The 72,089-nt window shown below is 39.7% G+C and overlaps 1 protein-coding gene across 2 annotated transcripts; it reads left to right on the top strand.

Moving 5' to 3' along the window:
- Positions 1-21,809: 21,809 nt before the first annotated feature.
- Positions 21,810-31,052, top strand: PCDH18 (protocadherin 18). Of its 2 annotated transcripts, none has more exons than XM_067567980.1 (4): positions 21,810-24,421; positions 25,339-25,424; positions 25,532-25,695; positions 29,960-31,052. In XM_067567980.1, exons 1-4 carry the CDS (start codon positions 21,917-21,919, stop codon positions 30,640-30,642), a joined length of 3,438 nt encoding a protein of 1,145 aa, XP_067424081.1. In that variant the 5' UTR covers positions 21,810-21,916; the 3' UTR covers positions 30,643-31,052. The 2 variants fall into 2 exon arrangements, with proteins under 2 accessions (XP_067424081.1, XP_067424080.1); XM_067567979.1 differs by having other exon boundaries at positions 25,336-25,424.
- Positions 31,053-72,089: the final 41,037 nt, after the last annotated feature.

The raw sequence follows: 72,089 nt of genomic DNA, 5'->3' as shown, positions 1-72,089 counted from the left end.
TTCTGGCTTGTGTCCTCCTTGTAATTGTGTTAGTATAAAGTCACAATTAACCTTTTTTTAGTGAAGACTGATGCACAATAGGCATTAAAAGCCTCAGACTTCTTGATGTTATCCATTAACTCTCCTTCCCTGCTAAGAAATGGACTTGTATTTTCCTTCATCTTTCTCTTCCTTCTAATGCATTTATAAAACTTCTTCTTATTGCCTTTTATGTCCCTTGCTAGGTGTAATTAATTTTGTGCCTTAGCCTTTCTGATTTTGTCCTTACATTCTTGTGCTATACGTTTGTACTCATCCTTAGCAATTTGTTCAAGTTTCCACTTTTTGTAGGATTCCTTTTTTTATTTTCTTCAGCCTTCACAAGATTCACAGTCGATTCTTCCATGTTAGTCAGACTCAACTCTAAAATGGCTGTCCTTCTGGTTACTTCCTCCATCTGCCAAAACAACAAGTAGTTCCCATTACATTCCAAGAACATACTGAACATCTTATATTTTGTTGTATGCAGCCTGGGTAGTTAACATCCCCATTACTAACCGGTCTTGTATTTTGGATATTTTTGTTATAGAGTTCTAGAAATGCCTCATCCACATCCTCCTCCTAAGTTGTTGTTCTATAATAGGACATTACCATTACCCTACCATTACCTCACCCCTGTTTTAATAATAATAAACAACAGTAATAATTAAATGTAGTGGTGATGAAACATATGTTTAAAATGAACATATACATTTAAATAAAAATTGTATTACTATATTTATTTTGTGTTATCAAATTTACAAATAGTAAAATTAATGCAATTCAACTAAAAGGAGAAATGCAATTTAATACAGTAGTCAGTCAGGATGTTTAGAAGGCAAGTCCACAGTCCTGTGTGGCACCCAGTATAAAAATGTTTATATAATACTGATTCATTGACCTTTCTTTTCTTGAAAAAAGTTATTATCATTATCTATAGTGTGTTTGCTTTGTAACATAGTAGATACAAACAAAACATTTAATTTAAACTCTGGCATTCCACTTAACAAGGGATCACTGAGATGTTTGAAAATACAACACAACACAAAGAATTAAGATCATATTTACTAGCAGGTTTGTTGGAGAGGATCCAGCCTGAGGCAACAATTTCAAATGTAGTCAATGCTGGCAAATACCTCAAGTCCTGCTTATTACTCATTTGTTATATTCTTTTGATTGTCTCATAAGCTCTTTTTGGATGAGGAAATTAAATAAAGTTTTCCAAATCTGCTAGAAGTTCTCCATTTCACCATATGTTTTTCTCAAAGGAAAGTAATGCTTTTAAATTTGCCATCATCTCATCCACATATGATCAACATGGGTTTTCAGGCCAGATATGTCTTTTAGCAATCAATAAGGTTATGTTGAAAAGTTTAGTTTGAAAAGTGCAGTAATTAAATATATATGCAACTTTCATGTAAATTAGGTAATTGTATTTGCACAATATAAAAATTGTTTGAATCTCTTGCCATCAGAATCCAAGTGATTCTGGGACAAACCATATCAGTAACAGATATGAAATCTGATGGATTTTGCATTTTTGACAAGGAAGAGGATGTAGTGTGCTTCTATGAAATAGAAATAGGGTTTTTGCAAAGATTTAAGTAGCAAAAGACGGAATCTGAAATAATGCTATAAAATTATAACTCTGAGCTAGTTCAATAGTGCCAACACTAGCCAGTTATATCTAGCTTTGAGTCATGATAATGACAATTATTATTATTATTATTTGGTCTCATAGAACCAGATTCTGTGCTCAGTAACAACAGTGTCAATCCAGAATATTTTTTCTGAAGTCCATGATTTATTCTGGAATTAGGCTTCTCTAAGGGAGTGTAGAATCTGACCCACAGTCACTTTCTTGCCTCTAAATGAGTTATTGATTCTAATTAGACTACCAAAACTTATGAGACTTTATGAATTGTTATATAGAGGCTGAGGTTTCCTACAAATTAATTTTTTCTAGCTCTACCTGCATTGCTGGATTAAGATCATTCTGGGCCTAGATCCACCCAGTTTTGGCCTTCTACTCCACATTTTGCCACCTGTCAAGAAGCAACCTAGAAGACATACGGCAGGAGGACATGTGTGTCACTACATTTAAAATGCTGCAGCTGAGCCACTGTAGCACTTCAGTGTAGACACTCTCTACACTGATGGAAGAGATTCTCTTGCTGGTGTAGGTAATCCATCTCTCCAAGAGGCAGTAGCTAGGTTGATGGAAGAATTCTTCCATTGACCTAACGCTGTCTATATGAGGACTTAGGTCAGCTTAACTATGCTGTTCGGGGACTGACTGATGTAGTTAAAATGACCACATTTTCTAGGGTAGACCAGGCCTGAAGAAGATAAACAAGGCAATGCGGGATTTTTAATGGTTTGGTTACGGTTTTGTGTATTCCAAAGGGACATGTAGAGGTGTACATTGGATTCAAGGAAATCTGATCAACTTAGAAAGAAGTGTTCGCTGTCACGGGCTGTTTGGCTAGACCAAACATCACAAAGCAGGAGTATAACGTTAATCAAATTTAATCTATCTTCTTTGTAGATTTGACTGCTCCTATAGTTATGGAGATGGGTACGTTAAGCGAAGGCTGGAGATCTTGTTTGTTCTTTAGTGAATAAGTGGGATGTAACAAACACTATTTCTTTACTTCTCAAACTAGGGAGAGTCAGTGTGGAATAGATGATCAACTCAGCCATACATTCTGGAAGCTATGCCAGAGCAAGAAGTACAGTATGTGCACCATGTTCTTGGTAGAGAAGCATTTTCTTATGTTATAAATCAGAACTTGTGAGAGCAACAGACTTCAGTCTTCAAAAAAAATACACTAATCATTGACTGAGAACTGTTCAAAAGCCTCACCCTGAGTGTTTGACACCTTCTAGTTTAGCTTGTACAGACATCACCCTTTCAACTTCCAGAAGTTGGGACATAACCAGTGTAAAATGGTTAAAACAGAATCATGTAGCAACATCTATGGTGTTCTATTAATTCAATGTCTATTCTAGTTGAATATTTGGTTTTCCTAAGAAGAATGAACTAGTAGGAGGGAGAAGTTGCAGGGAGGGCACCAAAACAAATCCTTTCCTTTATCTTCCTCATTCACTATCTCCACTTTTCTTTGATGTTTCTTTCCTTCTCTTGCCACAATTAGGTCTTTGTTTAGGTCTTTCAACAGCCCATCACTTGTCTGAAAACTATGCTCTCATATCTATTCCTCCCCCTTACTAGATCAGCCTCTTTCTTATCTCAAGATCAGTCCCTTCCTCCTTTGAAAAACCTAAAATACCCTTCTCTAGATCCTTCTTTCTGTTCCAATAGTCCAATTTCTTGTCCTGTTTCCCATTTCCTGTGGCTTTCTAAACTCTTAGAATGGGAGGCTTATTCTCAAATTGTTTCTTACTCCACTCACCATTCTTTTCTTAATCCTCTCCAATCTACTTTTATTCTAGTCATTGTACCAAGGCAACCCTTACTACAATTATCAGTACTTACTTTTGGCTAAATCAAGATGTTTCATTCTGGCTTTTATCCTTCTTGATTTATCAATGGATTTCGACACTTCTTTATTGACAAGGCATGTTTGTTTTTTCTAGTTACACTCCAATACAGTAGTTTTTTTCCACCCTGTGTATCTAATTAGGCTTTCAGGGTATCCTAGGATGATAACCTTTCTTTCACGTCTCATTGATGTCTCTGTAGGTGTCCCAAAAGGCTTCTCAGTTCCTTAAACTTTTCTCTTTCTTTCAAGTGATTGCCCATTTGATGATGTCATTTGTACTCAAAGTACCCATACCATATATAAGTTGATCACACTCAGTTGTATTTCTTCTTTTTTCCTTTCCCCAGAAAGAAATATATCTGTTTCTACCTGTTCTTTCTTGATTGTAAATCTGTTTTCAATTTAAAAGTGACCAAGACACAAATTCTTTTCCCTATCCCAAATCTCTTTCATTTTTTCCACTTGCCAGCTTTTATCATGGTTGATCATACTTCCATCATTCTGGTTGTTGCTTTTAGAAATCTTCAGTGCTATTTTTTATCAGGATCTTTCTCTCACTGCTGTTATGACTCAGACTATTACATCTTGCAGATATCACCTTCTAAACAGCTTATCTTGTTTCCATCTACCCAGGTTTATCTTGGCAGATTTCAGGCTTTTGCTATACCAGAAATCATGATCAATGTGTGTGATCTATAATTTAGATTTCTGCAATGCTATCAATTCTGGTCCTCCAATATCCTCTCTTCAGCCATTTCAAAACTATGCTGCATTTCTAACTTTTTCTTTGCTTTTCTTCCCCCGCACTCCACTGCTCTTCCTCTCTCTTTTTTTTCATTTCACTTCACTAATTTCCTACCCATCTGTTCTTCTGCTTTAAAATTCTCATTATTACATTTAACACTGTCTGCAAACTGGAAATTCCTATATTTTTTCTTTTATAAAGGATCATATATGATGGAGCTATAAGTGCCTTGACTATTCACTTTTCACTTTAAGATAATTTAATATATTGGTTTTCATGTTTTCAAAAACGTGGACAAGCTGGACATGTACCGGCTCATTTGCCTGTTCAGTGACCATGACTGCCTGTGCAAGCTTGGTAATTGTTAGTGAAATGGAAGGCCAGATTGGCAGCTGACAAGCCATGCAGAGATGTACCCTATGCACAGGGCAGAACTGGACTCCAGGCCATCCTATGAAGGGCTAGCAGGAAAGGTCACCTGGGGAAGGAAAGCTGGGGGGTAAGACAGTGGAGAGTTTGGGGATCTTTGTTTATGCCCCAATGCCTCACATAAAGAGAGTGGCTGCAACTGCTAGTCCACCCAGGGAGTAGTGGTCATAGGGGACAATGCTGCATGGCAGATTTGTATGCTGGCTGTATGCTGGGGGGGAGCGATTTCTCCATGGCATACTCCTCCTTTTGTCTCTATCACAGCTCCATGGCATAAAGGTTGCACTGATTGAGAGGGCCATGCAATATATGGAGCAATCTACAACATGATCCCCTCTGGAATCCAGATAACCGCATGGGAGTTAATGCATTTCCATTCAATATTATTCTCTGAAGGGCCCCCACCCCATGGTTTGTACTGAGTAAGTATGGAGTAGGGAATGCGTCCATCCAATGTCAGCATAGCTCCAAGTGGAGCTGTGCTGCAACTGGGAAGAGGTCTACTGAGCAACAAAGAGAGAGGGAAGGCCTTGTTGAGGATACTTCATCATCTCAGGCCTGGGAGCAAAGTTATCCACAGATCCCCAGGGTTCTCAGATTTGGAGACCTAAATAGCCTGCTCCTTTAACTACACCCCAAATCACTTATAAAAATGGACATTCTGTGTAAGACCAATGTTCCATCTATCCAAGCATCCTGTTCTATAGTGGACCATGCCAGATGCTTCAAGGGAATAAACACAACAGGCAAACATCAAATGATCCATCCTCCGTTTTTCCACTCCCACCATCTGGCAGTCAGAAGCTAGGGACGCCCAGGTTTGTATTCCTGATCATCTTGGCTAATAGTTGTTGATATTCTTTTTATTCCTTCACAACATTGCCTGGCAACAAGTTCCACAGGTGCACTGTGTGTGGTGTGAAGAAATACTTCCTTATATTTGTTTTAAACCTGTTGCCTATTAACTTCATCAGGTGACCCCTGGATCTTGAGTTATGTGAAGAAGTAAATAATACTTCCTTATTCACTTTCTCTGTAGTAGTCATGATTTTATTGATCTCTATCATGTCTCCCCTTAGTTGTCTCTTTTCCAAAGATTAAATATCCCACTCCTTTTTATCTCTCCTCCTTATATGGAAGCTGTTCCATACTTCTGATCACAGTGTAGGTGTACCATGGATTTATATACTGGAATTGTTTTCTGTCTTAGAATCTAAGGAACCATTAGCAAAGAGATAGATAATATTGGCTTTTTTGACTGCCGCTGCAATCTGATAGTTTTCAGAGAACTATCCACAATGACTCTGAGACTACGTCTTCACTGATGGCAGCAAATTCGCCATCTTCAGATCGATTTCTCTAGATTGACTGAGCAGTCAGTGAAGACTCACTCAGTCGATCCAGAAATCAATGTGTTAAGACCACCTTCACAAGTGGCGTAGTGCTGCATCAACGGGAACCACGTTCCCATCGGCGCAGTGCAGTGAAGACGGCGCGCAGAAGAGAAGCAGAGAAGTCGATGGGAGTTATGCAAGTTTTTTGCGTAGCTTGCGTAACTCCAGTTGACTGCCACCGAATCTTGGAGGTAAGTGTAGACAAGCCCTAAGATCTTTCTCAAGCAGTAATAGCTAATTTAGATCCTATCATTTTGTATGCATGAGATTATGTTTTCCAATGTGCATTACTTTGTATTTATTGACACTAACATTAGAGAGAGATTCTGGGAGTTGAACCTCTGGGAATTTCCTAGGATGGCTGTCCTTCCATGAGTTTTTTCCATGTATCCCTGATAAATCATTTATGTGATTACTAACATAGGATGGAAATAATTTAGTCGCATTCACATTGGTCCAGTGTAAAAAAATTATGTAACTTATTTATCAAGATAGACACCCCCAGTTGGAGGCCCAGAAATATCAGTTACAATTAGTGAAGATCAATATTCATTTCATGGTGAGAAGTGATTTTACTTTAGGAACTTTTTGACTGGAAGGCTGAGGAAAAGAGGTGTACAATAGTTTTCCTTTAACAAACTCACTTTGGATTTGTCCTTTACCTGCATTTATATAAAACTGCTTTGTGAGCCTTTATCTCATGACTTACTTTCATTTTATTCCTTCTAAGATAGAAGTCAGATTCTTATTTTAAATATGGAGTATATGTATTTGACTTAAAATATGCCAGCCTTTCATGGTTTTACAATTTTAGAGGAAAAGCCTGTATATTATAGTAAGATCCATAAATGATAAAATTATTGAATTTTGCAAATAGGTTTTACAGTAGGTTGATTGCCCTACAAGAAGCATTATATATATAGAGAGAGAGGCAAAACTAATAATCTCCAGAGTGCTCAGCTTCCATGAAACTCATTTCACATCTCATCCATTATGGAGGCTCTTTTGTGATATTGGGGCACCATAGCCCAAACCCAGAAACATGAAAAGTAAAAAAGATCAGCACTAGTCATTTTCAAAGGCAAATGTCTATGAAGTCTCCTTCTCATTTTATGAATATGTGAATAATAAAACCCTTTATGGAAATATCACAGTTGAGAACAAAAGTCAGTCATTTATCTCAGATTTCCATATGGATTAGAAGGTTTTGTTTTTCTTTCTGAAAAACAAAACTTCCTTCAAATGGGCTGTTGCTGCCTATATAGAGCCAAAACCTAATCTATGATACCAGTTAAAGTAGAGCAACTCCATTGCAATAAATTGAGTTGCTCTACATTTACACCAGCTTACAGTAATTCAGATCAGAATGTTGCCCACATTAGGAGTCACAGAGTCCTGCAATGTATGTTTTATTCTTTTAATTTTATTTTACTAGTAGGATTTATATTTCATGTAAACTCATTCATATGAGTGTGGAATTTGGCTCACTGGTTGCTTGTTTCAAAGAAGGCTAGATATGTAAGATAGACATCAAAGTTAATCATGTGCACACTCCAGATGTCCCTTAAAACCAACTACACAACTCACTCTTTCCTCTTTAGTCCTCCAGGTTTCATTTTGCTATAATTAACTGGTATAAAAGAGCCAATACTCATTACCCATCAATGCCAGAGGGAACCCACCAGACTCTCATGTAATATAATCAAACTGCAATTTTGATATATAAGATGCACAAGCACTGAGACCTGAATAGCGTAGTTATGAGAGTGATGTTTTTCTGAAGTCAGTGCTGTAACCATGCTGAATGACTGATTGATCATCAGATTAAAATCTTCTCTTTGTGGTTGAGTGACATTTGACTCAGTGGGTGTTTGGTACTAGTCTCATACAGAGTTAAAGATAAAAAGGGTATGTAATATGGAAGTAAAAGTCTTTCAAACTTTTTCCAAGTAACATAGACTTTGGCTGAGGATAATTCATTAATATGTCTATGCACAACAAAGATATATAACACAAGCTAGATTTCTTCCCTTTTACAATGATCACAGCATGGGAAGTTGAGTTGTATCTTCATCATTTGTAAACAAACAGCTAGTACATGTTACAAGTGTGGCAGCACTTGCCATAGAAAAGTCACCCAGTGAATAATAAATGCTGTTCTGCAAACTCCAAATAAATGGACAATCTCTCATGGAAATAAAATCCTCTTGATAAAAAGAGCTTTTCAATTAAAAATAAAAATAAAAAAGCAAGTCACCCATGCTTCACTCTGGATCAAAATAAACCCAGAGAGATAGGTGCTTTTTTCTCCCATATCTTTTCATTTTAGTATATGAAGGACAAATCATAGGTTAAATATTAACTATAGGCATAAAGACAATGTAGGTTTTTATCTAAAGTGATCTTAAAACAAAGCTAACAATAAGAAAACCCCCAAACCTGCAAGAAGCTGATGTTGATTAGCTCTCTTTTCCTGACACATCCATTGTCCATTTTACCACTTGACTTTATAGCTTTTGCAAAACAAATGAGACCATCAGGAAACTCTCTTGTTAACAGCTGAATCATTTGTTACCATAATATGCAAGCTAAAAGAATGTATTAAAGTATACAATATAACCTGTGTGTGTATTTAATGTGTGTGTAGTATATAATACATACATATATATACACAGAGAGACACACATATATAAATATAAATCTTCTACAACATTAATATTTAAACAATGTGGTAAAGCTAGGAGAACAATCCCTAGCAATGATATTAAGCATTCCTATGGAGCTTAGCTTGTGCGACACTTATTCACAATAGCTATATACCAAATCCATTTAGACTCTGACATTTCTTTTTATCGAGTTTTACTTTTATCCACATATTGAACTTCTTTAATGGAAATTAACCATATGCCATACTGTGCATGCTTGACTTATTCTGCATTTGCTTAATGGCTTCATTTCGTGATTTAAGATGACTTTGTAGGGGCAAAGCATATGAACAATATCTTTATAACAAGGATGGCCTAAGAAAAGGCACACAGCATCAAAAAGTTATAAACATTTTAAAACAGTAAAGTAATATTAAGGAGGCTTATAGAATTTTAGCTTGAAAGCTGTGTCAACCAAACTAATTTTGCGCGTGTCTAAAAAGAAATAATATTTCAAAGTGAAAGGACCATGCATCCATATAGCTCGGTGAATATCTGTCACTTAAGTATGGAAAGTTTGTGTTCTCAGGCTCATGTTTTAAGTACCTGTCACACAAGTTAGTAACATTTTCTGTATTCCTGAATTTATGAGGAGCTGGTTCCAGCTGCCTTATTACATCATACTGAAACTATTCCGGGATTTGAGTTACATGTTTGGAAACAGCATTTTAGAAAACATTAGGGTATTTTCATACTTATGGACCCTGGACAGGAAATACATTCCACTAAGTTAATGATATTTTGGGAAGAGTTTGAAATTAAGACTTAAAAAAAAAACAAAAAAACCCTGAAACTCTGAATTGAGATCTGACTCAAACAAAAATCTGTGGTGGATGAAATTTTCATTTAAATGACAATAGGAAAAAAAACCAGTGGAAATTCTCAATGTCTGCGCACTTTTTATATCTTTCACTTATCATCAAAATGGTAGGCATTCTGGTGGCAAACCAATACAAATCTTTCCATTTGAACTAATAGGGCTCTAATGAACTTAGACCATAAATTAATGATGCATAGGTAACATTTCATAAAGTTAAAACATAATACACTACTTGGGACGGGGGCGGGAGGAAGGGGGCTGTACAAATTAATTTTAATGGCTGCCTGTCTTTTTTTTCCTCTCTAATTATATGACATGAACCATGATGGTGACTAATTTAAGAGTCAGCCCATCTCATTTGGTCTCATTCTGGCTAGTGGAATTTTACCAAGAGAGCTATATCAACTTTGAACAAACCACGTGCACATAAAAATAGTAGACAAAGAATTACTTAAAATCCAATAATACAATTTGTAATTTGACATGATGGTCTACTCTTGAAGGTTCATATTTCCATGACAAACAGCCAGAGCTGGGACAGTTCTACAAACAAAATATTCAATCTTGTATAATAACACGTATCATTCCTCTCTTAATTACTCTAATTTTGCAAAACTTAAATACTGCACCATCCCCATGAGATTCAAATCCTGGCAAGGGCCATTTCTGGAAGCTACCCAACATATCTCCCCCCCCCCCCCCCAACCACCTTTTTTTCTTTAAAGATTTGAACAATGACAAGGAACAAAGATATTCGTCTAACAAGATAGTGGCAGGTTTGTAATAAATCAATAGCAATGGTTTATGGAAAGGATAATATTTTCTTGAGCCTTAAAAACTTTTGAAAATGTTATACATTTGCCTAACTCTGCTCAAATAGAGTATTTCTAATACTAAACCGAAATAAAAACAGTTGCAACCAGTAAAGATACATTGAAGTAAATATACTTTCCCCTACACGTAATATTCTTCAGTAAGGTCCCAAATGATCATCTGCAGAGCATTCAAAATGTGGCAGGATTATCACAACTTCAGGCCTGGCTGCATAATGTTTTCTTTGTTGTGCCAAATACAGCAGCCTTTTCCACACTAGAGACAGATTAGGTTAAATCTACTCTTTTTTATCTGAATGACTCTGTTTTTAAAGAGTGTGGCGTTGCTAAATCTCTGTTTACTGACAGGGAGATGGCTTCCACATCTTAATGGTGCTACATGCTAATAAAAGCATTTTAGACCAGCAAGGAAGAGTCATGCATCACCTCATTGTAATTACATGAAATGATAATTGCAGTTTTCTGAACATTTATTGGGAGTTGCAGTGCTTAAAGGAATGTGCTGAATTTATTTTCAGATGTTTATGTAATTTTGCAAGGACAAATCAAACCTGAATTTCTGAATATGTTGGGACTGCCAGAGGAATAGGTCATTACTACCTCCTTTTAAACCTTATTTTTTTTTAAAAACAAACAAACCCCACCCACTCTGCTTAATGTGTACTCCAAATTACCTCACAATGATTGTGAAAACAGATTTTTACCCTGTACACAAAATAGAGGTGGACATTATGAGGCAACATTGCAGTTGGATGGGAATTGGGATAGGGGCTAAAAACACTATGCTATGCATGCTTACAAGAAAATAAAATTAAAAAAAAATATATATATATATATATAAAAATCACTGGAAAATGTTAAAAATGCTTATGAAAGGCTAACCATAAGATCATAAAATGTAGAAAGCTGTTCTTAAAACATTTATATTGCAGAGTGAAAATCCATTACTATGCAGGTTAAATTTTTATCTATAGCATTGTGTTTAGGGAAGTTGATTTTAAGCTGTTAGTAACTATTATGTCAATCCTATCTTCATTATTGGAACTGTTCTCTGTGTGATCTGTTTTCTCTGAAAACTTTGCTCTGAGTTTAAAGCAGTGGAACTCTAAGTTCAGATGAATGATAATGAGCATTGTCAAAAAGGCAGTAACATTGAGTCTCTGGCCCTGGCTGCTGGGCTGAGAGCTGCAGGAGTTAATTGTGTGAATGGTAATGAGACTGAGCAGGCAGCAGATGCTCGCGTGCCTTTACAATCCAAATCCCACCAACAAATTCCTCCCACAGAAACTTTGAGGGACGTCTTGGCACCCTGGAGATAGTGATAGACCTAGTTTCTGCCACATGCCACCTGCTAGATGCATTGTTTAAAAAAAGAAAAAGAAAAAAGCCTATTATGATAACAAAGTTGTTTGCTGTCTCTTGCAATGACTTTATGGCACCAGTTTTACCATACTGGAGCTATTGAAAAAAAGAAGGAACATCTGATTCTTTAAAGAGAAACATTTGTATCATGCACTCTTAACAACTTACTTGGAAAGCCGGATGTTTAGTATATGTTGCATATTTTGCTGATAAACCATGCCTGAATTTCCCCCCTATAACTCCCACTGAGCCTGCTTCCTACCGCAGGTTTACATTTCCACAAGTTTTCCCATGACATTCAAACAGGGGAACAAATTTCTTTCTCTGGAAAAATTAAAAATAAAAAAATGCTGATGATCTAATTGTGGTGCTGTATAAATATTTATTACTTTAAAAAGAAAACAAAGCCCAACCTTCCACAGATTTGGGCCTTATTCACAAACCAAAGCTCTGATTTGTTTTTTGGGTTTTTTTTGGAGGGAGAAAGGCCTTTAATACAGTGATTCCCTCTATGACAATCCTTTGTAAAATAAGTTTGCTAAAAACCACAATGGTGAGATGTTCAGATTCTGCCAGCTTACCCTTGCCTAGATAATCCATTTGTCTGTCTATGGGAAAGTAGAATCAAGAATTCTTTGTGCCACGAAACTTTGGGCCAGATCTTTGACTCCGGTATTGTTCTTTTGAACTCCTTTGAGGCAGACACAATTGAGCATAATTGTCACCCTGAGGCTGCTCAAAATAAGTCCAGGGACTAGAGTGGCTTCTATCAGCCCCTCATCATCCTCCAGCAGCAGTGAGCAAAGCTCTGAAAGTGCTGAGAATCTGTTCTTTTAATTTTACCTATAATTCTCTGAAGTTTCATGAGAACTTAAACTTTGTCGGATGATGTGAGCTGGAGAAATCCTTGCTGATGATTCATGCAGTAAGAGTGTCTGAGGCCTTCAGAGATATGCTGCATAGATGATCCAATACATATTTTGTCTAATCGGAAGAAACTTGAAGTACTGATTGTGCTCTTCCATGGTAAAACTCTCACAGAAAGATGTTAAATGGGAAGAAAACTGCTAAATTACTCCATCGGGGAAGGAAAACCTTTTTCCCCCAGTCGACCATGCTTTGGATGCACTCCCCATCCCCCAATATGTTTGGGCCTATGGTATGGTAAAAATGGTAAATGTGATTTTGTGGTGTATTAACAGGAGTGTCATATGTAGGACGTAGTTGTAATTGTCCCACTCCGTTCAGCACTGATGAGGCCACAGCTGGAGTACTGTGTCCATTGTGGGCACCATACTTTAGGAAAGATGTGGACAAACTGGAGAGAGTCCAAAGAGCTACAAAAATGATAAAAGGTTTAGAAAACCTGACCTATGAGGAAAGGTTAAAAAAAGTGGACATTTAGTCTTAGTAAACAAGACTGAGAGGGGACCTGATAACAGTTTTCAAATATGTTGAGGGTTGCAATAAAGAAGTTGGGAATCAATTGTTCTCCATGACTACAGAAGGTAGGACCACTAATTGGCTTAATCTGCAGCAAGGGAGATTTAGGTTTGATATTAGGAAAAGCTTTTTAATTATAAGGATAGTTAAACACTGAAATAAGTTCTAAGGGAAGTTGTGGAATCCCTCTCACTGGAGATTTGTAAGAAGAGACAAAACAAACTTTGGACAGAAATGGTCCAGGTAAACTTGGTCCCTAGATATACTTGAAGTCCTTCCAGTTCTACATTACTATGATTTCGATGATATGCAGGAGGCCAAGACCACCCATGTAGAGACACTGTGCTTTATGTTGACTCTGAGCCTCTGGCTTTTCCTTTCTGCTCCCTAACTGTGAGGCTATGGTGGAGCTGTGCTATCAGTGGCTGCCCACTGGATCCCCAGTTCAAAGTGGGAAGCTTTCTTCACTGTGGAAGGGACCTGTGGAAAAAAATAATAGTTCTGGCTGCAATATTTTTCCCTAGAAATCTTTGTGGAGCTGGTGGGTTCATAATATGTGTTTCCCCAGATCCCATTGAATGGGTTCCTGCTCACACCATCATTGGCCTGACAAGTCCTCACCCACTATCTATGCACTGGTCCCAATCCTTGAGGAGAGATTCTTAGGAAGGAGGTACCATAAAAGCAGCTGCAGCCTCTTGTCTGTGTAGAGCAAGAGAAAACTACTTTTGTCTCTTGCTGACACAATTATGAGCCAGTTACCAGGAAGCAGGATGTGAAAGGCCAATATGTTATTGACACGCCAGACGCTTACTCTAGGATACTATTCTAACAGAAATCTTTTGAATTTAGCGTATGTAGCGGTTTGTGCCTGGCCCCCTTGCTGTTCAGACCCTCAGCCCCCACAAACAACATCCAGACAACTACTTCGTGCTCCACCAGTGCACTTTATTTACAATGAGCTTCCCACCATCTTCTATAGACACAGTTCCTACCACTCACAGGGGCCTTACAGACTCAGCCTTTAGTCAGCAGGGTGCTCAGCCTTCCCTTGCTGCAGCTTCTCCTTCTCTGCCTACCTGCCCCTCCCTTCCTCCTAGCAGCCTGTTTCTGGGAGCTTTTATAGGCCTTCCAGGTCCTACAGCTGTTCCTCATTTCTTCCTTCTAGGCCAACTTGCTCAGCTGGCTCCCATCTACCCTTAATTAGGGCTCAGTAGCAGGGGCTAGTCCAGCCTGGCTGGTAGCACCCTGCTACAGGGTAGTAAAGTATTTCAAGGAAACATGAGAAACCAAGTTAATTTCTTAGACGTTGGGAGTTGTATTAATGTGTAGGACACCAGATGTGGGAAACCTGAATGCTGGTATTCTACCACTGTTCAGTCTCACACATGGAGCAGAGATATTATTAGTGCTTCAAATACATTTTTGTATATAGAGCCATGACGACTTCTATGATCTCTGTAGTCACATTTTAGACAGAAACGTTAAGACTCTAGTCACCTTTTCAAATAATAAAAATACTTTTATCTAAATAGCCAGTATGATTGTCAACTGAAAGTACATAATTCCCTATGATTCACAGATTAAAATGGAATTTTAAAATGTGTTCACCATGGGTATTCCATGCAAGCTGTTGGTCCCACAGGTTAATTCAACCACACACTGAAATGGCAGTTCTTCATTCCTGGTGGTTCAGAGAATCAGGGCTGTTTGCTTTTCACCAGCCCAGGTGCTTTAGCAGCGCAAAACAACCACAAAGGTAGATGATCTGTCCCCTTGAAAATTCCATCCACCTAATCCATCAGGTGGCATAGTGGCTCCTGCACTATTCTCCTTTTCATCCCCAGCACAAGGGACAGTCACAGGACTGAGACTGGATGTTCCTGCTCCCCAGTGACCCCCAAGCTACTCTAATAATTCTGAAGGACTACAGATAGATAGATGTACATTAGAACAGCCAGGAAGCTTCCCTACTTTCTGCTGGGAGGACGCCCAACCCTCAGCTGGCACCAGGATTTTTTGAGGTTGATGGGGGAGGAGGAGAACGAAAAGAAAAAAAAAAAAGGGAGGGAGTCGCATGGCTTTCCTAATGCGGTTTTGCTTCTTTAAGCATTGTCGAATAGACATTTTCAACCATTCTTCATATAAATGCCTTTTAAAAATAATCTAAGCATATATTGTTAAAATAATACTTTTTGCTTCTAAACACAGAAACTGATCATGCTAAAAGCATTTCCTGCTCTTAAAAGTAATTGTGGAGAAAAGAAATCAAAGATGATATTTTAAACTGTGCTTTACAAGAAAACAAGCAAATAAAATTACAATTGGTTTTAGAGTGATCAAACACTGCAACTCCCATTACGTTCTGTGCTAGCTGAACTATCCCTGCAGACAATTCAGAGATGTATTATAGACATTTGCTTTTAATAAAGGTTCAGTAAATTATAAATCCTATGTATTTTCCTTTTTTGCAGTTTGCTAAAACTTTGAGAGATATTGCCCAAGAAGGCATTTTATTGCCCAAAATATCTAGGTAAAGTATTTACCACATGTGAAATATATAACAGTTTAACTTGCTCTTGATGTATATAATGCAGCCTTGCAAAATGGCCATGAAAATTTACTCACACAGCAAAAAAATCTGCTTACCCACCCTTTACTTTGATTGATGATAATGAAAAAAACTAATATTTAAGTCACTTGTCAAAAACATTTCTCACTCATAGGCAGGTGGGTAGTAGGATTTTGCAAGTCTGATATAATTTAATAAATAACTAGATCTTTTTTGAAAGTGACGATAGCGGTAGTGAAAGGTGTGGATTGATGGCAGGGGGAATAAGCAGCACAGAAGAGTTACTCAGCCCACTACCCTGTGATGTACCTCAATCCTGAACATGAATTACCATCTTTAGGTATCAGAGACAAATTCAGTCTCATTGTCTGTTAAATCTTTCATCTCTCTGACAAGGTTGAAATAAATCTGCCACTTTCAGTTATTAACTATGATTGTTTTATGTCACCATTTGAACCAGTACTCCGAAAAACTCTTTATTTGCCCTTTGCCAGTCTGAAAAGCAAATATCTGACCAGAGTTGGTCCCCACTAAGATAAAATATTTACTATGGGCCAGTTCATGTCTGTGAGATCTACACATAGCGAGACCCTCCGTGCAGATCAGTTATGGTCTGTATAGCAGGTAGATCCAGTTGGGTCTGCAGCACCTTTTCTCTCTTTTGAGAACCCAATGAAGCACAGTCAAAGTTAAGGGGGAGCAGGGTTTGCCAGTGAGTAGGGCATGGTCAGGTCTGGGTTGGGAGGTGGCAGCTTGGAGAACAGCACATTAATCTCTTACCAGAAATATACTGATTACTTGAACAGTACAGCTCTAAGCAACTTTTCCACAGATCTCTTGTGTGCTAGGAAATTCCCTTGCCAAGAGGTTCTGGGGACAGCTGGGGACAGGAAATGCCCTGGTAGCATAGCTCCATTAGCTATGCTCTCACTGAAGCATGGGTCGAATGCAGCGATCACAGAACCAATGCTGAGGTACAAGATCTCCACACTGATACCTCTTGCCTTCTACCGATCTGCTGCGTTTCAGAAGTGGAACCACAGCTTGTTCCAGGGGTGGCCAACAACCCACCACTTTATATACACTAATTTATTAGAAGATCTGCACTGAAATTTCCTCTTTGCATCAGTTATGGGTGTGTCACATTTTCACTTTTGGTTGCAGACTGGAAATATATTTTTGTTGTTTTCAATGAAAGCATAGATTCTTATGCACTCACATGAATCTAGGCGCTGTGTCTTTTAATGCCTATCCCTCAATCCAGACCTGCTCTCATGGGTGACAGCATGTTGCACTTGCTTCCCACAGGTGTGAATGGCTACACAAGAATCAACCACAACACATCTTTCACATGTTGCTTGTAAAAGAATAGTGTGGAATAAAGTAAATATTGAGGCCCTGATCTTCCTGCCCCATGCTATTTAGCTCCCCAATGGAGAGACAGCCAGCCACTTCAAGCTGTAAGGGCTATGTCAGAAACATGTCCAAAGCACCAGTGCACTCCAGAGACCCCCGGTCTGCCAGATGAAGCTGAGCACAATATAGGCCTGTCCTAAGGCTACTGTACATTGCATTGGGAGTCAAAACAGCCTCTGGCTAGTGCCAGGGTTCATGTGATATCATGCCATCTTCACCTTGCACAGCTGAGGTTCTGCCTTATGTTGTGCTATCATTGTCAAAAAATCACAAGGGGTTGTGAGTGGATATACATATGGTACAAATTCTGCTGTTACTACTCTACTACAACTACTCTAACTCCATTGAAATAATAAGAGTTAGTCTCTGGTGAAACGGAAAAGAAAATTTGACACAATAAAGAGACAGGCTCAGCACATCCTCTTCTATGGAAATAACTGTGGGAGGGGTGTTGAGGCTCTGAACCTTAGTGCTTTTTTGAAATGATGGCGCACCACAAGGCATCCAGTGTCACCTGAGTCTGCAGGCAGCCTGATACAATGGCATTGAGAGGTGTGAGCTGCCCCATGTATCTTTATGGGGTGTTAACTCCAAGAACCACTGCTTTGGGAAGCTCCACCAACACCACTACAGATGAGGCTTGTACATGGCACAGGAGAAGACTACAGTAAGTTCATCCCATGCACCCAACCAGCTTCTGGGATAGGATCTGGGAGTCCTTCTTACTACTATGCTTGCCTTCCTGCAGAGAGGATTGGATTTCTTCTGCTGCCACCAAGGGGAGAAGTGCCCTTGCTCTTAGGTTGCTGCTCTTAGGTTTGTATGGGGACCCATGTCAGTGCCTCTGCTTCTCTGGGTGGGGATGCAGGGGAGGCATGGGGAGGAGGTATATGTGTGTGGGGGTTGGCACCATTGGGAGGCTTCTTGTCATGTGCTAGTGCCCTGGAGCGCCTTCATTCAGCCCCGTGTGCAAGAAGAGAATTCCGATTTGGAAATATTTTACACACACTTTGCTGAGGTGAAAAATGACAACACACAATGCAAGTCCATAGTGAATCACACCATCCTGGCAAGAACTGCTGGTAGCTGAACACAGAACAAATACTGATAGGCCTCTTCTGGATACTAACACTATTCAGTGGGACCCAGATAATTCCAGACTCTTTTTAAACCCATCCCTATGACTCTTCTTTGGCAGTAATCCATACAGGTCACGTTTCCAAAAGTATTTTATGACTAGAAAACCATGGAACCTGCTGCATAACTGCCTTGCACCATGTGTTGTCATGTGCGCCAAAGCAACTTTAAAGTGTATAATCTAGAGAAGTAAATCTATATTTTGCCAAGAACAAAGTTATTTAACTGCTGGATAACTGTGGTGTCTGAAGTAGTGACTAGAAGTTTAGGTGACTGGAAGTACTGTTTGGAACTGTTTGTTTTCTTCCTTCAGGTATGACACTTAAGTATTTAAGATGTAAGTTCTGAGAAGAGCTTTGTGGTGAATCGACATGTATTAGAGTAGAAGTAAGCAAGATTACTCTCCAGGAGGTGAGCAGCACTCCACTCACGTGCCTAACAACATTCATAATACCACACTCCATAAGAAGTGTCTGCTGGCTGCACGTGGAACTCTCTCCTTTCTTTGTAAGCAAAGTCTGCCATGTCAAAGGTGGACTGGATTTTAAGGAACACTCAAACAAAACTCTTTCACTGGATATGTGAGGAATCAGCTTGGAGGAAGCTCTGATTGTTCATCAGCACTTTTCAGTCCAGAGAGCCTAAAAAAAAGTATCAACTTTAGAATGACTAGCAGATTGTTGCATTTAACAAACAAAACAAAACATGTTTCTGTCATCAGTCATAGGTTCCAGCAAGTAACTTTTAAAAAGTAAATTTTGCCAGCTTATTTATCATTTTAGTTCAGAATTCAAGCTGAGGACCAACATGCTACTTCAACGTCTGTCTTTATTATAAGCACATATCATCAGCCACAAGACAATACAGACATACTTGATCATTTTAGTAATAACTTGATTGATGATTCCAACCCTTTTAAAAGAAAGAAGCAGCACTGTAAGATCTATATATAGGTTTGTTGCTATCTAGTAGTACATGGAGTAATATCTTTGAAAGAGATTGATATGGTGACTATAGCATGACTGTATGCAAAGAGATATAGGACAAGTATAACAAATCTTGCAACACAAAACAGCATTTCTAAATTCATTAAACAGATACTCATGTGAACATGTTCCTCGTGGATATATATTAATTTACACTATGTTTTAAATATTTCAGTATGTAGCACTGAAATTATTTTTCATTATGAATTATTCATCACATGCACTCTTCTTTTTTAAAAATGGGCAGTGACTTTTTTTTTTAAAAACAACAAAATACCTTTAATTGACATTAGGAAGAGCATTTAAATGAACCCATTTCTCCAGTTACTGTCAAAAAAGAAATTGCATTTTGAGTTTTGGAAAAATGTTTTAGGATAATTTATTAAGACTCCAAGAAAAGCTGTCCATGAACTAATGGAATTAGATTATCTTTGAATTCCCTCCACCCCAACTTAGAATGGTCACTAATTCCTTTCTTTGCTCTTTTGGTGTTTGCAAAGGGGTTCACTAAAGCCTGAATTGATATAATTATTGGCTTGGATTGTTAGAGATTTAGGCCAGATGGCTATGGGTTTCTAAAGTCCCAGTTGCTTGTGTTAGCTTTTCTAGTTTGCCTATAGGGTTTGGGGATCAGCAATTTGAAAGGCTGCAAACTTGTAAAACAGTATTATTCATGGGGGCAGAATGTTCATCGGCGTGACCCAGTACTAAATACATTCATTATAGGCATTTCTATTCTGCACAATTTGCCACACGGTGCTGGTTTCTGAAAAAAAGAGACAATGGCTTATAAAATGCTTTTGAATGCTTAAAAAGAAGGAGAGTTCACGCTGAGCCTTCTCTGCTTTCTTTTTCAGCAAGAACCTTCTGAGTGACTTTGGCTGAGCTCTGCTGAGAATAAGTAAAGTGGCAAAACAGTGCTTTACTTTTTAAATTTCTGGATCTGAAGGGAGTGAAAAGAGAGGAAACAAATAAATGAAAAAGAAGTGAGGGTAAGATTATGTGAAAGAGCAAATAAACAAGTGGCCAAAATCAACACAGAAATAATGTAAAGAAGAATGAAAAAGCAGCAGGAATGTGGCTACAGTGCTAAACTTAAAAGGAAGTGCAGAAAAGGGGAACAAAAAGCACATCATAAATAATCACATTTGAAATGAGAAGAACATATCAGTTTCTATAACCTGGATACAGCATGAGGCTCACATAATGATCTACAGAATTTCTGATGTACACAAAACATTATCAACTTAGACATTTGACTGTTGTGTGTAAATATGCTTTGTGCATATGTACAGTCCGTGAAAATAGTTCTCACAAGTGAAAAAGATACTATTCAATTGTCTCTTATAGGACAGCTACTCCATCGAGCCTTCAGGTTGTTGAGTTTTTTTTTTAAACAGATGGCATGTAGAAGGTGTGCTTTCGTAGCATTGTCATGCTGAAGCATGAATTGCTTTTGTAACTAAGATGAAAAGGATTTTCTGAAGAACCACAGGAACAACAAAATAATAAAGCACACATAGAAAGAAGCCTGCTCAGGAAAAGACAAGTGCACATAGGACAAAACACTGCATTATCCTTCAATAAGAAGCCAGTTAAAGGGCAAGGTATGGCAAACATTTCCTTTAAGAAGAAAATGAAGAGAACTAAAAGAAAGACATAGAAGCTTATGCTCCGTTTGGCAACACAGACGTTAAAGAAAAGCAGGTTACTCAGAAATAAGCAGAAGTGTCAAAATGTTAATAAAGGAGCAAGAGGAAGATCTTGAGACATAATTAGAAATAGGTACCTGAAAGTCCTTTACTAAGCAAATGCACTCACAAAGATTTTTGGTTTAAAAAAAAAAAGCCTCTAAAGTGTATAACTCAGGAGAGTGGCTGCATGTTTTGTGGAGGCAAGATGACTAATTAAAACAATTTGAAGTGTCATATAAATAAAGTGGGACAAGAAGTTGATTTAAAGTTTTTCTTTAGTAATTTGTCTCCTCTTTGTTGCGGCACACTCACAGAAAGTGAATGCTTGGGGGAGTAGCTGCCCCCACCTTTCTCTAGCTCTTTTTGTGACTTCACTGTCCTTTGATTTGGAAGCAAGCTGATTGGCTGGAAGCAATTCAACACATGCTGGGTGAAAGCTTTGTGTGAGTTGAAGTGAAGTTGCACAGATTTTAGACTGGAGTCAGCAATCAAGGGTGTTTAGTCTGCAGCTGAACAGTGAGAGGGAAAGAGGATCGCTCAGAAAAGATACACTGCAGATTCAGCTAACACCCTGCAATAAATGGATACTAACTGCAGAAGGAGAAACCACTGATGTGACAAATTTCATCGCCCTGGAAGAGAAGCAGGAAAACAAATGAGAGAGATTGGATTGCATACAGATTGTATCTGGAAGTCCTGACACGGTGTGTATACAAAAAAAGTTTTCTGAGATAGTAAGATATTAATACTTTGCTATATTATAAAAGACATTTTCAAGTTTTAGAGGACCAAATGTGTACTGGGTTTAAGGTACCAAAGGAAGCTGAAAGAATTGCTTTTTAACTTGCTTGAAGAAATGAATTGCAAAAACTTACAAATGCACCAAATCAGCAGTAAAATGCACTTTATGTTCCTTTTTGCACTGATGATAATATCTTTCAGTAAAGATGTGCTAGGAAAGAATTTGAAATACAGGATTTATGAGGAGCAGAGAGTTGGATCAGTAATTGCAAGATTATCAGAGGATGTAGCTGATGTTTTATTTAAAATTCCTAATCCTTCTTCAGTTCGTTTTCGAGCCATGCAAAGGGGGAATTCTCCATTACTTGTAGTCCGAGAGGATAATGGAGAAATCAGCATAGGAGCTAAAATTGACCGGGAACAACTGTGCCAGAAAAACTTAAACTGCTCTATAGAGTTTGATGTGATCACTTTGCCAACTGAACATCTGCAGCTTTTCCATGTTGAAGTTGAAGTGCTGGATATTAATGACAACTCTCCCCAGTTTTCCAGAGCTCTCATCCCTATTGAAATATCAGAGAGTGCAGCTGTAGGAACCCGGATCCCTTTGGACAGTGCTTTTGATCCAGATGTTGGGGAAAATTCTCTACACACTTATTCACTGTCTACAAATGATTTTTTTAATATTGAAGTGCGAACAAGGACTGATGGTGCCAAGTATGCAGAACTCATTGTGGTCAGAGAACTGGACAGGGAGTTGAAGTCAAGCTACGAACTCCAACTCACTGCTTCAGATAAAGGGGTACCTCAGCGAACTGGATCATCTATCTTAAAAATAAGTATTTCTGATTCTAATGATAACAGTCCTGTTTTTGAGCAACAGTCATATATAATTCAACTCTTAGAAAATTCACCAGTGGGTACTCTGCTCATAGACCTCAATGCTACTGATCCAGATGAGGGCGCTAATGGTAAAGTCATGTATTCTTTCAGTAGTCATGTGTCTTCCAAAATTATAGAGACTTTTAAAATAGACTCAGAGAAAGGCCATCTGACACTCCTGACACAAGTAGACTATGAAATCACCAAATCCTACGAAATCGATGCTCAGGCTCAAGATTTGGGCCCAAATTCTATCCCAGCTCACTGCAAAATTATCATTAAAATTGTGGATGTCAACGACAACAAACCTGAAATTAATTTAAACCTGATGTCCCCTGGGAATGAGGAAATAGCTCACATTTCTGAAGGGTCACCCATGGACACTTTTGTTGCCATAGTCAGGGTGCAAGACAAGGACTCTGGCGTGAATGGAGAGATAGTTTGCAAGCTTCATGGGCATGGCCACTTTAAACTTCAAAAGACTTATGAAAATAACTATTTAATCTTGACTAATGCTACTCTAGATAGAGAAAAAAGATCTGAATACAGTTTGACTGTAATAGCTGAAGACAAGGGGACACCAAGTCTCTCCACAGTGAAACACTTTACTGTCCAAATCAATGATGAAAATGACAACCCACCCCGCTTCCAGACAAACAGATATGAAGTTGTTATCTTAGAAAATAACTCTCCAGGTGCATACATCACAGCTGTCACAGCCACAGATCCGGATCTAGGGGATAATGGACAGGTGACCTACACTATTTTGGAGAGCTATATTTTGGGAAGTTCCATAACCACCTATGTAACCATTGACCCATCCAATGGTGCAATCTATGCACTCAGAACTTTTGATCATGAAGAAGTAAATCAGATTGCCTTTGTGGTTCAAGCTAGAGATGGAGGGAGTCAGCAACTTGTTAGTAATACCACAGTTGTGCTAACTATTATTGATGAAAATGATAATGCTCCTGTCATTGTGGGACCAGCACTACGCAATAACACTGCAGAAATCTCAATCCCTAAAGAAGCTGAGACTGGCTTCCATGTGACTAGGATAAGGGCCATAGATAGAGACTCTGGTATGAACTCAGAACTAAGCTGTTCCATAATAGCTGACAATGAAGAAAATGTATTTGTAATGGACCCAAGATCATGTGACATCTACATTAATATTAGCATAGAATCTGTTTCATCTAAAGAATGGGAGTTTTTTGTGATCGTTCAGGATAAAGGCAGCCCTCCACTCAGTACCAAAGCACTTCTGAAATGTACTGTTTTTGAATATGTTTATCCAATTCCAAGCACAGAAACTACTTTTATTAGCCAACCCTCCCTGGATGTCTCTATGATAACAATTATATCCCTTGGATCAATATGTGCAGTGTTGTTGGTCATTATGGTTGTCTTTGCTACAAGATGCAATCGAGAGAAAAAGGACACAAGATCCTACAACTGCCGTGTGGCAGAATCAACTTACCAGCACCACCCAAAAAGACCATCAAGACAGATTCACAAAGGTGACATTACACTCGTGCCTACTGTTAATGGCACTTTACCCATCAGATCTCACCACAGAGCTTCTCCTTCATCATCTCCAACATTAGAAAGAGGACAAATGAGCAGTCGACAAAGCCACCATAGTCACCAATCACTTAACAGTCTAGTGACAATCTCATCAAATCACGTGCCAGAGAATTTCTCACTAGAACTCACCCATGCTACTCCTGCTGTTGAGGTAAGGTCATATCTTATTTTGCATGCAGGTTCACTCATTCACTCATCTATGAGTGTGCTAATGTTCTACATGCTGTCTGTGAGACATGTAGAGAATTATTACAGAGAGTAGGAAAATATTATAGATTTCTCTTCAGGGAAGCAGCACTGCAGTTTCACTCTAATGGCAATTGAATCTTAAAACAATCTAGCACATGAGAGACTAGAGTAGACATATTATTATATCTTTATATCCTCCTTTAAACTGAAACTGCTGTGTGTAATATACACACAATATACTCAGTACTTGATTACTGATGTACTATTTTCTCTGTGTGTGTGTGTACAGACACATATAGATAACACACAACGTATTTGTACAAATGACAGAACAAACTCCTTAAAATGAGGGTTTACAGTAGAAACACTGCTACAATTTGAACCGCAGTTGCTAGTCTAGCAGGTGTTGATAGTGTGTGAGTGTCTGCATCCAGTATCTTTAAAATCTTCATAATTTGAAACTGCCTATTTTATTTTTAAAATATACACACTATATGATGTTTTAAATGAGACATGACAGATTTTAAATGGAATTTTCTTTCATTATAAGATCATGTAGTGCCAAGAATCAGTTTTGCTCTCTCCTTTAAAATCCCCCCCTCTTTGCAGTCCTTTGTTTTTAATTATTAATTAATTAATTAGCATGAGTCCTGAGATTAACGAACAACATTGTATTTTCTGTCTGTGAAGTGCCTTCAGATGTTTTCCATGGCAAACGTATACTGTAAATACCCAGTTGTTCTACATTATATATCCACATGAATATGTTCTAATTAAATTTTAAACAGGAAACCAAAAGAAGTAAATAATTAAAGTTTTTCTAAATAGGCATTTGGGTTTTATTTCCAGGAATCAGTGTTTTCATCTTTTCTTTAGCAGGTTTCTCAGCTTCTCTCAATGCTTCATCAGGGCCAATATCAGCCAAGACCAAGTTTTCGAGGAAACAAATATTCCAGAAGCTACAGGTGAGGATTTCAGTTAGATTCTGATCAAAACGTTTTTATCTGAGAAGAACATACTGAACATGAGATAACAAAATATAATTCCATCACCATGTTATTTCTGTTTACAGATATGCCCTACAAGATATGGATAAATTTAGCTTGAAAGACAGTGGCCGTGGTGATAGTGAAGCAGGAGACAGTGATTATGATTTGGGTAGAGATTCTCCAATTGACAGACTTCTTGGGGAAGGATTCAGTGACCTTTTCCTTACAGATGGGAGAATTCCTGCAGGTAAGAACACAATGAAAGTTGAATAGTTTATTTACAGTACTCCCTTACTGTCACTTTGAAGTAGTTAGCATTGTGAAAGAAGAAATTCTTTACCTTTCAAGTTTTATATTTCTTCCTTTCTCTTCTTCCTTCCTCTGCTCTACAATACATATTGCCCTCAAACCAGAACACAGCTGGTACACTCAAGACTGGGACACTATTGAAAATCTGCCCAGAGCAATGCGTAGGCAGTTTCTGCTATTTTTTGCAGCAGCATGAGCTGGCTGTAATCCCCCTCACCCCTCCCTCCCCCCAAAAGCATCAACTGCTCTGTGTCCCTAGATTTTTAATGACTGGGTGGATGTTTGTGTAAAGCCAGGCTGCTGTGGTGTGTTAAAAATACACTGACCTATAATTTGGCAGATGCATTTTTCATAATAGGATCCAGACTTCCGGAGCTTGAAAATGCACTGGTTAGGTAATGGACTGTAGTTTCTAGGTAGGGAAGTGTAGAACTGCACTATGTTTTCCACTGATGAATTAGTATGTATAAATATGACCTACGTGTTAGCGTTTGTGCTGAATGTGAAAGCAGTTCATTGCCAGTCATCCTGATTGCTGGAATAAGTTGTTTGTTCCAACATTAGGAGAGAGGCATACTTGAGGGGATGCAAAAAAAGGAGATAAATCACTTCTGAATTCAGGCTTACTCAGGAGTACAGTAAAAGGGACCAGGAAATCACATTAGGCACAGACGTGAGCTTTGCATTAGAATCCCAACATTTATACAGCTATCTGTATTTTCTACTCCTAAATAAATGTAGGGCATCTACTAAATAGACAGGAAATGTTTTATCCTAGCACATCAAGGCCTCTAAGGGGCCAGATTATGCCCGTGTGGTTTAGGCTTGTACTGGGGTTGGTGGGTAGTTCTAAAATACACTGGACTAGGGCGCATGATAAGAGTGCCCACTGCACTGCTCCTTAGGATGGTGCACTGTATGGTTCCTTCTGTAACCAGCTGGTGTAATTGGCCCCAGCAGGGTAGGGGTACAGCCAAAGGCTTGCCACCTCTTTCCCACCTTTGGTATGGCAAAGGCTCTCAAAAGCAGTGGGAGGGCCTGCAATTTTGCCTGGCCCTTGTGTGGAGAGTTTAAGATAAAAAGGCTCCTGGAGCCCTCCCTTGCCTTGTGTACCTGGCATCTTAGCACCAAATGTGTAGTTTTGTCTTTTCAAACCTTCAACATTTCTCTTGGGGGTTTGCCTCCATTCCAGGAGCTCACACTGCTCCTGCATACAGGAGTCCCACCTTTCCCTTGGTGGCTGGGAATATGTAGGTCCAAGTGCCCCAATATGTAGATATTTTAAGATCTTCCCTTGAGGACCACAGTCCCACTGTTTTTATTTTTTCCTTCTTGCCAACAAGTTGCTAATTAGGGGCCATTTATTCCTGTGCCATCCGACTTTAGACACAAGTCATTCCCTCCTTGGGTGGTAAAGTAGGGAAGAATTTACTGTAATTCTCAGCAGCTGCTAAGGGAGACTTCAGATGCAACTCTCTTTCACTGGAATCCTTCCATAGCGGCTGCTAATAATAATAAAATAATAATAATAATTGTCTATTTCCTGGTTGGATGATTGTGGGTTGCCAGGGAAAAATGGAATGTTTACACCCTTGGCTAGCTGAAATTCCTATTATTCATTGTAAGAACTTCCTATTAGCCCTCCAAATATGAAAGCAATGGGTGGAAAGCAATTTTCAAAAGGCTTTGGCCTAACTGTGATCCCACTGAAGTGAAATATCCCTGTTGATTTACAATGTGAACGGAGTTAGGTTAACATGGAGTGCTTTAGAAAATCCCACTAGATATGTATATTTGTTTATGTATATAGCCCTAGCCATCCCATTAGTTATGCATGAACCAGTTCAGATAAAAGATGAATTAATCTGCATCTTCACACCAAACTCAAAAAACTAGAATGGAAACTTTCTTCAGGTTTCCTAAATCCAGCTTCCGCGCCCCTCTATTTTTAAGTGTCTGTGCATTTTCACCCTGGAACAGAAGTCATGGGGTCAAAATATTGTAAGAAAGACAGTTCTTTCAATATTTCCTGCCTAGATGGACCCAAGAAGGAATGGACCATCTCCCATACACATGAATTTGTGGGAGAACCTCAAAAATTGTAGAATCAGAAGAATATTTTAAATTTCCTTGAAAACATCTATTTTTACTCCTTTAAAAAATTAAAATAATCTCTACCTATATATTTAAGGGTTTGAAAAAACATATATTCAGAGTTACTTCTGATCCTTCAGTCTTAACCCATACTGTTGTACATTTATATCTTTTCTGTTGCTGGCTTATGGAAGGGTGAGACATCATTAACTCTCATTGCCTGCCATCCTGATTGCTGGAATAAATTGATTGTTCCAGCATAAGGAGAGAGGTACACCTGGGATGCAAAAGGGAGATAAACCATTTCTAAAGCCAAGCCCACTCACAAGTACAGTAGGGATTTTGATCATTTTCTCACAATATTGATATCTTTTTATACAGCCAAATCCTGGTCTCACTAATGTCAATGGCAAAACTCCCACTGATTTAAATGAGACAAGCCTCTGGCCTTTAGTGAACTTGGCCAATGAAAGGTGCCGTTGGCCCTTGAGTTCTCTATTAATTCACAGCATTGCACTGGAATTGTACTAGAAGGACCAACTGAACCAAGTCAGCTATAATGCATTTTGTTCCCATTCACACTAGAAATAAAATAGTTTGATATAACCATTGTGGTTGGAGGTATTTTCAAGACTTGCCATGAGTTGGTGCAATCACAATGGTGATTTCACATTGCCTGTGAAACATTATGAGCACATTTAATGTGTGGATACAAAACACTTCATAGGTATTTCAAGCACCTGAACCAACACTTTAAACACCACTTTTTTAATGTAGATGGACATTTCGAGGCTCACCAATCACTAGCTTATTTGCAACACCTAGTGCAAAATCTGGCCTCCAGCCATCTACACTTCTGCTAAATTTCATATTCCCTGCTGTAAGAAAGAAAGTGAGTGTAAACCTAGAGGAATTTAAATGTAATTAAAAAGCAAACAATATATTAGGCTGTATAAAGCATGGTAGGGAAATAATAATGACAATATTAAAGAGCCACTATATCAATCAATGATATAATCTCACCTGGAATATTGTACTCAGCGGTGGTCACTCCATCTAATAAATAGTGTAGCTGAAATTGAGGTGGTCCAGAGACAAGCGAGGAAAATGATTAGCAGCATGAGGAAACGTATGAGGAGACACTGCAAAGTTTACAACTGTTTAATTTAGTTTACAGATAAATAAAAAGAGCTATGATATAAGTATATACAACAAAAAAAGAGAAGGGATATAAATCCTAATTCTTCAAGACACAATCTAACCATTCACTGACAGGAATTAGGAAGCAGCTTCTTCTGTGGGCAAGGTATCCCATAATGAAAAGTTATTCTATAGTTGTTTATAGCTAAGTTTCTTGAACTTTACTGTGAAGTCTCTGACCCCTATCAGAGCCAGGATACTGCGCTAGATGGACCACTATCCTGATGGGGAATGGCAATTCCAGTGTTCTTATTCAGAATTAAATACATGTCCTGAGCCAAACCCTGAGAGGTATTGAGCAGCTGGAACTCCCATTAGTTTCAAAATCTGGAAAGAGAGAGTTTTCTTTTCCAGCATTTGAAAGTGAAAAGTAGGCCTCCCTGCTGGCACCTTCTCTCTACACAGGGCCTCCACTTATGGTTTAGCTGTGACACTCGAAGTACCTTTCTTAGACCTAACAAAGAGCTCTGGGAGACTCGCAAGCTTCTCTCTCACTGAAGTTGGTCTAATAAAAGATATTGCCTCACCCACCTTGTCTCTCAATTAATCACACAGTCTTGTATCAGAGGAAGGTGCTCTAACTTTTTCGTTTTAGTCACTGATGCCACTTATTTTCTTGTGATTCACTGAAGCAATGGTATATTTGTTCATCATCAGCCAAGTTTAAGAAATAATATAGTTATCTTATATTTTATATATTTATCATGCTTCCTTAAGACTAAAAGTAAACCTGAAAAATTCCCTATAATGGGAGAATGACACCACTCTAATCTCTGGAGAAGTTCAGATCCTGATCATAACATTGGATGTCAGGTCCTTTATTATGTACTAGTACCGACCCATGTATATGTGAGTAATCTATATACTTGAATCTGAACATTAATCTCAGATTTTGGTTTTGATTACAGCAATGAGGTTATGCACAGAGGAATGCAGAGTTCTGGGACACTCTGACCAATGCTGGATGCCACCTCTGCCCTCTCCATCTTCTGATTACAGAAGTAACATGTTTATTCCTGGGGAGGAATTTCAGCCGCAGCAGCAGCAGCAGCAGCAGCAACAGCAGCAGCAGCAGACGGCATTTGAAGAAGATTCACACCCTGTTGAGCCCAATGAAAAGAAAAAGAGCTTCTCAACATTTGGTAAAGACTGTCAGAATGAGGAAGAGTCAGAGGACATCTGTACTTCATCTCTCCTCTCTGAAATGAGCAGCGTGTTCCAGCGCCTGTTGCCTCCTTCACTGGACACCTATACAGAATGCAATGAAATGAATCGCTCAAACTCACTGGAGCGGAGGAAGGGACATTTGCCAGCCAAGACTGTAAGCTATCCACAAGGGGTGGCAGCGTGGGCAGCCAGTACACATTTCCAAAACCCTGCAAACAATACTGGGGCCATGCTAGGGACTCACTCGAGTGCACAACCTTCTTCTAAATGGCTGCCAGCCATGGAAGAAATCCCAGAGAACTACGAAGAAGATGATTTTGACAATGTGCTTAACCATCTCAGTGATGGTAAACATGAACTAATGGATGCCAGTGAGCTGGTAGCAGAAATTAACAAGCTGCTGCAAGATGTCCGGCAGAATTAGAGGTTTTTTACAGCATATTTTTCCATATTTATGGAAAACTGGAAAAAAGAACCAGAATGAAAAGAACTGGCATTGCCAATTAGTTGCATTTATCATAAATGTGTCTGTGTATGTTGAATATTAAAATACTGTATTTTCATATGTACACAATGCAAGTGTGATTATCTTTATCTGTATTTTAAAAATACATTTGTACCTTATATTTATGTGTAATTTAACAAATAAATTTTATTTTTGTACTCCCATGGCAAGCATGTTTTCCTAAGTGTATATAATTGGCACCATTCAGTATTCTGGCCACGCAGGTGTGTAAACTAAATAAAAGACGGGGATATTGCTTTTTACAGTTTTTTAAAGCCTTTCAAATGTTACAGCACAGACACAACCCCACTGAAACATTATGCATACGATCCAACACCTTGTTGCAATGTTTCATTTTTACAATAAAGAGTTGTCAACTCCCATGAAGCCTTAAATGTTCTTATTATTTTCATGCCAGTTCAGAGATTCATTCTCTCATTTAATGAATGGCTTATAAGAGGGGTCAGGAGGGATGGTGACATTCTCCAGAAACAAAACAACTCCTAAGAAGGAATGTTGCTCTTGGACAACCTCCTTTGGCCAACTCAACAGTGATACTGAGCAGCTCTGACAATAGTTGCAGCCAACCCTCCCAGATAGGTCAGCCTGATGTAGGACCTCTCTAGTAGTAACAATGAAAGGGTAAATTGGAGGGACACCTCCCCCTCCAAAAACAAAAAATCTTTCCTGCCAGGACCTCCAAGTCACTGCTAGCTTTCTTATTTTCAGCTGCTGAGCAGTCAGTTATTCTGCGTTGAAGCATACAAGGGAATTCTATGGGCTGTCGTGTGTATGCCTTATAATACAGTTTTTAATTCATGAGCACATACTGTTTTTTCCACAGGACACCTGCCTCATTCAGTGCACAGGATGGACGGTGTTTACTTAATAAGCAGCTGTTCAGTATTTTGTTTTCTCCTCATTGTTCAATTGGTGGCCCCATGCCTTATTTACAGCACACTATTCAAACCCTGCTCTGACAAAAGTATTATTAATTTCCTCATTGGCTTCTCTGTAGAGTTCATCAGTATAGTATCTGAGTTCTTCATGAACTTTAATTCATTTTCATAATACCCTGATCAGATGAAGGGATAATATTAACCCCATTTTACAGAGAGGGAGCTGACACAGAGTGATCGAGGTAAAAATATCCACTGATTCTGGTTGGGACTTATGGGACCTGATTTTTTCAGAATACATAGCATTATATAGAACTTTATATGTTCAAAGTACAGCTCCTAATGACTTTAGTTGCAGCTATGAGTTCTCAGCAGTTCTGAAAATCAGACCCCACAGTCTCAAGACAAGCACTCAGAAAATGAGGAAAACATAGTCAGTGACCACCTGTGAAAAGTTTTGTTTAAGTGACTTGCCCAGCATCACACAGGAACTTTTTGGTAGCAGCAGGGACAGGATCCTGTTCTCCACAGCAGCATTCAATTGCCTTAACTATGATACCATCGTTTCTCTTTCTGCAATCCCCCTCAGTCAGTTCACACCATCTGACTTCTGTAACAAATGCAGCAAGGCTCCTACAGACAGCAGCTGGGGTTCCTGTGGGGAAAAAAATGTGATCCTGTAATTAATCATGCAGATGAACAAAGGGGCCAAATTAATTTGGTATTTCCTAACTTTTGAATGCTTGACTTTGCAACCTGAATAAAGTTCTTTTAACATTTTTTTTATATGCAATTTTCCTCATTTTTGAAACAGCAAATTGAAAAATCAGCAATTCCATCATGTGGCACCATATGGACACCCAAATGGGTCAACAGTAGGGTTGGACTCTTTAGGTCCACAGACCTCTGCCATTTGTGCTAATAGAGTAACTTATAGCAGTAGTAGGTTATCATCCTTTATTCGGCCCTGTACTACAGGAGGCTGAGCCATACTGCCAGTCAGTTTTATAGATATTTGCTGACAGATGACGAATGATGAGACTCAGAAATCTTGGGGTCTATTCTAGGCTCTGGAGGGGCGTGGATTCCAGTGGGCACTGATGATTCTGCTCATCCCCTCCCTATCAAGTTTGTCCCCTTTTGCCCTGTCATCTATCCCCGAACTCCCAGTCTTCCTTTCCCAGCTCCCAGTACCAATGTCCATGACTAGCCAGTTCCCCCCACAGCTCCTTGTTTGTCTCCTCCTGCCTCTGCCCACTAGATTTGTCTCTTGTCTCCTATACATTTTAATCAAGAAACTTCCTCCTCCATGCTGCTTTGGTGCCAGCAGCAGGGTCATTGAGAGCACAGACTAGATGGCTTTCTGTTCCAGTTCCTCCCGGATTTCAGTTCCAGTGTTCAGACCTGGCATGGCCATAGCCTACAAGATCTATAATTGAAAGGAAAGACCTATGCAGTCTGGGCTGGAGCACACCCAGTATGGAGGGAATCTTCAGAATTTTTAGCTGCAAAAACTCTAGCAATTCTCTACTGATCACACGCAAACAGATTTTTCAAAGGCTTATAATTTGCACAACTTTTCATAGCGATACCAGAATGCCCAGACATGATACCAAGGCCACCTCCTGCCAAATTTCAAGTCCCTGCTCCAAAAGTGTGGAGATGATAGATTTAAAAGAAAAGGTTGCCAGAATTTTTTAATATGGACAGTAGTTTTCATTAGCCTCGCTTTTAGACTCTGCTGAATATTGAAAAGTTTGGGCGCAACTTTTACAAAATTATATATATAAATATAAATAAAATCTGAGGAAGACACCAGACATGGAAATGTCAGTCCAAACTGCTAAAGTTTGTCAAAGTTATAAGTAACTAAAAACAGGATTTTTAATTGGAAGCATTGGGCAACCTTAATAATAGGTATTTTATGAGGAGATTTTTCAAATGGCACCTACCTCACTTTGAAATTTATTGGAAGCTAGGTGCCTAACTGCCATGTGTGCCTTTGGAAATCTTACATTAAGTGAATTATATTAACAATAACTTGAAATTCATTATCAGGGCTCTGTGTGGAGGCTGGATAGGTTTGGATCTGACTTTGTGAAGGTATCATTGGCTCCTCCTACCTGCAGCCTCTTCTTGTGTGGGGGTAAATCCAGTGGTCTTCTGCTGTCTTCAGGAAAATACATGAGGTTAATTTCTCACTTCTAATGTCTTGAGAGGACATTTCTTCCCCTATCTTCCTGCAGGATGGGTTACCTTGTGACTTCTACCCTGTATCTCTCCCTTCTATTGGGGCTCAGATTTCAGCCCTTTTTGTATTTTCTCTGAAAGGAAGGATATTTCATCAACCTCTCTATATTCCCTTGCCCTTTCTCACTTTCACCTTTGTTCTCCTCTTTCATCTCCTCACAACCCCCTTCTCTATAATTTAGGCATTTATAGAGCACCAATCACCATTGTATAGAAGCGCAATTTCCAATTTCTCCCTTTTCAACTCAGTCCCACTCATCTGAATTCCCCAGGGTCCTAGTTCCATGTGTTCCCTAAGTCCCCAAGCCCATATCTCCCCTTGGTTTTTCATCCATGTCCTCCACTCTGTATTCCCCACTGTGTTCCTGTTCCTTGCTGTATGTCCCCCGGGACTGCCACAAGAGGCAACAATTCTTGCTCCCTGGCACTGAGTTACCAGGGAAAGTGGAATTGAGGAGAAGCTGAGGTAGTCTGATCAGTCACCAGACCAACCTCCTCTTGTCTGTTCAGAAGAGTAGACCCTAGTGACAAGAGGCTGACATTTTGCACCGAATACAATGTCAAGTAACAGCTGGATGCCTGACTCTAGCCTGGATTATTGTAAACACACAAGATGTGTTTGTGAAACATGGAACAAAGGTTTAGAAATATAGAAATGTAGGGCTGGAAGGGACCTCGAGGGATCATCTAGTCAACCCCTTACTCTGAGGCAGGACCAAGTAAACCTTGACCATCCCTGACTGGTGTTTGTCTAACCTGTTCTTAAAAACCTCCAATGATGGGGATGCCACAACCTCCCTTTTAGTGCATTTTTGTCTAGGGCCTGCTCATGTTTATTTAGCCACATCTGGGATGGATGCAAAAAGACCAAATCTGATACCACTGAAGTGATATACAAGGATAGTCGCAGTTCAAGTGGTATCATTTGAGAATGGCATATTAAATTTGTGTTTAAAATCTTTTTGTGTTCAATACATCATGCTTTACCCGTCAGTGAATCCATTAGCATAAACAAATTTGGAGAATGTGACTATGAATAAAGTCCTTGAGCTAACCTACAACCTCACCCTTGACTACATTTACAAAACTGGGCTAAAAAGTAAACCAACCAAACAAAAAAAACCAATCAGAGCAGTGAAGTTCTGGAACAGCATTCCAAGGGAAGCACTGGGGGCAAAAATTTAACTGGCTTCAAGACTGAGCTTGATAAATGTATGAAGGGGCAGTATGATGAGACTGTCTACAATGGCACGTATCCGATCTGTGACTGCTAGCAGCAAATATCTCCAATGGCTGGTGTTGGGACACTAGATAGGGAGGTCTCTGAGTTACTACAGAAAATTCTTTCCCATATGTCTATCTGCTGGATCCTGCCCACATGCTCAGAGTCTAACTGATCACCATATTCGGGGTCAGCAAGGAATTTTTCCCCAGGTCAGGTTGGCAGAGACTATGGGGGGTTTTCACCTTCCTGTGCACCATGAAGCAACGATCACTTGCAGGTTTAAACTAACGTAAATGGTAGATTCTCTGTAATCTGCAGTCTTTAAATCATGATTTGAGGACTTCAGTAATTTAGCCAGAGGTCAGGGGTCTATTACAGGAGTGGGTGGTGAGGTTCTGTGGCCTGCAATGTGCAAGAGGGTAGACTAGATGATCAGGATGGTCCCTTCTGACCTTAAAGTCTATGAGTTTAAAACATAAACAAAAATGAATCCACCAACAAGTAACTAAACTGTGTTGAAAATTTCCCAGCTTTTTATAAAAAGTTTAAAATCTACAGAAAATCTTAGTAAATCCCATTTCCTTCCTAGTTTACAACCCTTAAAGGAACTTAGTTCTTTTCTAATTTAGAACACTTGAAAGCCCCTGATTTTCTCAGCTTTATGAATAAGCTTGCCATACTATGGGACATAGTGGAGGAGAAATTTCTGCACTTTTTCTGTGAGACTGGATTTGTGAAGAAAAAACTTGGACTTAAACTTTCGTAACAATGGCAAAAGCCAAAGATCTCTGACAAACCTATGTAGGTTTCTAAAACCATACAAGGAAAATCCACAACAAGTGCACTTCCCTCGTTTGTTAATTATTTAATGGTTAAAAGGTTAACCTACTGTCTACATTGAGCAGGGGGGTGCTATGGGAGGTCTAGTGTCACCCCTTAGGAGGCTGTAGCATGTGCTCCCTCCCAGCACAGTAAGTCATGCCTCCCATTGTGCCATAATGACAAAATCTACCCACAGTATATTCTGCAATATATTCCATATAAATAAAAGAGGAAGTGACAATTTAGACAATATGTTAACATTTTAACTTCAGTCAATAAGGCATAATAGCAGTTATACAGCGCTTTACATCATCAAAGCAATGTGCAACCATTAAAGAAACCCACACTATTTACTGGGATCAATTAATCCTGCAATGAAGTGCAGATATCTCTGTGGTGATGCATAGCAATAGTTTAAAACAAACTGAAACAGCTGACAACAGTGCAGGAGAGACAGGAAAGAATACCTGTTCTATTTAAAACTCAAAGGAGACTCAGGCAGGCAGAATTGGGAAAATGTCCCAGACTGAAATTTGGCTATTACATACTTTCTCCCATTATTATTTCAGATTGCACCAAGATATTTTTTTTAATGATAAATGGATAGGAGTTCTATTTTACTTCTCATACTGAAGACAGCTCTTCCAGCAGCACCATGTCTCCAACTCCTGGAACTTTGTTTCAGTACTGATTCAGAGGAAAGAGTGCTACAAAATGACTCATCAACATCTCTTCCAAGAGAACCTGGATGTTCCTTGGAGGACACCTACACATGTACTGACGACACACACACACCACATCTATCTAGTGAGTGAACACAATCACAGCACAAAGTGGTAGAGTTGCAGACAGGTTAACCTCTCTACCTCTATGTAAAACAACAAAAGGATTTCCAAAGCCACCAAGGCCATTTAAGGTATGTCTACACTGCAAAAAAATCTCCAACAATCCCCTCACCTCAGCCCCCGCCCACAAACGGCAGAGCGTCTCAGATCCCAGGTCTAGAGTCTCGGGCTCACACAACAGTGCTAAAAATAGGTGTGTCGATGTTCTCACCTCTTCCCCTCCCACCCCTAAATGTCAGAGCCTGAGCTCCAGCCCAAGCAGGAAAGTCACATTGACTGCCATTGAAAGTCAATGTGAGTTGTGGCCTGAGTTTGAAAATCTCACCCACAGTTTCTTCCCTCCCCACATCAAGTAAAGTCTACAGCACACTTCTGCTTCCCTCAGCGTTGTTACCATCATACACCTGTGACCATTTGACAGATATATAATCCAAAACTACGAATTCAAATGGAAAAGGCAATCTGAACAAAATCCTTCATTCCACCAGCATTTACAGGAGATTTGAGCAATTACAATTTTTTAAAAGTGTGCCAATTGGTGCACAGTGCACATGGTACTGTTCAATCATAATATTTATCCATTTCACAGGATTTATTTCCTGCAGGGTTAGGAAGTGTCCTAGGGTCAACATTTTTAACTTTGCATGGTAACCTGAGCCAAGTTACAGACAGATCAGGAATTACTGTTTACCGGAGGAGGTCACTTCATGCCATAAGTGAAACTAGAACACAGCCTCAATTATGAAATCACAGCTGGTGCTTCCCATAATACCTGGACATAATAGATAGGCTTTATGCACTACATGAAATAGGGGGCAGGGATCAGTGTTCACATTGCACTCCCCGTCAGTACCTGGCCCAAGCCAGGGATGGTAATGATCCAAGCAGTGGACCAAATTCGGTGATGAATCTTGGTGCCACTTGAGGCATGTTACATGCTAAGAAGAAGATTCCTACGTGAAGTCAGCAATTACTATAATTACCAAGAATTTGCTTGCAGAGGACGATCTTTTTTTCTATAAATATAAAGAACACATTTGAGTCTGAATGACTTATTTTAGATTAAGGCAAACATACGAAAGCAAAGATTCCCCAACAGAGCAAAAGTGTTTGTATCTCCCCTTTACAGTCTGTAGCGGCTATAGAAACAAAATGGCTGCTACCTCCATACATAAGCAGGACTGTTAGATGTTTAATATACATAAAACAAAGGTGCCACAGACCTTGTTAAGGGAAAAGATTCTAGTTTTTTTGAGCCATTTAATCTAGGTTTTGCTCCAAGACCATATCGCAGAAGGTGGCTGTGGAAATCCCAGATAGGGCACTAAGAGAGGCTGTGTACTGATGCAGTAAAGTGAGCTAGCTGTGAATATTGTTTTCTTATTGGCTGAAGATACTGTCTGCAGGGGGAGGAGGGAACGTTAAACCTCCCATCCCCAAATCAATACAATATAGTGCAAGACAGAAATGAATAGCAAAGAATTTGTATTTTCCTGTTAATCAGGCTCATGCTGGTTTAAGTAATATTATGGTATTTATTATCCAAAATATCTGCAAACTGACAGGTAACCTATGGTTGGTTATATAAACAAGAAACAACCCCAGTATCTCAGCACATCTGTAACAAAGAATGAGGAGCACATTTTACTTGAATAAAACAAAAACTTAAACTTGGTAAATTGGCAGGCTTGGGGCCACCTGGGTTTCACTTAAGTTCCTAGGATAATTAGGTCACAATTTCTCAGAAAGAACTTGCTGATGTATATCTGGATTGGAGGGATACCATTGCCAAAGTGATGCAATTATTATTTTTTTCACTGTATAAATGTTATGATATTATACAGTTTCCTTGGACAAGCCTGAATTCAGCAGCGTACTCCAGACTTTACAGCCTGTAGATGAGCAGAACATGAAGAAGTTGCATATTAGTGTATGTAATCATTTTACCATTATGCTGCAATAAGTGAGGTGTACATTCGCTACCAGAACAACAACAACAATCCTTAAATATTTACATCCCCAGTGTCTGGATGCCTGGTTTTCATCCAGTCAGCCTGTGACTGGTCCCTGATGGGTCAATGCAGCAATTTAATCTTTAAATAATAACTATATATCTTTCTAAAAAATATAGTAGAGGTCATACAAAAGTTATGGGTTTGATGCAGAAATCACTGCATAAGGGCCTTTGCACTTTTTATTCAGAAAGTTGAACTAGATGACCTTGCTGATTTAAAAAAATCTATTTATTTTAATCTATTAGATTAAAAATCTATAGAATAAAAAAATTTGGCTCAGATCATGGCTAACCCTTCATGATAATCAAGAGTGGGATCAAGATACAACGGCTCAGATCCTGAAAGGCATTCAGGCTCCTAACTTCCATTGCCCCATTTCATATGGAAAAAATCTATTAATCAATCCATGTGCCAAGCTCACAGTTTTCCATGTAAAAGAGCCTGGCATTGCTGAATATTGTTTATAAACTATTGAAAATATTATTTTAACCAATGCAGACACACCTGTATAGTATGTTCTAGTTCTGTGTACTATTCTGTGAATGCCAGACAACCCGAGTTCTTGACAGTCATTTGTAAAGTAGTACACAGTAAACTGTTCTTATACAACATGCTAGAGATTAAGTTTAAGAGCACAGAGTAATAGTGAAAATTTGTCAGCATATGTAGGTCACCTACATTTTCAGCTAAATTAGATTCATTGTTAATTCCCTCATTCCCTCAATATCTCAGAAGGAAATTGTGCTGATGGTTGAAAATAATATGTACATTGCTACACTGTACATTGTACAACTAAATTGCTAAAATATATACTATTTAAAGATTGTTGTAAAGGTTGTATACAAAAACTGTACAATATAGTGTATTTTTTTAGAAATAATATATGAATATGTAATTAAAGCCAGAATAATAAAGCATACACAGATGTGGTTAGTGTTTCACAAGCAATCTTAATCTTAGCTAATTTAGCCTTTTTTTAAAATGGACTTAGTACAGAAATAAGTAGATATAAATAGGCAGTGAAAGGGAAAATATATATATATCTTGATGGTACTATGCTTTCTGAGTTCTGGTATGTTTCTTATGAGTCTCTTTAAGTGCTGCTTTAATGAAAGCCTGAAGGTCAGAGTTTATCATCAGCAGTTTGTATAACTTGTTTATTTATATTTTGGTCCATCTAAATACTCCCATGGCCTTGAATATTTCCCCCTGATAAGGAGGCCTCTGCAATGTAGTTTCATATTTCAAAGCTGAATAGCAAGTATGTTCTTCATTATAGCATTTTCTGTGAGGTTTTCATTAGAAATGGAACTATAGGCTGCCAAATCATATACCTCAGTAATGCTAATTTAATTAGCATTAGAAAACTTTGAATGTATATGTTACAGTTCACTGAAATTCAGGGAGGCAAGCTCCACCATACCATTGTTATTTCAGCAACTTATACAAAACAAAATAAATAAAACAGATAACTAGATTAAACCAGACTTTTTATTTGGGGCATGATCCTGTGTTCCTTTCTCACCTCAAACAGTCAGTGCCACCAGTACACAACGGTGTGCTTGTTGGGGGTTGGAGGAAGGAGCAGGATCAAATCTATAATCCATCATGTGGCCCACAGAGCAGCACTAACATTAAACTAGCTCAGAGAAGGGGTGCTCAATTCATAAGGTTGGAGAGCAGCTATAGAGGCCTCCACAGCAAACAGAGGATTAACGGATGCATTCTTTGGGACAGCTAATCAGAGTATTTCGTCATTTGTGATTGGTGAGCCAGCCAGCATTTGTTCCTTTATTGAGTATATTTCCATTCAGGTATGTGGTGCTTGGGATGTGTAGTATGTTTGTGCAGAACCTGATTCATTGAGCCGCCTGGCTCCACCATTGTTTGTTTAAACCTTGGCAAACAATTGAAAATACTTGATGTCTGAAAGCTCTTGAGAGAGAAATCTGTTTGAATTCAGTATATCATTCCTTAGACTGTCTGCTGCAGATTGGGAGCCAAACATATGGTGACCATACTGTGGGTGAGACTCCTCAAGCTAGCTGGAGAAAGCTGCTTGTTCTGCCAGCTCATCTGCCCATTTCTCTGGGTGAGTTCTGAGGCAGAATCATACTCTCTTGCTCTTCTTCTCCCCACTCTTTGGCCTGATTCCTAATAAGATGCAGACTCTTTTCTGCCCCAACACTCACATGGTATGTCTACACTGCAGAAAAGAAAAGAAAATCTTTGCAACAGTGAGTCTCAGGGCCTGGGTCAGCTGACTCGGGCTCACGGGGCCCATTCTGTGGGGCTAAAAGTAGCAGTGTAGATGTTCCCACTCAGGCTTCCCACCCCCCATGCTAGATCTAGCGTAGAGCTGGCCAAATAGCAAACAAAATGTCTCTAGATAGAGATCACCTTGTAACTTATAAAGTAAAGAATGGATTGGGCATGATGAGGTCTGAGGCATTTTAACCGAATGCATTGTCCTTGGTAATGGTCTTTTTTTTATTGAAAGCAGCAATATTGTTATTATTTCTCTGTAGAGTCAATACACAGTAAATGAAAGCCTCCCTGACTTCAGAAATGAAAATAAATTCTGTCAGTCTTGAGTCTGGCGCATTCTTGTGTCACTTGCTCATACACAAGCCCCTGACAACATTCAGACAGTGCTGCAAGATTCTCAGAAGCAGCTTGTACAAATATCAACAGGAGGCAAATGCAAACAAATCTGAGTGCAGACCTAGCATGTCTGCTAGGTCATGCAGGGTGCAAATCTGGAATGGGAGAGGAAAGTCACCCCACTGAACTGCTCATGAAAAAAAACATTCCATCTCTTGAGAATTTGTGTGCAATAGGTTCTCATGGGATTTTTAAAAAGAGCTACTTGCAGTGCATAGATTGGGTTGTGTTAAATAAGAACAGAAGGGTATCCTTGGACAATTTAATTAAATTTGGAACACTGGCCCTTGGGAAAGATAGGTAAGATACAAGGGGTAAGATAGGTATTTACTTCATGCTGTCCTTTGAAACAGCATAGGCACTGCTATGGCATTCTTGAGTTTAATGGTATTCTTCCACAAATTATTATTTCAGAAATGATGCCTGGAAGCAAGAGTAAGTGGGAGAGCAGGCTGTGATATGTATTCCCCATACCCAGAGAATATAATTGGATTATTTTAAGTATGTCGTGGTATTGGCTGTATTTATGCTTTCCTACCTGACCGTATAGAATTACTGAAGGTTTTTTGAGTGCATCATTTTAGTTGAAATAAGAATTGATTCACATTTCTCTCCTTGAAATTAGCAGTGTGTGATTAAATACCCTTGTGTTTCTTCCACCTTCCCGATAATCCTCATCAACTGACACCTGCTGATCTCTTTGTTGCTCCTCACTAAGAACGTCTTCCCCTTCCCAGTGTCCCCAGTCCTTACCTTTTTTAATCACACGGTGTAGCCCATGTTTGGAAGTCTCTCTGCTAGACCTAACTGCTACTTAATAAATAAGATATACCCACAGAATGCAGCTGATTTTAATTAAACAACATTGGGTTCTAGCAGCTATCAGGAACAGTGGTGGGGACCCACAATGGTGACAGAGGTAACTCCAGGGAGAGAGGGAGGCTGGTTCTTTGAAGAGATACAACTTCAAAACATAGCTGTCAGAAGAGCAGGGGAGAGGGGCACATTTCCACTTTGTTCCCTGCCACTCCAGAGAGGTGTAAGAGAGTCATAGTAGAAGAGAGAATTCACTTCTTAGTGTTCTGAAATAATGGGCTCATCATACTACAAAGATACTAGAAACAACTTGAGGATGTGACACAGTTTTCACCAAAAGACAATTTTCCTTAAGGACCAGGGCCTTCCAAAGTCTGTGTTGAGGCAATGCGCCTCCTAATACCTTAGCTAGGGGTGTGCCTTCAAGGCATATTGACTCCCTTAATGTAGTTACAGGATGACTAGGGATATAATGGACATATAATTACCTAGAATGTGATTAGATGTCGCAGGGATTAAAATACATCATATAACACAATAGGCAAATTAGCTCTGAGAAAGGGCTGGGACAAACTGTCTCTAAAGGGAGGATTATTTACTAAATATTTTAAATAAGTTTCCCATGGTTTTGGAAATTGGGAGGGAGGAATTCACTCGTTTGTATTTGTTTTAGTTACATTTGAGGACTTTACTACAAAGTGGGTCAAGTACCAAAAATGAAACCAGAAAGCCTACAATCCAGGGAGCAATAAATTGGTTTAGGGACACACAGATGTTGGCTGAGGACAAAAGCATGGTAAAACGTTTTAGTAAAGTTACCTTTGTTACCCTGATGAGCTTATAGTGCTGGAGATGTTCCTTTTATATTGTAAATATAAAAACCAAATTATTTTTAACAGAAGTTTATGTTAGAAGGGACCCTACTAAGGAATACAAAGGTTTGTAAAACATTTGAATAAGTGAAATAGAGAACATCTAATAGTTTAAAAAACAAAAACAAAAATAGAGCACTGACAAAAGCTCCTTTGTAAAATAACATCTGTAATCAACCACTGCCAAGAACATAGGAAAGTACAGCAAGTGCTTTGATGGCCATGATGATCTGACTTTGTAAAATAAACAAGGTTCTTGTAAACCCTTCTAAAAAGGGAAATAAAAGTATTTTAATGACTAGAACCCAAACGTTTTATTTCTGAATTCCAAGATGCTTTTCAAACACTGAGCTACATCAATGCAGCTATCTGGGTGCAAATCCCATGATTTAAACCAGTGCGGTGCAGCTTCAAACCAAGTTTGTAAATTGTATCTACAGTAGGGGTTGGCAGTAATGCAACTACTCCATCAGCTAAACACCTACCATGAACAAGACCTAATTTTAAAGAAATAAGAAGGATAAAATTTAAAGAAAACCACAGCAACCTCGTACATGAGGTAAATTCCAAAAAGCGAATCAGAATCAGTCATCATAAAACAGGGATTCATACTTCAGTGGCTTGTTGCTGGAACCTAAAGAAGGATTTCCTTGTATTATCTGTTGCATAGTTACCATTCTTAATAATATAACCCTAGCACATTTCAATCTGAAAATAGTAAATTATATCTTAATTTCATATTCCTAGTTATATTAAGTGATGTAATATCAAATTTAGGAATAAACTGAAGTTACAAAGTTTGAATTCAAACCCAAATTTTCCCAAACCTCAGCAGGATCAAGAGTTTTGGTTCAAGCACATCTCTAATATTAGCTTTTTGATGAGGAGGGAGAAAGAGAGAGAGATTGAGAGGTGCCAATAGTGCGGATGAACTCCTCTCCTAGTTTCAGGATAGTTGAAATATGAAAAAATACTTCCCATCTATAACAAGAAAAGCTCTTTAGGAAGAATTTTGTCCAAGGTCTCATTCACAATTGCATCAGCAAAGAAAATGGTATCTAGATTGCTAACTCTGCATTGAAAGTTCACCTACAAAACTTTGTAGCTACAGTACACAAACATCTCAAGGCCTCATCAAGCAGATGGTGACAACAGAACAGCATCTTAGTGCTGTGATAATCATTATAAAAGGCACAAAGAAGAAGACAATGTAGTCATGGAAATTTTCATCCTGGCACCACAGCAGAGTTTGTGTTCAGTTTAAAGAAGCAAGTCTTCCTTAAAAAAATGAATACGTAATATAGAACTTGATCCAGGGAAAACAAGATTTGGATGTAGATGCTTAAATCAGCAGTTAGGTGCCTAACCTGGGTGTTTTGGCCTTGAGAGAAAACCAATTTAGGTGTCCAGATTTAGGAATCCAAGTTTGAAACTGGGGCTATTTCAGACAGGCCACCTAGCATCCAGAGAGTAATGTCTTTCAGCAACTGCTAATGACTTGGGCAAGATTCATTCCACTGACCTAAACGTGCAGGGCTCCACATAATACTTTTTTTACCCAGTCCTCCTACAGTAGATTACAAAAAATTAATCTTCCTCGGTGCAGTTTTCAGAAAACACTCAAATTTGCAACTGTGCACACAATGTAATTGACGTATATAGTATTTGGAACTCTGACACTACAGCTTTTTTCAGTTCTCATCACTGCCCTACATGTCTTCTTCACCACTCTGTTTATAGCCGTTTTCTCTTCTCACTGTAACAAGTGCATTTATTTAGCTGGAGACTACTGGGTCCTTCTATTCGACAGTAATGAGTGACAGAGAGATGCATATAAATAAAGATAAATGAATTAATTAACTGTGGATTTCTTAATCATGCTAATTTTACAATTCCAGAAATTCTCAGATTCTTTTTATATTGTGAAAGCATAAAGAAAACCAGATTGCTAAATTACAGTTGTGCAAGAGAGGAAAGCCAAATTTTGCTTTGAAGTGGGAGAGCCAAATGTGGGATCTGAGCTCTTTGGTCTGTGGACTGGCAGTGAGCAAAAGCAGCTTCTTCAGATCACAACAGCATGGATATTAGAGAGGGAAAAACAGCTATTAGGTCTTCTAGTCTACATCTCTGTACTAGCAGAGGGAGAATGGAGTGACAAGTACATCCTATGTCACCCTGTGGCTGTGTGTATTCAAAAGTAGCATTAACAGAATCTAGGCCTGGTCTACACTGGCGATGGAGGTCAACGTAACATCACTTACGTCGATCTCCAAAAGCCTGCGTCTACACTGGCACGGCAGTTCCATCGACTTAAACCACCTCTGCAAGTGGTGTAGCACCTAATTTGAATTTATTGGGTCAATTTTGCATCACTGTAGACAGAGCGTAATGTAATTCGACATTAATGGCCTCCAGGAGGTATCCCACAATGCCCCATTGTGACCGCTCTGGACATTTGTGCTCTGCTGTTATATGGTCACGCTACCTAGAAATGGCCCCACCCCTCATGCCCTGGGAAAATTTAAATTTTCATTTCCTGTGCAGCCAGCGCGGAGCGAGCTTTGTCACTGTACTCCTCATGGCTACTGCGAGGCCCAAACACGCTCCAGCATGGAGTCGACCAGAGGTCTTAGATCTCATCGGTCTGTGGGGTGAGGAGTCCATTGTGACTCAGCTCAGAGCCAGCAAAAGGAATTTGGACATTTACAGGAAGATATCCTAGGGCATGCTGGAAAAGGGACACAACAGGGATGCACAGCAGTGCCGTGTGAAGATCAAGGAGCTGCGTCAGTCATATCAGAAAGCCAGGAAGCTAACAGCTGTTCTGGCTCCTCATCAAAAACATGCCGCTTCTACGAAGATCTGCATGCAATTTTTGGTGGCGACCCCACCACGGTGCCGCCCCGCAGCATCGATACCTCTGCTAGATCACAGTCCATGGACAATGATGAGGACTCCGTGGACAAGGAGGAGGAGGCTGAGGAGAGCAGGGTGCAGAAGAGCAGGGTCTCCATTCTCCCAGACAGTCAGGAGCTATTCCTGACCCCAGAGCAGTCCAGCAGCACATGGGACAGCAATAATGATCCCGGGGAAGGCACATCTGCTGAGATTTTTTTCTTCTTAGCAGTTCTGTCTTTTTAAATCTGGGAGAACCAGGAAGGGGATTTCAGGCATTTAGCAGACTTTACTGGGTTTTACCCCCGGAACAAATTATTTATGCTCTGAGAATCATCAGTTGATATCTCAGTGAAACTTTCATGTAGGTAATCTGTTACCCTTCGCAAAAGGATATCCGTCTTTTCGGGGGAGGGCAGCCTTGTTCCTTCCTCCCCGGTAGGATATTTTGCCGTGCCACGCTGCAATCAAGGGAGCTGGCATCAAGGCAGAACACAGCATAGCGGCATAAGGGCCAGGCTGGTACCCTGCTGCGTGCAGCAAATCTTCCCTTTCCTTGTGCGTTACCCTCGGGAGACTGATATCGCTCATGGTCACCTAGGGAAGATGTCGCTTGTTTAAAATACCCGAGCTATACAGCAGATGCCCTGTATCTCTGTGTTCCCCACTGTAGTGTCCTACCAAGTCACTTTAATTATTTTGATTTGATTTCAGAAGAGACTATAAACCCCCCATGCTGTCCGCAGATCCCCTGTGGATGCTTCGTGACACAACAGTCATCCAGATTAAATCATGTTGCCCAGGCACCCGTCTAATACAGGGCATTTTAAATAATTATTTTAAAGATCATTAATCCTCTCTATAGCACAGTGAGGTGCCTCTGGCTTACCATCTCTGTAACGGCACAGCGAGTCGACCCTTCTGGGATGTTAGGAATGGAATGAGGGTCTGAGTTTGCCTTGTGCACTGCAAGGGGAGTATTTTATACATTGTTGCAGTTGTATCATTTTCTTCGGTCTGCTAACAATGAATTTCGTGAATTTCTTTTCGTTCTGTAGACACCTCGGCCTTGGCCCAACCCTCTAGAAATGCTGTGGAAAGACTATCGCAAATTAGAAACGGGAAAAAAAATCAAGAGATGACACGTTTGGTGAGCTCATGAACGCCTCATCGGCCGCAGAGACAGAGTTCAGAGCGTGGCGGCTGACCTTGTCCCAGAATATGGACATCAACAGGGAGAGTCACAGAGAAATGCAGGCGCACGATCGCAGTACCACACAGGAGATGCTGTGAATCATGCGCGACCAGGCAGACATGCTCCGGTGGCTTGTGGAGCTTCAGGAGGAGTGGAGGCCGGACAGAGTCCTGCTGCAGCCCCTCCATAATGCTCCTCCACCTATGGCTTTGCTACCCTCCCCCTCCTCCACCCCCAAGAACTCTCGCAGGAGAATGGCCAGGCTGCAATACGTGATGCACTCCACCCCGGTGGAGGTGAGCAGAAAGCAGCGGCGGCCCCACTGACAGCTGGCCAGCAAGCTACCACCCTACTCCTTGAGACTGTGAATGAACACTTCCTCCCCTCACTGCATGACTTGAATGTTCATAAATAAAAGTTTGCATCATTTCAACACTTTTCTTTATTAAATCGTATCTTGTCTGGGAGGGATTCGGAGGGTATTGATATCAATGGTGGGGGGGATGTTGAGCAAAGGCAAATAACATACAAGAACAGAAATCAGTCCTGCATCTCATTGCAGAACTTGGTTTTCAAAGCTTCCCTAATGCAAAGCACTCCGTGGTTAGCTCTCAGCGTATTCCTGGCATCTGACTGCTCATAATTGGTGGACAGTCTTTCTGCCTCCACAGCCCAACCATGGGGGAACTTCTCTCCCTTCGCTTCACACACATTATGAAGAAAACAGCATGCAGATATCACAGAAGGGAGGTTCTTTTCACTCATGTCCAGCATAGTGAGGAGACTCCTCCATCTGGCCTTTAAACACCCAAATGTACATTCAACAATCATTCTGAAGTGCTTAACCTGTTATTAAAACACTCCTTGTCGCTTTCAAGGTGCCTGGTGTATGGCTTCATTAGCCAAGGGAGCAAGGGGTAAGCAGGATCCCTCAGGATCACTACTAACATTTCTACACCCCCAATGTGAATTTTTTGGACAGGGAAGAAAATGCCTGCCTGCATGTTAGAGAACAGCCCTGAATTCCAAAATATGCGCGTCATACACCTTCCCAGGCCACCCCACATAGATGTCGGTGAAATGACCCCTGTGATCCACAAGGCCCTGCAGGACCATGGAAAAGTACCCCTTGTGGTTTATGTACTCAGTTGCTAGGTGGGCAGGTGCTAAGATAGGGATGTGAATCCCATCAATGGCCACCCCACAGTTTGGGTAGCAAACCCGTCCACTATGTCCTGCACATTTCCCAAAGTCACTAACCTTTGTAGCAGAAGTCTATTGATGGCCCTGCACACTTGAATCACGGCAGCGTCCACTGTAGATTTAACGACTCCAAATTGATTCCCAACCGAGTGGTACCAGTCGGGGGTTGCCACCTTCCACAGAGCGATGGCGACTCTCTTCTCCACCGTCAGAGCTTGTCTCAAATGAGTATTCATGTGCTTCAGGGATGGGGCCAGCTCCGAGCAAAGTTCACATAAAAAAGTTTTGCAGCCACTGGTCATCATCCCACAGCTGCATAACGATGCGGTCCCACCAGTCTGTGCTTGTTTCCTGGGACCAAACCCGGTGCTCCAAAGACTACAGATGATGCGTTACAGCCTGCAGAAATCAGGAATTGTTCCACTCCATGGCTTGTAGCAGGGCAGCATCAGTGGCATTGCAGCTGCCTCTGCTTTGGCTTCTTGCTCTACTTCGAAAATACTCAATGATAAGCCATGATGTATTTGTGATGTTCACAATAATAGTGCAGAGTTGAGCTGGCTCCATGTCTCTGCAGCAATGGCGAGCACGCGGCGTAAACGAATGGCAGGAAAATCGGTTTCCTGTTTCTTTGGGGGAAGAAGAAAGGGGGAAGGAGTGTTGCATCATGGGACGATGAAACTCATCCCAATAGCCACCGCGGCTAGTTGCACTGTAGGATAGCAACCCACAGTGCACTGCTTTGAATGTCGACACAAGCATGGTGAGTGAGGATACACGAGACCAGCGCAAACAATGTGGTGTGTACACACTCCAGCGACTTCTAAAAATCGGCAGGTGAAAGTCGACTTTAAGTAAATCATCTTCACTCTGCAGTGTAGACATACCCTCAGATGTTCTGAGCCACTACCTAATGTGGGTAATTTGAGGATAAAGGAAAATAAAAGTGGGGAAATGAGAAGATCCAGAGGACTCTGAAAGCGATAGAAATTTCCATTTTGAGGCTTGAAGAATCCTCCACTTTTCTTGCTGAAATGTGAGGAAGTGAACTCGTGACTATAAGATGCTGTAGCAAAATAATCCTCTCTCTACCAAGTCTACTCTGCATCTGTATTAGCACACAGATCTTCCCCCTGCCCCCAATCCTCCTTTATCATTCTGTCTTGGGGCATACCACTTACAAAAGCTAGAAATCTGGTATGGGGGAGTGAGAGACTGAGTTCCCTTGTCATGTGTAAAGGATGAAGTGCCAAGGCTAAGGATACTGGACGGAAATTTGGCAAATATAAAAATAATGGCACTTTAGTGGACTTTTTGCCCTTTACACAAAACTTTGATGCAGCTTTTATATTTTTATGACAACAGATTCAAAACAGCTAAACAGCTTCAAGCTAAAAATAGGAGTATTTTCAACTAAATGCTCTGCCCCCCCCTTTCTGCTCTGTAGTCTCTTTTCTGTTTTTAAAGTAAAATTCCTTTAAACCGCTAGTACCAAAGCCAGATCATGTGCGGTAGCAATTTGAGCCTGGACAATTTGCTGAGCCTTTTTAAAAAATCATCCAGCTGAGCGCAGAACGACAACTGCAAGAGATGAATTCCAAGGACTTTTTTTCTTAATTTTATTTTTTTAAAGCATAAACTCTTTTAGTTACAGCCTCCTCCTCCTCTCTTTGTTGAGACTCTTTGCCAAGGTTCCATTTTAAAATGTACAGTCTCAGGCATCTGGAATCACACACAATTATAGTAAACAAAATGGGCTGTGGACTTTTAAACAGTACAATGGGGCCGATGCATAAAAATATGAAAAATGTGAACTGTTCAGGCTGACATGTGAAAAGCCGGAACCCTGAATCTAGCTAGATTTACAGACTGAAATGATAGATGAAAACTTTTTAAAAGTAAGGCAGCTATTTTGGCATCTTGGGATGTGATCCTGAGGAGGAGAAAAAGGCTAAATTATATATATGTTTCAATGCAGAGAATTACAACCTCTTTGTGAACTCTGCAATTCAACCACAGGCTCCAGAAAACAAATGATTTTGCAGTTGTTACCAGCCAATGGCTAAAGGATAGCAGTCTGACCAGTTTTTGAAACACATCAATAAGATTCTCAGCTGGTATAAATCAGGATATATTATTTGCAGTAGAGCTAAGCAGATTTACACCAGCTAAATGATTTGGCCCAATGAATATATCCTTGCTTTCAAAATGTCTGGTCTTTAGTCACTGATATTTTTAGCAAGGAAAGTAGATCCAGTGGATTATGCATAGTTGGAGACTTAGGCTCAAGTCCCTGCACTAGCACAGGCTTCCTGTGTGACCTTGGGCAAGTCGCCTAGCCTCTCCGTGCCTCCGTTTCCCATCTGTGAAATGGGAATACTAGTATTCCTTTGCCTCAAAGGAGGGTTGTGAGGATAAATCCATTGTGAGGTGCTTAGTAATGGGGACCATATAAATACCTGAGAAAGATTTTACAAAACTTTCTATTGCATTCCCATGCCTCGCTAATCGTTTGTACTGTTACTGTCTGAATTAGGTTGTAGCTCCTTCAAGCAGTCACTATATTTGGTATCATATTGATAGTATGTATTATCTGCACCATTTAATATCTATCTATCTATCTATCTATCTATTATATGCTTTAAGCACTAATAACATTAAACACAAAATTGTAACCGAGATATAGGCTTAACTGGTCTATTCCATAATCCTGTTCACTTATGCTAAATATACCATAACTCCTTGTATTTGCTGAAGTAAGCATTTGGCAAAAGCGAATAGGAAACTTGTCAAAAATCAAGACTCATTTGTTCTTTAATACAAGGGAAGTACTTTCATGGTCCTGAAATGCTCATATCCAAAACAAAGGGAGGAACAGAACAAGTTAGGGAACTGGGACAAACCGATGGTTTGGATTTTAGTGGTGTGTAAAGAGAGGTGTAACCTGTAAAATCATCATATAAATAATACCAATTGAAATGTGTAACTTGGGGAGTTCACCTTCTGTGTAGGTGAATGTAACATTGCTTCATGGGACAGCCCTTCAGAGACTGGTATTGTATAGAATCTTTTTCCCGTACCATATTAATAAACCTGACATTGGTTACATGGTCTCACGGTTCATTATGAAATATGCTCAAAGTGTGGTCAAGCAACTAAACAATACAATTTATCAGCAACACTTTCTTTCTTTTTCTTTTTTCTTTTTTTGGTTGAATTACCATTTTGACAAAAAACTCCTCACTTGTTCTAACCAGGTCTGCTCAGAAAAGGCACCTGATGGAGGCAGGAGAGTGGTTGGGTTGGGTTGGGTTGGGAAACTAGGGGAGCTGAGCAGGTGATTTAATAATCCAAATGACACATCAATCATATTGATTATTAGAGTGGTTCTGTATATTGTGCATATTTTATATCTTGATTCACAAGCTGTGATGCAAGGCAAAATACTTTGAGAGTTGGAAAGTACAATTTGGAATTATAAACTGTAATTTAGCATAGAAATGCAATTAAATATCTACTGTAGGTGTCATACTCTTAAATCTCATGCTAGTAAAACACTCTAAGGCTATTCAGCTGTAAGTGGCATTGATTTAAATATTTACTACTAAGTCATGAGAGGCTTAATAATAGTAGATTTTTTCAGAGGTCAATAAATGATTTATTATACAAAATAGATGAAACACCGAAGAGCATAAAACCAAGGTCGACTATGAAGCAGAGAAATGTCTGGGTCTGAATTAGACACTAGGCCTAAATAGTATATTTGTCTCTGTCATATCAGTTGGGCAACTTTTTAAATAAATGCAAAATTAGATCAGCCAACAATCACCATCTAAATATGGATGATGTATTAAATTTAATTTATATTACATAGATATTGCCAAACAGATCAGGCCAGCAGTTCATCGAGTCCAGTATCCTGACTGACCATGGCCAGTACCACATGCATCAGAGAAATGTGGAAGAAATCCTGTAGCGTAGCTGATAATTACAAAGCAACATGCCCATAATGGAATTTTCTTCCTAATTCTGTCAGTTAGTTGTTGATTTATGCCTAGAAGTATAAAGATTAAAAGTAAACTATCAAATTGAATTGTGGAGGATCTCATTATCCATGCAAATGCCGAATCCTATAAGCTCGTTAGCTCAATGGCAGCCTGTGGCAGTGAGTTCCATAGGTTAATTATCTGATGTGTAAAAAGTATTCCCTTCTATTAGTTTTAAATTTGTACTCTATTATGAGAAAGGATACATAGAGACAGGCTAGACACAAAGCCAAAATAACTCACTTTCAACATTGATAAAATATATTTAACAAGGTAAGCCTGAAACCATTCTGAAACTGTAATGTCATTAGCTCTTACCAGCTAAACAAAGTTGGGCTGAACCAGAACTTGGATAAGAGACAAGGAAAAACCCAAGGATCTGCAGGAAGTGGTGCTGGTGATGATGTTTTTTATTTGGAGTCACTAAAGACACTGTTTTCAGACATTTCGTAGGGACGTTGCAGCTGCAGTGACTGTCTCTTTGCGTTCATTTACATTTGAGCTGGGAGGTATGATTGCCAGTTTGCATGGCTGTACCAATGTTAGTTCTGCTTAAGCTACCCTGGTAAAAATAGCAGTGTAGGAGGGGTAGTGCGGGTGGTGGGTCGGACTAGCTGCACAAACCCATACTTTCCTGGATCCCCTGGGTATGTTCTTGGGCTCTTAGCCCAAGCTGCTGCCCATCCTCCCCTGGCTACATTGCTATTTTTAGCACGCTAGCTGGAGCAAAGCTAGTATCAGTTCGACTGTATGAGCTGGGAATTCCATCTCCCAGCTCAGTTGCAGCCTTGGATCAGCTGTGTAACTGAAGTGCTAACCATTCCTGGTTTGTTAAAGAGGGAGCCACACTTTTCATAAAACTATTATTTATATATTCAAATGTTTACTAATCTTCAGTCAAAGGCATTCATCTAACGTTCTGGGCACACTTGGCAATACTTTAAAATACACTAATGGGTAAACAGATCCATCAGTTATCCCCAATCAAATCCAACAACCCAGAAAACAGAATAAATTTAACGATTATCAGTCCGCCTCCTCATGCACCCATCTCTCCTTTGGCAAGGGAGAAAAGATAGGCTGTGAAGGGGATATAAAGCTGTCCTAGTAGGGCAATAGGTGATTCCCCCGGGTAGAAAGTAGGGAGGGAAATGAGGGGGGGGAAATCTGCAGTCATGAGGTCCATTATGAATTGGTGTAAATTAAAAGAGCCCTGCAATTGGAAGATTTATTTTCAAATTTTCCCTAACCTGGTCTGTAAATTTGCACTTGATTTTTTTTTCCAAGACAAAAATCTGAATTTTCTCTTATAGGTTGAGTACATCTTTACAGTCATGGGAGTGAGAAACAAAGGTCTAGTTTAATAGAAAACAGAAATTTGCCGCTGCATGGTAGGTTAATTAGAAGTATTAAACAGATTAGTGCCATTGTTTGGCTCTTCCTGGCTTCACTCATCAATCAGGTAACGTGCAGTTTTTTCCCTATGCCTGAGTAGTGTGAAACTACCCATTTTCATTTTGCACGTATTAATATGTGAACATCTAGATTTTCATAGGCATTTGTAAGAAACCACAGATTTGATCTGGAGAATTTAGCACTCATCTTTTAGCAGCACAAATATCAAAATTTCACCAAATTTGCACTAGAAAGAAATTCATCCATTTTTTACAAAGGCATTTAGACATTTCATGTTCGAGAAATTTGTTCAAGAAATTGCTCTGTACTTGCCTGCAAAAACTGCCTGGCTCACTCCAAACCACAGAGCGGCGATTCCAATGTTTATGTGGGGATTAAACAAATACACACACTTCAACCACATTGGGGTAGAGCCGCAAAGTGGACTTCAATTCAGCATTACTTTAGGCATCCTGTCACTTAGAAGCATCCATGCCCTGAGTTAGGCAGCCAGGCTCCCTATACAATGCATTGGGAGAGTTAGGTGCATAAGAATGAGATTCATGAAAGCCAGCAAGCTGAGCAGGTAACTGCTTAAGCTAGCCAATAGGAAATACAGAGGGGAGGGCTGGGCCTAAGCCCCTCCCCTAAAAGGTCTATAGGTACATTCATCCAGAATTCAAGATCCCACTCTGTCTGATTCAGGGCAAGGATTTTAACCCAGGGTCTCCCACCCCACCTCCTAGGTGAGTGTGCTAACCACTGGGCTATAGGCTATGTCTCCTCTCAACCACTGCTGTTGAAGCTGTTCCACTTTGTATGAAATACTTAAATATTCATTTGGCCAGAGAGAGAGTGAAAGAAGTCTATAATCCAATACACAGAACACTCACCTGGGAGACCCATGTTCTGGCCCCTATTCCAAGGAAGCCCTCAGTCCTGTTGTGGATCTAGCCCATTGTAGCTTTAACTGGCTAATCCTGAAGTAGTTTGTGTTCCAATGTGGGTAGTGAAGAGAAGGTGGTTTAGAGACACTCTATCTTTTCTCCTGTTAACTTTGGACTGAACTTAGTCCTTGAATTCATGACTTGTATTTGAAAACTGGTGAATAAACTTCCAGAGCACAAGAGCTTGGACTGAGTCACCCAGGGATACTGAGCTTGTATAATTACTTGGATCAGTGTTTATGAATGTAACTGTTCTTTGGGACGTTTCAAAACCCCTGATGGCCCAGAATCTGGACCCTAACTCACATGATTTCATCATTGATTTCAATGGGACTGCTCAAGTAAGGATCAGGTCACTCATCTTCATGATGATCACAGAAAACATCTATTGCTATTACAAAAGCTGCTAAGAATAACTGTAGAACTAGTCAGAAAATAATCACTCAGAACAATGATACCAGTAACTCTTTTAGGGTGAAAAAAGATGATACACTGTAGTGGGAAAGTTTATTATAGCTAAGAATCCAAAAATATTTGCTGTGATTAATGACCAAAATATGCATATTGGGTCATCTTTATTGTCAGCAGATTACTAAGATCTGTTCCTCATTTAAATTCTGGTAAAGATTGAGGCCATGATTCAGCAAAGCATTTGAGCATGTGCTGAACTGGAGCCTGAGTGCTCAATCCTGCAAATATATACAGAAGTAACGTCACTCACATGAGCAGTCCCATTATACCTGAGTCCAGTGTAAGCCAAGAATAACACATTATTATCAGAGGCCCCAAGCCTGAAAAACACCTAGGTGCATGCTTACTTTATGCATGTAAATATTCCCATTGATTACTCATATGAGTAAAGTTAAGCATGCAGGTGTTTGGAGAATCAAGGTCTAAGTTTCTCACAGAGACCTGAATCCTGAAAACACTTACTCAGAAGAGTAATTTTTTGTATGTTATTAGTCCTGTTGAACAATATAGAACTACTGTGCATAAAGATACACATTTTAGTAACTGCCAGATCAGAGTCTGAGAACACCAGCTTTCCCCTGCAAGAAAGTAAAACATGCAATTAAGTTGTTAAAAGCTTCTGTGTTTTCTCTTAACTTTGCATCAAAGTTTTCTGTCTAAATGCAGCAGTAGGGAAGATCACAATGGTCCTCTAGTGTATTGTATCTGTCTTTTATACTACAAGTAGTTCATTAAAAATTTAAATATAGCAGTCCCAAGGCTGTGTACTCTAGAAAAATGCCAGCTGTGCATTATTTTTTTTATATTTTAATTAAATAAAAAGAAAAATAATCAAATCCTTAATAAAGCTGGGGAAAACTGTCACTTGTGACTAGTGAGATACTAGACATGAGTAAGTATATGTCTGAAACTACAGTAATTGCAAAACTTTTCTACTTGCCTGCTTTATGGTTTGTGAATGACGAATGAAATTTACCAGTAATGTCTTACAGTAATATTTCAAATTATGACACAGAATACACTGTAAAAACTATAGAGTTGTATTAGAGTCAGGAAAAAGGCTCTAATTTTTCTCTTTTGGAAAAGTTTAGAGAAATGTATTACATTAAAATATTCATTAATGGATAGTTGAATAGTTTCAGAATGCTACAGTGTTTCAAATTCCAGCATGTTAAAACATTTCATTGAAATACTGTAAACAATTTCAGCTCATATTAGTATTAATACTCAGGAATTAAATAGAGTCAAAATATATAAATCTCAATAAATTGTACGTGCCAACTTTCAGCCCAGAAAACAATGTCTATATGAGAACAAATAGCATTATCAACATAGTTCTTTCCATGTTTTTGAATTTCCCCATGTCCCATCACGGTTTCAATTTAACACTAAAATAAGCCTCTTTGAGTGATCCTCTTTTTTCAGTCCTGGAAAATTTGCATTGACACATTTTATGATGTGTTTTTTGCTGCTGTTGTTGAACTATGAAAACCAAGAAAAAGATGTTATCCTGAAATGGTTTTGTAGATAGTGTCTACAGTGTCCTTTAAACCCTTTAAAACAGAATCCTTTTGTCAAATCGTGTGAGCTATGGCTCTTTAACATTCTAAACCTGCTATGGCTGCTGAGGCAGTTTGTCATGAAAGAATAGAAAAGAGCCACTGGCATATAAAAAGAAAAAGAAAAATCCTGGGCTTACAGACAGTGTATTGTGTAACCAACGCTTAAAGAGGCTGCCATTAGGTATATTTCATAATATGAAAAGACAGGCCGATTTTGGCCCCCTCGCCTGGTGGGATCAGTGCTGTCAGTGCCATTTATTTGCAATCCCCCATGATTTCTGTATCCCACAACTCTTTTGCATAAAAATGAACCATACAGGCAGTCAAAACACCTGCTTTACTGACAGGCCCGATTAAAGCTTTGATTTATCCCTCAAAGTGAGAGCTGGTCTGCTGTTACTTGGGCCTTGAGTTGGCATATAATTCATCAGAGTTTAAGGTCTTCTTTCTGTATTCCTCGGTTTCAGCTGTGGGTGTCTTTTGTACCTGCTTGAAAGTTCTGTTAACCCTGAGAACACCCAACCCAGCTGGAAGCCAGAGTTTTTAATCAATATTGGTTCAAGCTTCTCAGTTCAAGTTATTAAGTGACAGTAAATTACTAGAGTAATTTGGGAGGCCCACAGAATACTCGGCCCTGCATTTCTTAGGACTCAGCTCAGCATTGTGGACCCTGGGGATAAGCTGTGCCAGATGGAAAGGAATATTATAGTTTCCTACATTTTTTTTCTTTCCCATAGCTCAAAAAATTGACATTTGACATCTGTGTTTTATGTGATGTGGGGATCCTTCATTCCTCTATAGTGAAGATTGTTTTATATTCTAAAACCATAATTTCAAAGGATTGTACTGTAACTTGGCTCACACAATCACATTCTCTCCATGTTCAAACTTAACAAGTGGGAGCAACCCTTCTTAGAGAAATGGGGGGGGGGAGGGGAAATAGGTTTGTAAGCTTTATGGTTGCAAGAGTGCAAAAATAGATGTTGCTTAACTCTGCTGGAAAGCTAAGCTGGTTTTGTTTTTGCAAAGGAAAAGTTTAAGACTATTAGTCAATGGCTTTTGGTATGTTGGAAAAAGTGAACAAGATTTATTCCCTAAATAACAGCAGCTTCTATACTGCATGCGTACAACAATTTTTTTTTTCTCCAACAAAAGAATCCATAAGCTATTTTGGCAAGGGTACCTTGTGGACATGTTTGGCTTCTGCTCTGTCACTGGGCCATTAAATTCTCTTAAATCAATAATCTGAGAACTGAAAGAGTTTGCTTAACAGGCCTTGCCATGGTAATAAAATATCACAAAATATTCATTGTACATAGAGTGACATGAACATTTTCTGATGGAACATTTTTCCTCCGGAAAATGACTTTTCATTGAAGCTTTCTGTGGGAACATGTCAATTTGAACAAAATTTTGTTCTTTGAATTGAATTCTTTCAATGAGGTTAAAATGATCTCTTTTTTTTTTTTTGAGATTTATGACATTTCATATTATATTATAAATTATAATAAAATAACGGCAGCCGCCATTTGTATTCTGATGAGTTAGATATAGAAGAAGATGTATAGAAGCTAGCTCATCCATTGGTGTAATTGGCATAGCTCCACTGCTTTCAGCGCTATGACTATTTACATCAGTGGAGGATCTTGCGCTAGTGTTGTGTGGTAAGGGAAACTGGTTACTTACCTGTTCAGTAACTGTTGTTCTTCAAGATGTGTTGTGCATATACCCTTCCACTCCAGGTGTGCATTCAATGTGCTGAAGCTGAAGACTTGCCTGTGTTACCACTAGGCAGCACACAAACTCCATATCCCTTTGTGCTCTCAGGTGAGGGTTTAAAAGGGGCTTGTCCCTCTCTGTTCCTCCAACTGCCGTATGTCACGTCTGAAGCAGTGGGAAAGGTGGAGTTATGGAATGTGTATGTGCACACTACATTTTGAAGAACAACTGTTACTGTACAGATAAGTAAAGTCCTGTGAGTAATTGTGCACATACATTCCACTGCAGGTGACTCATCAGCTGTTCCCTTACTGGACTTCAGGACTTTGGCTCATCTGAAAAGAGACTGTAACACTGAATTGCCAACGTTGGCACTGTCATTAGAGGCTCGAGTGACAGTGTAATGACAGGTAAAGATATGTGCAGATAAACATGTTGCAACTTTGCAGATATCTGCTATCGGGATGTTACTCAAAAAGGCTCACAAAATGGAGTGAGCCCTGGTGGAGCGAGCCATTATTCTTGGTGGAGGAGAGACTTTAGTAAGATCGTAGCAGAGTTTAAGGCAGTCAAAAATCCAATGTGAGATATGCTGAGCTGACAGTGTGACACTTATAGACCCTGGATGCTCAACATAGGCTAACTTGAATGCCAAAGCTATACAAATTTCCAAGGTAAAAGTCTTCTTTTGGTTTTGGAAGAATCAAGTTTTGGGAAAAATGCCGGAACATGAATAGTTTGGTTCAGATGGAAAGCTGATGCTATTTTAGGCATACACTTAGGGTGTGACCTAAGGGAAACCTTGTCTTTATGGAAGACTGTAAAAGGAGGATCAATCAGGAGATCTTGAAGTTCTGAAACTTTCCTGGCAGAAGTGATTGCCACCAGAAATTTGTCTTCATAAACAATGAAGATAGTGAGGTTGTAGCCATAGATTCAAAGGCATGGGTCCTGTCTGTTGATAATTAGTTACTCTCAACTGAAGAGTAGTGGAGGAATAAGCCTTTCAGACATATAAATCCAGTCTCTTAAATTCCTTATCCTCGGGAGTAGCTTTGGAATAGGACTGACAAGACCACTCAATAGTGGCTGTGATCACAAAGAAAGCTGAAACTGGTTAGGGAAAAAATAAATGAAATTTTGATGAGGAACTTGATTTCATGTGTCCATTCACTTGGTAATAGAAGGTATAGAGGCTGGGGTCTTCCAGAGGCTTTTCACTGGCTCCAATAAGGCTTCATCGATGGGAAGGGCAACCCTTCCTGGGACAGATGCTGTTGAGTCTAACTGCTCCTGCAGTGTAGGGTGATCAGGTGGTGCTGATGACACTTAGTGTGCTTGGTGATGCCAAGTCTGTTGATGGAGCCAAAAACTCTGGTGTTGCCTTCGGTGGACCCAGTTGGAGCAAAGGAAATTCCAGTAGGGGAAGATATAGAAGATCCCTTGCCAACAAGAAAGCCTAAGGAGTGGACTTACTAGAAGACTTTTTAGGAAAAGTCCGAAACTTTGTGCATTTGCCAGCATTAGTATGCTTGGAGTGCTGATGGTAAGGGTGAAGTGTGACATTTCTCACCAGACTTGTGCCTTGAATGATGGGCAGCCAGCAGGGTGTGCCTCATCCATTTTGCATCCTGGCTCCTGGTTGGGGCTCAGTTCTGGCACAAGCCACATCACCTCTTTCACGAGGTGAACTCTAAGGCAGAAATACCTCCACTTTTTAGTCTAGGTGGGAAGGATGAATGAATAGAGCATGGCTCTCACCAAGACAAATCAAGCAGCCTCTGTGCCTAGGTGTGACAGGGATAATAGCCCTGTGTGTGGCACACTGCTTAAAACCTGGGGATTTTTTCATAATAAATCCTCCAGATAATTACTAAAAGTATAATACACTGCATTCTACTAACTATAACTATATGTGCTAAAGAGCTCACTGGCTTTGTGAAGCCAATGCTACAGAGAGCTCCAACTCTGGCTCCGGGCAATGAGAGGGAAGCAGCAGATCTGCCCCTTTTATGCCCTTGCCTGAAGACCACAAGACGAGCAGGGGGGCACATGTGCCTCCGAGTGGTACTGCTGGCAAAAATCTTTGACTTGAGTGCACTGGGTAGACATATACCTACACTGGCATGTATATGTGCACGATCACTCAAAGGAGAAGTTTTGGTTAGTTTGCTAATTTAATCTTAAATTGGTTCTGTATTTCATTTACATCTTCTATTTGCTTGAGCAATGGCCTTGTAAGCAGCTGCTGAAGAGAGTGCTTTTAGGAAAAACAAATAGAGGAGTTTTGCTACTGAATTGGAGGAGCAGAGAGAGAGAGAGAGAAAGAGCAGCATGTGGGTTGCATTGAGCTACTCAGACATGGCTGCGTTAGGGTATGTGAAGCGGCGCGTCAATGCAAAACTGCCCCCCTGCCAGCCAAACAGGAGGGCGTGGCTCTAGCTCTTTCAGCTCAGCCAGGCTGTCAGTCCACCCCTGGTGTCCAGATATCTGGAAACTCTTTCCAGTCTCAGGTCTGACCCTGGTAGGGGAACCCACGCCTGCCCACTCCATTGGGTTCCAGCTCAGGGCCCTCAAGCTAGACAAGGACAGTCACGGTTTGCTGACTCTAACAGTGCTCAGAGCTCCTTCCTATCTTCCCTCAGGCCTCTTCAGGCTCTTCAGTTTGTTGCTCTGTTCTCCCCTTGCTGGGATGTTGTTTGTGGGCAGCTCTCTAGCAATCTTCTGACAGGAGTTCTTTTCTCCTACCTGCTCACTCCTCTGTTAGCCGCCCACCCTTCTGGTTCCTAGCCCTTTTATCCTCCCAGCTGCTGTTAGACTGCCAATCCGCAGTGGCTGGCAGGGCCTGTATGAATCCTTTATTTGTCAAGCTAGCATGGGGAACATACACCCTATGACAGGTTATTACTCCTCTTTGAATGCACACATATATGAGTTAACATTCAGCTTAGTTTAGCTTTGATGCAGCCAATGGAAAGTAACATTTTCTGCGTCACTGGGGTGCCTTACATTAAAGAATCACACTGCACTATTATCCTTTTTGCGTCTTGTTTTTATGATTGATCTTACTCATTTTTTAATTATGATATTAAAAATAAAGTGTCAGTACATTCATTTTCTGGACATCTGAATGCAAATCTACACATCAAGAGTAGAGCCTGAATGAACACACTCAGAGAGCTGAAAGTGCTTTATAAAAGGTGACATACACATTTGAAAAAAATTGCTTGGTAAAAGATTAATATAAAAGTAGACACATGACCTTTAAGTCTTTGGGGGTCTAGATTCAATCAGCCTGATTCACAATAGATGACAGCTAACTGCTTGTTTGGAAAACAACAACACATTTTAGTCCCACCAGAAAGACAGGTAGATGCTGAGGAACATAACAAAAGCAGAGAACAAAGAAACAGCAGCACTTATAAATATCCAAGAGACTTCACTTGGTGGCAGTGGGGAGATTAGGACAGCTTCAGCCACTGCAGGCACTAAAATGTTTGCCTGATTGAGCTCACTCCCTAACTGCTGTCACTTCCCTTCTCTGTCTGCTCATGGTCTGGAGAGCAGCTCAAAACTCTGTGTATATTCACTTGCAATAAGCATGATCCCTCTGATTATATTTTATACAGACAGAATTCTTACAGCAGCATAGATGTGCAACTGGAGCTGTGCAAAACCTTCTTAACAAAATCTAAAATCATGTGAAAAGCTTACATAATTTCAGGTATCATGACAAAAATAAAATTCATAGAGGTGGAATGTTCTAAGGACTTTTCTAGATGACGAAAATAGGTTGTGTTTGAAAAGGTGTTAGCTTAATATTTTTAAACACTACTTTGCATCTAGTATCAACACAGCTTAATTACTACAGCTGGTTGGAAAATACAATTTTTTTTTTTTGGAAAAAGAGGGACACATTTTTCATGAAAATGTTCACATTTTTTTCAGCTAGCTCTATTGAATACTTTTAAAAAGATGTTAGCTGGTCTTGGTCAACCCTACAGAGAGATACTAGGATTGACTGTGACCAGCTGACAAGTTTTTAAAGATGATAAACTATGTCTACAGTAGGTGTAAAGTCATGTTTAAAAATGATTAGTTAACATATTTTCAAACCCAATGTATTCTACTCTAGACAGGGTCTATGAGAACTTCTCCTTCAAAATCCTCCTTAAAACTCTTATTTGCAGGATGCCTACAAAAAACTTGATAACAGTTAAGCCTCTGATGTTCTGAGACTACTACCTGTTACGCACCAATTTTGTCTCATTATTTCCTTGTACTCCCTTTTTTGTTGTCTCTTGTCTTATACTTAGATGGTAAGTCTTTGGGGTAGAACCTGCCTTTTTTTCTATGTTTGTACAACACAATGGAGTTCCTGGTCCATGACTGGGCTCCAAGGAACAATGATAATATAAATAATAATAATAATTAATAATCCAGGCTTATCCCACACCCAAAGAATTGCCATCCCACAATACGCATCAGCATTTTCCCCAATCATTCGTCTTGATGCGTCTTTGATTTTATCCTCTTCACCGTATATTCTACTCTAAAGCCTTAAATCATCGGTCCCACTTCAAACTCTTCAACTTCTAAACTCTAATCCAACCCTTCACTTATTTTGCTCCCTCCCTTATTCCTTCCTGTCTCTGGTTACTTCCCCTCTGCATTCAAGCATATTCCTGTTTCCCCGATCCTAAAGCTTTACTCTGTGATGCCCCATCCCTATTATATCACCCCTCCTCCTCTTTGTCCCCAAGAAGTTCCTAGTGCCTTGACTTCCTCTCCTTGTCTTCCTTCTTTAAACCACAAGTGTCTGTTCTTGGCGCCCATAACGGTAACAGGGTAGGTCCACAGAAGACCCCGCCACCTTGTAAGAAACACTAACAAGAAAGCAAAATACTTATTCTATTCACACAGTATCTAGTGTAAAGAAGCACTGTGGGTGGTCAATGAGGACCGGATAAATCATCTAATTCCTCTCTCAGTTCTGTTACATGAAACCTTCTTCCTGTGGAATCTTTCAAACAATGTTTTGCACTCCAAACATCATACTTTACAAGTGCTTGCAATAAAACTGTCTGAGCAAGAGTATGAGAGAGTTTGCATCCATGGCTGTGACCATCTAATTTTAAAATATAGGAGATTGTAAATCGTGGCTGTTTTAAAAAGCTCTAGATGCAAATCTCCTAGAAAAGGCTTGGCAAACTTGAAACAGATTTTCAGCCAAATCACTTTTGTCAGAAGCAAGCACAGAAGGCAGCTTTCAGTGAAATTCTGGCAAATGTTCACAGCTTAACCATGATGGTATTCAAAAATACAAAAGAAAACAGAAGAAAACCCCTTACCTGTTATTACGGACAACTATCAGTTTTAGGACTCTTATGTAGGCAGAGATAAAAGAGATTCCCTGATTCAACCCCTGTGTTGGCCAAGATTTCAGCCATCACATAAGTGGGAGCTCTGCCAGATCTAAAAGCACGTACCGCTACAGGCTGAGCTAAGGAACCACAGACTCTAGCTGAGAGATATAACAGACTCTCTGTTACATCCTCTGTGGATCTGACAAAGAGAGGGAAACATCACACACCCTGACCAATGACACAGACACATTTAAACATTTTTTTCTCTTGGTCCCTCTCCTTATGCAGTAGGTCTATTATTTTCTCTTTTCCTCCCTGCAAACAGAAGAAGACCCATTACATAAGGAAGCTAAAATCAATATAGTGAAATCGTATAAACAAAAAGGCCCTCAATGAACAATTAGACATTGCCTCACAACTGAGCTACTTTCACCAAATCAATTAAAAAAAACAGACTCAAATCCTCTGTGGATAGGGCACTGGGAAGGGGGCAGGGACATGTAACACACACTGACAAGCAGCTTACATATGCACCCAAAATAATGAACTTTTATTAAAGTACAAATAGCCCAGAGCAGCCAAGATAAAGGAAGAGCAATTTTCAAAAGTTAAGCATCACATAAAAAGCCATAGATTCTGATTAACTAGACAAATTCTTTCTTTCAATATACCTTATTCAAATACTGTTCTCCTAACCTTTCAATAAATACACCATGTGACACTACACAATAACACGCAAGAGATCTGTTCCGAAACTCTTTACAGATGGTCATAATAGGCTAACCTACTCCCAGGGAAAAATGATAAGAATACCTGCGGATGAAAGTTACCAAAGGACATGCCTGACTGGGCTCAATATGTCCTCTTTAGGCATGGATTCCTATTGGAATAGACATCATCTGAGATTAAACCTTATGCAAAGCACCCATTTAAAAGATTTATTTTTTGAAGATGAAGGAGGATGCATTGATAATGCATGCAAATAGTTAGAATGAGTCAGGCATTGAAGCCACAGACAAGAGCAGTGATGAAAATTAAAGTTAACTATGACAAACTAGTCACTCACTAATTGATAGAACTTTTGTTGTTGTTGCTTTGCTTTGTTTAAAATAATTTCTCCTCAGATATATGGAGCAAGCTGTTCTACTGAAGACTCCATTTATCTTTTTTGCTTTTAGCATGTTCAGTTAAATTTACCTCTGGAAAGGTTGCAGTCAAAAAGAGAAAAGGAACGTGAGAAAATGATTCGGTACAACATGCCCTTTTGTCTTGCTATGATTTGAGTCTGCATGGCTCTAGTTTTAAAGTTTGAAGAAAACAGCAGCATATATTCAATAATTCATTCTCTGTAACTAAATCCTACTGATTATGGCTAAATGGAATATTTATTTTGAATAGAATGTGTCCTTAATGTTTTCCATGATAACATCAATTTGTCAAAAGACAACATTAGTCTCTGCAAGATTGTGTGCTTTCCCATATGTTTCAGAACATGCAGGTGGCTTCAGACTAGATCTTTCCAATTATCTTAATGGTTAGGTTCATGGTTTGTGGAGAATTGACACCAAAATCTGACTTCATACACATCCATCTGCAATATGGTTGTATATATTAGATAAAATTAGATCTCAAGCTCCTAGAGCTTGTTCATAGCTGGTGTAAAGCTCTTCCTCCTCTTAAACATACTGATATTATAGTCTGGGTAAATTGTGATAAGTGAACCAAAAACATTTTTGAGAGCTTGATGCAAAAAATAAAATAAAAAAATTGGACACTTTCTCAAAGCTTATCTGAATTCATCTTATATTTTTGTATTTCTCTTTTTTCCTCCCTTCCTCTGGGCCTTCTCCCATCTTCCTAGATAGCTAATCTCAGCATGGTATTGATAAACTGAGTCCCTCTGAATCCATTTTGTAATCTTCAGCCCTGGGACACTGTTGAATATCCATTAGCTCTCCCAAGCTAAGCATGGCCAGACCAAGACAGTTCTTGGATGGGAGACATTTAGGAAGTCTTCTAGTTAACCGTATGAGTGATTAGATACCACTTTGCCTTCTAAACCTAGAGTCTGTAATAAGGAATGAGACTGGGAGGGATGGTGACATCCCAAATCTCATCCATAAATTCTTGAGTATTGGAGAATTTAGGATTAGAATTGAAAAAAAGACCAAACTACTTACCTTTACAGTAATTAGAGGTCTTCAAGATGTGCTGTCCATATGTTTGTATTACTGTATTTGTGGTACACATGCACCCCAGGAACTCAAGATTGGAGTCTTTTGGCCAGCATGTCTATTGGAACAATGCATGCGCTTTAAGTGTCCATGCTGTCCTTGTGCAAAAGCCACTCACTTCCTTTGACACCTTAGAATACAGGTGTTTTCTGACTTCCTAGTAGTGGAAAAGGATGGCTAGTCATGGAATGCATATGGGCAACACATCTCAAACAATTCCAGTTACTGTACAGGTAAGTAACTTTTCTTTCTTTTTTGAGTGCTTGTCCATATATATTCCACACTGGATGACTCACAGTAGACTCCAAGCCCCACCTGATATAGGAGGTAGGGCTTGGTGTCTACTTCAACAAAGATAGCATCTTAGCTCTACCAAAAGGAGCATAAGACCTCAATTCTTCTACCAAGGAATGATATTTAGAAAAAGTACGGACTGAAGCAAATAATTGATATGCAGATGTCTAAAATGGATACGCTTTGCAAGGAAGCTGCAGAAACCATCTGAGTTCTAGTAACTCACTGATCTGAGATAGTGAATCTAAATTAGCTAGATCATAACACATTTTAGTAGAGATTCATACCCACTTGGATAGTCTCTGAGATGATACCATTTGTCTCTTCAATCTTTTAGCAAATTCTGGGAAAGTCCTGAAGTGTTTGGTCCTTTGCAAACAAAAGGCTAGGGTCCTGCAAATTTCTAAGGTGTGCAACCTAGCCTCTCATGTGATTTAGGAAAGAATATTGGTAAATGAATCATTTGGTTTAAATGGAAGTCTGCAACTATCTTGAGTAGGAGTTTAGGATAGGGTCCAAATAATACCTTTTTGGTATGGAATATTGTATGGGCCAGTCCCAACATGAGAGGCTTATTTCCTCAATCATTCTAGCTGATGTAACTGCTCCCAAAAAAAGATGTTTTAACAGATAAGTGCAACAGGGAGCCAGTTGCTAGGATTCAAAGGGGGACGTTAAACCTGCCAGAACTATGTTAAGTTCCAAAGGGTGTGAGGTTCTCTCACTTGTGGAAGAACCCAGATAAGGCCCTGAAGGAATTTAGTTCTTGAGGGTGTGGGGGTTAGGAATAGACTGTGCATCTTTCAATGGAAGGTTGATAGGAAGAAATGGCTGTCAGGTGTACTCTAACAGAGCTAATTCACATCCCAAGATCATTAGAGAGAGCAAGTTAGTCTAGAGACATTTTTTCTCTTTTGGATCAAAATGTTCTAGACCTTGGAGGAAAATGACTTTTTATGTCTCACATCCAGCAAGCAATCAAACAGTAAGGCGAAGGGAGGCTGGATTCAGACGTAAGTTGATCCTGTTGTCTTCAGATACTAAATCTGCTATGAGTGGTAAGGGATTTGGTGGATGTACCAAGGAGAAAATCAACTCTGGGAACCAAAAGTGATTTGGCCAGGTGTGAACTATCATAATGATCCTGGAAGCCTGTTGCCTGCACCAGGGAGATTGGTGGGGATTGGAGTTATTGGTGGGTAAACATACGTCATCTCTGCGGACCATTTAATGAGAAATGTGTCCAACAAGGACCACCTCTGGAGCAGAAACTGAGACACTTGCTCTTCTTCTCTGTTGCAAACAAGTTTGTTGATGATTGACCCCATTCCTGGCATGAGAGATACTTTGTACCATATGCACCATAGTTGGTGCTCCTGACATAATGGGAATACTTGTGCCTCCTGCCCCTTTCCTGTTTATGTAAAACAGATGTAAAAGCTAAGATATTGTTGGTCATAATTTGAAGGTATGTAGTTAAGTTGTACAGGCTTTGCAAACCAATTTATATGTAGCTGTGTCTTTTCACAAGTCCATAGATCTTCTGCCTGATTATCAAAGAAATGATCTTCCTATCCCCACAGGATCGCATCTGTCACTAAAGTCTTGGTTGGGAGGGATAGAGAAAAAAAAGTTACTGAATTTAACACCTAGTTGATGTCTTTCCACATATTTAGTGATGTAAGAACATTGTGAGGGATTAGCAGAGATGTGTATATGGTGTCTGCTCAGCACATATTCTGACTTCAGTTAGATCTGTACTGTAGATGTAGTCTGGCATGTGGCAGGATGAATGTACAGTAAGCCATATGCCTGAGTAGACTTAAACAAGCCCTTAGAATAATGTGAGGAAGCTTGTAAAGAAGACTGATGAAGTTGGACATGGCCTCATACCAAGGTCAAGAAAATGATGGAGAACACATCAAATTGGTCTTTCCACCTGTTGGGGTAATGTCCATTGGATAATCCAATCATTAGATATGGGTAAATTATTATTCCTTGTCTTTCAGATGGGCAGCAACAATTGCTAGAATCTTGGTGAACACCTTGGCACTGTAGAGAGAACAAAGGTCAGGACCCAGTAGTTATAGTGCTCTGGAATCTCAAGTACTTCCTGCATGCTAGCTGTATGGAGAGGTGGCAGTAAGCATCCTGCAGATTGAGAGCTGAAAACCAGTCTTGTGGATCTAGAGATGGAATTAGAGAAGCTAGTCACCATTCTAAATATGAAGTGGCAGGTAAAAGTGTTGAATCCCATCAAATCCAGAATTCAATACTGGACCCTTTTTCAATGACATTAGGAAGCAACTGAAGTGGAAACCTTTCCCCCAGTACTGGGGTGGAATACCTTTTGTTGCCCCAGACAGAGGGGACTCTGCCTCTTGATGTAACAGTCTCTCATGAGAGGGTTCCCTGAAAAGGGAGTGGGGGTTAGGCGTAATACGGAACTATATAGAGATATATCAGATTCCATGACTCCTTGAAAAGAAGTTAAGGGAATTCCCAAATAGGAGGACAGAATTGTCTAGATCTGACAGACTGATTATAATGTGACTCTAGACCAACCCATCAAAATGATTTGACACAGCAACAGAGTGAGATGAAGTGGCAGAAAGGCTCCTCTTTACAAGTACTGTCTTTTTCTAAGGGGTGCTGAGTGGAGCTGTGCAGGGAATGATTTTCTCATTCCAGGAAATCACTCGAGATTTCAAAAAGTTTCCCATCCTGAATTGGAACGAAAAGTCAAAATCTATAATATTTTCATAAATTGACAAACCAACTAAAAAAAAAAAAATTGGAACTAGTCAATCAAAATGCTTTGCATCACTGTTACCAATATACTTGCAGCCAAATGAGTAGTATAGAGGAGACCAATGCCAATGAAGCTGATATCACAACATGCAGCACCACAGCACATATTGCTGAGGTAACCCCCAATGCTCTGGTCTCAATACCAGCAGCAGCTAGTTTTGAATCCCAAGACAGTACTGGCACCTCAGTGCTGTGCCCCCTCAGAGCCATTATGGTACCTGATTCAGGCCATGAACACTCCTTAGTAGGGGAGCAGTGAAATGATTTGGACCTTCTCTTAGTAGAAATTCCCATTGGAGAATCTGTCCTGACTGTTCCAGAGGAACAATGCTCCTTTTCCTCTGAGGACTTTAATAGTTCTAGCAGAGTCCAAAACTGGACTGACCTTTGAAGGTGGAGCCCAGGAGCTAGTGGATCCAGAACACAAAGGGGGCGCTTCTGGACTGAGATGGAATTTGTCCAGGGTATCTGCCCTGACCAGGTTGGAGACAGGACACTTGGAACAGCTTAACAAAATCAATTTAAGTTTTGTTTCCCCAGTCTTTAAAGTCCTTTCAGAAAAGGACTTACATATTGAGCATTTGTTGGGGATATGGGATTCCACAAAATAAAAAAGGCATCTAGTGTGCCCATCATTAATCAGAATTGCTGTCTCGCAGGATGGGCAATACTTAGTCAGGTGATTTAGGATGGGACATCACTAACCTTTGGGCTGTGAAGATGAACCTGGTGAGGGAAAAAACAAAAGAAGATGAAACTTCCCCAAACTATTAACAGCTATCAGAAAATATCCTGACTGCCAACACTGCAAAAGTGTAAGGAAAAAAGATCTGTCCAAACACAAGCACTCCAAGAAGAACCAGTAGTGATATGAAAGGTTTTCATAGTCCAAGAGTTCACCCTGGAGTCCTAGCCAAATTCTAGCTCAAATAAGTACATTCGCCTACCTAAATTGCCCCTGTACTTTTAGCTTGATGCAGTATTCTTGTCCTGTTCTAAACAGTTGTGTAGTGCTGTTGTGAGCTGATACCTTTCACAGCAGTGGTGGATGTAGTGATCCCTGGACTATATGCAGTGTTTCTCACTTCTCAGAAATGTGATGAAGTTTAATTAGTCTGTAAAGTGCTTTGAGATTCTTATATGGAAAGTGCTAAAGAATGTGAAGTGTTATGAATTCCCTTATTCTCATCATTCGCTTTCACTGACCAACAAGCTTTTCTTTATACCCAAGAAGCCTTTTGTAATAAACCTGTTGGGAGAGGAGTTTCAGGCCAGAGAACAGGTGGGTTTTGCACTTTGGGGCACCTCTGTTTCAGAGAAGCCTCTGATTTCACAAAATTAAGCTGAAATATCCAACTCAATTGAGACACCATTATGCACTTCAGGAAGATTCAGAGGCCTGTTGGAGTTTATCCAAAATGGGGGTAAATGTGTTTGCATTCTGTTCAGTTTGAAATTTTATTGGTCACTCTGGTGTCTAAGCTGTAACTAGAGAAATCCTGGGGTTTCCTTAGCTACCTCAGAAGGGAGCCCAAGCAGGCAGCATTAGGGACTTTTCTGCCCTCCTGCTTCACAGGGGTCAGGAGCATTTTCCCTTAAAGAGATTTGCACGATGGTGAGATAAAGCAGGTCTATGAGGCATGCCTTTGTTATGAACTTCTGTACCAGTTACAGGCTGGTCACAGAGTTTGCTTATACACACCAGATGAATTAAGATCTTTTAATGAACAGCCAGCCATGGCTGAGGTTTGAATACAGAAGGTATTTTACACACAGTGCCATATAGTAGCTGAACCATATAATACAGTTGAGCATTCAGTTAGATCTCCCCCTTTAAGTTCTACGTTCCTACCATTTACAGTATTTATACAATCATGCTATCTTTGAAGTTCGTTACTTATCAGTTTGTTAAGTGTCTCACAATCATACTGGTTTTCTAAGCACAAGAACCAAATGCGTAACAGCCTGGTCTTCTGACTGTCCATTAGTTGCAACAAGTGGCTGTGGTGGGTTTGGAATCATTGAGTATTCTTGTTCTTCATCTGCCATTTGTACAGTTTGCTCTATTAATGGTTCTTTCTGAGAAACAAACTGTAGATGTTGATGGTTTCTGTTGAACTCTCCACTGTCAGTCTCAATCGTATAGGATCTGGGTGCTGAATTCTTTTTATTTACTACAGCTGGAATTTTTCATACTTTTTCTCCATCCAGTTTGACATTGACATTAACTTGGTCATCAGGTTCTAGACCTGGCAGTTCTCTGAATGACATCTGTTGTCAAAGTATTCATTTAATTTTTTTATCTGATTTGGCTACTCTCTTTATGTCTGGCTACTTTGGAAATAGGTTATTTTCCAAAGTTAGAACAGTAGTTCTGTGTTGTCTTTCCATCAGGAGCTGTGCAGGACTATGTCCACTAGCCACTATTGGTGTTGATCAATAACACTGAAGAGCAAGGAATGGATATTCCTGCTGTAGGATCTTCTTGGCTGTTTCTCAGCATCTCCCTTTACTTGTGGGTAATGTGGGATGCTATTAATATGATCAAAACCGTATTTCATTCAGAATGACTTAAATTCTGCTGCAGTGAACTGTTGACCATTGTCCTTCATTAGTTGTTCTGGAATACCAAAATGAGCAAAAGTTCACTTCAGTTTCTTGATAATACTAACATGTTACATTTTTCAAGTACGTTATTTTTATATACCGGGAAAATTGTCCCTGGAAACCAGGTAATAATGTCCTCTGAATTTGCATAAATATGCAGCTAATATCTTCCAAGATTTGTCTGATGGGGTGTTGTTTAAGGTTTTTGTGTTG

This window comes from Emydura macquarii, unplaced genomic scaffold (assembly GCF_026122565.2).
Source record: "Emydura macquarii macquarii isolate MOO-44397 ecotype Brisbane River unplaced genomic scaffold, CSIRO-AGI_Emac_v2 contig_2834, whole genome shotgun sequence".
Taxonomy (NCBI): domain Eukaryota; kingdom Metazoa; phylum Chordata; order Testudines; family Chelidae; genus Emydura; species Emydura macquarii.
This window is presented reverse-complemented; position numbering and strand designations above follow the sequence as displayed.

Coding starts and splice junctions, on each gene's coding strand:
- PCDH18 (XM_067567979.1), top strand. CDS start 21,917: ATGAATTGCAAAAACTTACAAATGCACCAAATCAGCAGTAAAATGCAC. Junction 24,422..25,335: donor ATGCTACTCCTGCTGTTGAG/GTAAGGTCATAT, acceptor TCTTTTCTTTAG/CAGGTTTCTCAGCTTCTCTC. Junction 25,696..29,959: donor AGATGGGAGAATTCCTGCAG/GTAAGAACACAA, acceptor TTTTGATTACAG/CAATGAGGTTATGCACAGAG.